This window comes from Arachis stenosperma, chromosome 1 (assembly GCF_014773155.1).
Source record: "Arachis stenosperma cultivar V10309 chromosome 1, arast.V10309.gnm1.PFL2, whole genome shotgun sequence".
Taxonomy (NCBI): domain Eukaryota; kingdom Viridiplantae; phylum Streptophyta; class Magnoliopsida; order Fabales; family Fabaceae; genus Arachis; species Arachis stenosperma.
In genome coordinates, this window is record NC_080377.1 from 124,047,002 (window position 1) to 124,119,090 (window position 72,089).

The 72,089-nt window shown below is 33.0% G+C and overlaps 5 protein-coding genes across 6 annotated transcripts; 1 reads left to right on the plus strand and 4 right to left on the minus strand.

Annotated features, from left to right (window-relative positions):
- The first annotated feature begins 22,341 nt into the window (after window positions 1-22,341).
- On the plus strand, window positions 22,342-33,206 carry LOC130939564 (nucleoside hydrolase 3-like). Of its 2 annotated transcripts, none has more exons than XM_057867660.1 (12): window positions 22,342-22,699; window positions 22,773-23,063; window positions 28,656-28,994; window positions 29,372-29,548; window positions 29,662-29,946; window positions 30,031-30,153; window positions 30,224-30,421; window positions 30,524-30,777; window positions 30,892-31,090; window positions 31,171-31,482; window positions 31,563-31,848; window positions 32,932-33,206. In XM_057867660.1, the coding sequence occupies exons 1-12, from the start codon at window positions 22,556-22,558 to the stop codon at window positions 33,000-33,002; spliced, it is 2,679 nt and encodes an 892-aa protein (XP_057723643.1). In that variant the 5' UTR covers window positions 22,342-22,555; the 3' UTR covers window positions 33,003-33,206. The 2 variants fall into 2 exon arrangements, with proteins under 2 accessions (XP_057723643.1, XP_057723649.1); XM_057867666.1 differs by having other exon boundaries at window positions 22,479-22,699; window positions 22,787-23,063; window positions 32,932-33,204.
- Window positions 33,207-34,116: 910 nt separating this feature from the next.
- LOC130971806 (histidine-containing phosphotransfer protein 1-like) lies at window positions 34,117-35,607 on the minus strand. Its single transcript, XM_057897134.1, has 6 exons — window positions 35,430-35,607; window positions 35,207-35,337; window positions 35,053-35,121; window positions 34,786-34,857; window positions 34,627-34,699; window positions 34,117-34,532 (listed from the first exon to the last, which is right to left on the minus strand). The coding sequence occupies exons 1-6, from the start codon at window positions 35,487-35,489 to the stop codon at window positions 34,473-34,475; spliced, it is 465 nt and encodes a 154-aa protein (XP_057753117.1). The 5' UTR covers window positions 35,490-35,607; the 3' UTR covers window positions 34,117-34,472.
- A 552-nt stretch (window positions 35,608-36,159) lies between these two features.
- On the minus strand, window positions 36,160-39,129 carry LOC130970442 (probable prolyl 4-hydroxylase 4). The gene is made up of 7 exons (XM_057896528.1): window positions 38,809-39,129; window positions 38,658-38,715; window positions 38,442-38,546; window positions 38,221-38,278; window positions 37,398-37,573; window positions 36,851-36,920; window positions 36,160-36,756 (listed from the first exon to the last, which is right to left on the minus strand). The coding sequence occupies exons 1-7, from the start codon at window positions 38,943-38,945 to the stop codon at window positions 36,461-36,463; spliced, it is 900 nt and encodes a 299-aa protein (XP_057752511.1). The 5' UTR covers window positions 38,946-39,129; the 3' UTR covers window positions 36,160-36,460.
- Window positions 39,130-39,446: 317 nt separating this feature from the next.
- LOC130933716 (receptor-like cytosolic serine/threonine-protein kinase RBK2) lies at window positions 39,447-41,862 on the minus strand. The gene is made up of 9 exons (XM_057863338.1): window positions 41,783-41,862; window positions 41,535-41,641; window positions 41,046-41,432; window positions 40,677-40,928; window positions 40,420-40,574; window positions 40,262-40,341; window positions 40,026-40,161; window positions 39,781-39,927; window positions 39,447-39,706 (listed from the first exon to the last, which is right to left on the minus strand). Exons 1-9 carry the CDS (start codon window positions 41,860-41,862, stop codon window positions 39,551-39,553), a joined length of 1,500 nt encoding a protein of 499 aa, XP_057719321.1. The 3' UTR covers window positions 39,447-39,550.
- A 795-nt stretch (window positions 41,863-42,657) lies between these two features.
- LOC130970430 (uncharacterized protein At4g15545-like) lies at window positions 42,658-45,439 on the minus strand. Its single transcript, XM_057896518.1, has 9 exons — window positions 44,872-45,439; window positions 44,705-44,773; window positions 44,470-44,526; window positions 44,307-44,376; window positions 43,975-44,067; window positions 43,580-43,837; window positions 43,392-43,434; window positions 43,125-43,203; window positions 42,658-43,015 (listed from the first exon to the last, which is right to left on the minus strand). The coding sequence occupies exons 1-9, from the start codon at window positions 45,145-45,147 to the stop codon at window positions 42,923-42,925; spliced, it is 1,038 nt and encodes a 345-aa protein (XP_057752501.1). The 5' UTR covers window positions 45,148-45,439; the 3' UTR covers window positions 42,658-42,922.
- Window positions 45,440-72,089: the final 26,650 nt, after the last annotated feature.

The following is a 72,089-nucleotide window of genomic DNA, read 5'->3' on the forward strand; positions in this document are numbered from 1 at the left end:
CCCTCCTTTCCTTTTGCTTCAACCATCCACTCTTCTCGTCTTCTTCATCATCAATCCACTCAAAGAACTTGCATTTGGCATTCTCCCACAACTAACATACCTTCTTCCATGGCTTGCTACTGCCGAAGAAGACATCACAACAACTTGCTCACCACAAAAATAAAGATGTTTCTTCTTGACGAGAGTTCTGGAACTACAGACTCCTGAAGATAACTGACTCTGATCCATGAGTATTGACATAGTAAGGGTAAGGGACGCAAACGGGGGAGGAGAAGTTTGAGGAAGAGGGGAAGAGAAGAGAGTTAGAACTCAAAACCCTACTGAGTCTCGTTGATTTGTAAGGGGTAGACGAGGATTATAATGGTCAAATTACCCATTCTTAACGTTTTTTGTAACGTTTACCGTCAATAGGACCTAATTAAAAAAAAATAGGTGTAGGGATCCAATTAAAAAGAAAAAAAGTATAGGGATCTAATTGAAAATTTTGCGAAACTATAGGGACTAATAAAGTAATTAAATTTTTAATTAATTAATTAAGTGGGACCATAATAGGAACTAAAATTAATTTCTTCTAATGAAAAAGAAAAAAATATTGAGTTTTTATTTATTATTTATGATGCAAAAATTAATGTGAAGTTATTTTTTATGACAGGTAAGTCATAAATAAAAATTGAGATAAGTTTTCATTAAAGATGGTCTTAATCATTCTCCTACACCCCCGTAATTTCTGACTGTGCGACAAAAATGGTCTACACGTATGGCCACATTTCTCATATGTGTTACTCATCTAACGACATCGGATCAGTTTCTCACATGCTGAAAAAAGTCGCATTCATTATGGTAGCATTATCTTTTTTTTTTATTTATTTAGACATTACTAAACATGCGTGCAGAATGGGTGTTGGATTTCTTTTTTCAGGTCAAATAGTGAAGTGTCATGTCCCATAGCGTAGGACATATGTCAAAATGATCAGTATGCACATGTTCTAACCTTTGCATGCTAATTATTATTGAACTTATATATTTTTTTTTTTTTGAAGTAAAAGGTGGTCTGTTGTACCGCTTTTTATTTTGTGTTATGGTTCGAGTGATATTTTTTCGATAATATGAATATTTGTTTTTTTTAAATATTATAAATCTGATTTCTAAATTTATGGTTTTTAATATTTTTGAAATATAAATGTAAAAGTTAAATTTGTAGTTTATAATTTTTTTTTTATAAAATTGACCCACCAATTTATTTATTATTTAAAAAAATTTCAACCCACAAAAATTTGAGGTTTAAATTTTTTTATTTCATGATTTCAAATCAGATAAATTTTGTTTTTTTTTTTTGATAAAATTAAGTCTCTAATTTATAAATTCTAATTTAAAATAAATATATCTTTATATCCATAAGAAACACATAGCTTTTTTATAATTGGATATAACACATTTTAAGTTTTCATAACTAAAAAAATTAACTTTGTTGTACAAGTATTTTATGATGAAAAAGATAAGTAATTTAATATAATAAATATATCAATAACTATTCTATAATTTGAATTTAACTTTAAGAACATCTTTAATGTTTGGTTTTAATTTTATTTTATTTTAGATCTTACACAATACTACATAAATATTTGTGGCATTTTATATTATAAAAATTAATTTAAAATTTAATGTGAAATTCATCACTCCAATAATTAGTTTTATTTCAATTTTATATATATATATAATACAGTATTTTTTATTGATGTAAGTATCATTTCAAAGATTGTGTCCATCCAATATAAATTCCAATTTCAAATCAGTTTAATTATTGTAAATATCAAAATTAATATCTAAAAGAGGAGTGCTACATATATAAGTCATTTGGTTTACAAGTCATACAAGTTGGAAAAAACTTAATAAAAAGCACGCTGATCCATATACGATTTTCATGGCGTGCTTCGCGTTCCTCCTTCTCCTCCTCCTCTTCCTTCTTCTTCTCCTTCTTCTTCTCCTACTATTCTTCTTCTTCCTCCATGAAAACGAGTTTCTTGTCAAATTTGTTCGATCTCCTTCGTGCGTTCTCTCTTTGCCTTTTCATTCATTGTTTTATCTGTGTTTATCATTGGTATTCTTGCTTCGTTTTTTTTTTCAATTTTCATGGTTTCTGAAATCAAGCTTTGAAATCGTTTTGAAGATAATGGAACTTCAGAAATACACCCAAACGATTACAGAAATACACCCAACCGATTACAGAAATACACCCAAACGGTTACAGAAATACAACCAAAGGATTACAGAAATATACCCAGAGGATTACAAAAATACACCCAAGGATTTAAAAAATACACCCAAAATTCGTTGAAGTACACCTTATGCATAATTCAGAACTTTTTCTCTTTCTCATCCTCATCTTCTCCTGCTTCTTCTTCTTCTTCATTTTCTTATTTCATATTCTCATAATTCTTTTTGGAAAGAAAAAATCAAACAAAGAAGAAAAAGCATACATAATGTTGCAAAATCAAAAGAAGAACGAGGAGAAACACGACGATGAAGATGAAACACTTCAAAAATGAAGGAGAAAAAAAAGAGGAGGCATGGAGAAAGAAAAAGAAAAAGAAATATATGACTTATATGGAAAAACGCTTGTATGTGGAGAATTTCTCTATCTAAAAAATATCTCATTGGAGTTGTTCTAAAATTTAAAGTAATATATAGTGTTAGTTCACCAAAATTCCTTTCATCTAAACTCTTTTAATATCGAAAAAGCCAAATTTTTGGATTTACAGTATCAGTCTCTTTGGATTTATAGAGAGTGAAGGATATGATTTCAAATTATTAATATAATTGCCTAATTTTTTATAACAATAAAATTATGAATTTAATTTTAATATGCTGATAACGTAAAATATTTTACCTAATACATACTCGTGCAATTACATTTATTTTTTTAAATAATTATTATATAATCAATATAAAAATTAATTATTTTTACTGATGTGTTAATACATAATTAAAAACACGTCAGAATTAGATTCTAAAATTAAAAGAAATCTTTAACTTTTTTTTGTGTCATATAATATACTCACACCAACATCCTACACACACTAACCTAGCAACTACACTAGAATTCGAACATGGAGTAGCTCCATTTGAAGCAAATATCTTCAAACCGAGGCATTGGTCTATGCTCTCTATATAGCAAGTAGTAAGCATATGAAAGCCTGCAAAAGTGCGAAATTATTTTAGCGATAGCAATTTGCAAGAGGTCTTTTACTTTTTTTTTTCTTCATTACAAAAAATACGTTGAGTACTGTCGTTATAAAGTTGACGGTATAAATGGCACTGAAAATTGTCTATCGACAAATTATTTCGTCCGATACTAATTATCGACGAATTTTTCGTCAGTTTTTTCAATGAATTTGTCGAAACTGAGTTGCTGATAACCGTCAGATTATTCCGACGATAACTTTGTCGCCATATTACGTATTTTGGCGCCAAGTTACTGTCGGATTTTTCCGCAGTTAAATTTTACGGTAATTTTTTTTACAGTTTAGTCACAATTAGTAGTCAAATTAAAACTCTTGTTAACAAAATTAGGCAAGAAATTCAAAATTATCAGAAATCAACAAATTATTAAAATAAAAGATCTGAATATAATAAAATGTCACAGAAATAAAATACAATGAAGTAGATATAAAAAAAAAACTAAATCCCTAAATCCTACAGTTCCCGGTAATCTTTGTCATCGTTGTCGTCTTCCCTCTACTGAGCCAGTGGAGTAAGTGCTAATGTCGGTGCCCTACCAGCAGCATTGCCACCGGTACCAGTAGCGTTGCCACCGGTACCAACAGCGTCGTTGCCTCCAACACGCATCTATCCGTTGTACACTTTCATCTGCTCTCGCAAATGATCTAGCTGCTCTAGCTTCTCCGTCAGGTCCAAGCTGATGGCAACGACTCCTCCCACGTATGCAAGAAAGTCGTTGTACGGTTGTACCTCTACTCAGACTGCTCTGCTTGTTGGTGAAGCTCTTGTGTAAGCTTCTGCACTTCTTTCCTCAAGTCAACAACTTCTTGGGAATCGACAAGGCTGGTGGCAGAGACAGAGGTAGAGGAAACCGCCAATACGGAGGAGCAGAGGTCACTAGAGAAGAACGATCCCAACTCAAAGTGGCGATTCTTGTAGGGTTCAGAGGCAGTCTCGCGCCAAACCCTATCAGGATCTACTACTGAGGTCTTGAAGCCAGCTTTGTCGTTCCCACTAGGCGGCTAAGATTGCTGGGTTGTGGCCTCCATGCTCTGCGTGTAATCCTCCTGTATTACACACGTTGTGATTAGGATAATAGTTAGTTGATTGTAAACCAAATGAATTTGAAACTTAGAATTAATTGAAAAAACTCACATAATGGGTCGTAGACCGCTCGTCAGCAAATTTCTCCTTGTTGGCCTTCAAGGTATGGGTATACTTGAAGGTCTCTGCTAGTATCGCCTCACGATTCAATGACTTAGACTACACATATTCAAATCAACCAATAAAATAAATCAACAAACAACTAATTTAAGTAACTATTAACAAACATTAGCAAACTACTTACCAATCTGCTCTTCATCTTCATGAAGATCGCCGATCCACCTGTATATTTTGATGACCTAGGCGAAGCCCTGTTAGTGACATTCGTCAGACGACGACGCTTGAACCCTTCATCATTTCTAAAATGGGTCTCTAGTTCTTTTTTTTATAGATGGGCAGATCTAGGTCATTAGGTGGTCATGCCCCTGACGAACGTTGCTCATCATCTGCTTAAGTCATTTAGCTACTTGGTGTTTGTAGATCTTCCTGATCATGAGATTATGTTCCGTATCCCATATAAATTTCAACTGCACAAAGTAATTCAACAGCATTAGTTAGTCAAAATAAAATACAGTTCAAATATAGTTAATTCAACAACATTGGATTCTTACTGCCCATTTCTGAAACCATCGCTCTCTAGTCTCAGTAGGGATCTTCGTGTAGCTCGGCCATGGGTGGTTGTACATAGACTTAATCATCTCAGAGATCTCCTGTGTACATGCATTGTTGTTTGGTACAAACCTATCAATGAAAAAGCTTAAGATTAACAAACACATAGAAACACATAAATCTTAACAAATCCAAAATAGATTGCGGATAAAATACATTAAAATCGTATGTACTTATGCTTGCATGCCATTAAGCCAAATCCTCAACCAGATGACGGGCGGTGGTGGAGGGGGCATCTTGCTAGGATGCATTAGAGGAATCGCCCACCGCAGGCTCTGTCGCTAGATCTATAGGGGTGTAGTAGAAGGAGGCACATAGTTCGGGTTTGGGACCATGATGAAATGCTAGTCTACTGGATCCGCCTATGACATTACAGGGGTCGACGGGGTAGTCAGGGTAGAGGGCGATGATTGAGCAGTCCCTGGGGATTCGGTGGAAATCCTCCCTCTACCACGACCACGAGACTCACTCGATCTACCTCTACTACCTGTCGTCATGTCTACAAAGAGAATATATTATTAACACTAATCAGCATATACTACACAAATCATTCAACATTATTTCAAAAAAATTTGACATAATCTTCCCTAAAATTGGACATATTTCTACCTTTACGGTTCTCACAAATTCAATCAATCTCAATCCACAACATCAGTCAAAACACAATTAAATTTACAATATTTCTAGCAGAATATAATAACTTATTTTCATACTTGAATTCATACTATATATATAATATATATAATATGTTGTACATATAATATTACAATGTAAAACACAATAATTTATTCAATTCAATTAAAAAATTTAAATAATTAACAATTAAAAAATTTTAAGTAATAGAAATCTAATTGAAAAATTAGGTCACAATATAAATATTTTCAAACTAGTTAACCTTTAAGAAATAAGACTATACTTTAAAAGTAAAATAGTAGACATCATTATACTATACACATAAAAACATGTTTATGTAAACCTACCTCAAGAAAAACGAAACTATCCAGTTAGCAAGGTTAATTAGTTCTTGAGACTGAATAAAAAGCAAAAAGAGACTCAACTTACAAATTTTACAAGATTTAGAGTTAACTATTACTACTATTAAATACTATATATATACCTAATTATATTATATCAACTTAAGGCTTGTAACATTTTCTTGGTACATTTCTTATTTTAAAATTCAAACATCTTGCACTTTTTTCTAAATTCTAAATTAACATATAACTACCCTAAATCCTAAATTAGCATATGTTGAGTTTGGAAAACTTAAATTAAAAATGATGAATAAACATTATTAAATATGTTTAAGTGTTTAAATAATTTCCAATAGTTTGTTTGATGTTTTTATTAGTGTGCAGAAAAGAAAAATTAATTTCCTAATGGGCCAGCAAATAGAAGCCCGTTTTTGGTTTCCAAACAAGCATAAGCTCATCACATGGTTGATTCAAGCGGATGAAATAAAAACCAAACTGGCCCAAATCCATCCAGGCCCATCATAAATTAAAGAGAGAAGCAATTGACCCAAGTCTTCAAGCATGCTTTGGTTACCTACTCCCATGGACTAATGGATTTCAAATTTTACCTCAATTAAGTTCATGCCTTGGTAACTGAAAGAGAAAATTCAAATTGATTTAATTGCATTGAATGCTTTACACGTTACTTTATGTCTTGGGAAATGGAAGTGGAAATTCAATTTGTTTTAATTTCATTCATTGCTTCCTTCAAAAGTTTTCTCTCTCTTCTCTCTCATCTCTCTTGCTTTCAATCACATCTATCCATCAGAAAAGAAGATAGAAGAAAAGTGAAGCCTTTGAAGAAAAAGGCTGTGAAGAAGAAAGGAAGATCTTTACTTCAGAAGGAAATATTTTGGAAGATGGCCTCAAAATTTTGATGCCAAGAAAAGAAACAATCTGCCTCGGTGAAGAAGTAAATCTAAGTTGAAAAAAGTTGAGTTCCATTTCTGTTCATCAAAGAAGAAAGATAGCCGCTGTGCTACACGTATGAAGAAGCAAAAATGAAAGGTAAGAAGCTGTCCTGGGTCAGAAGTTCATCAAGGGTCCGAATCCTTTCTTGGAGCCAAGACAAGATCAAGGATTCAGATTGAAGGAGCTTGATGAAAAAGGTTGAGAAAGATGAGGTAAGCTTGCATGCATCAGCCTCGATTCTCTCATCTTTCTCTGTTAAAGCCATTGCTACTCATTGGTAAGAGAAGAAGTTGCTGGGTTAGGGTTTCAACCTTGGAAGCTTCCCTTTCTATATTAAGGGTGAACGGCCAAGGGTTGAGGCCAAGGAGATAAAATGAAAAAGCACAGAGTTCTCATAGCTACCCAAACTTTCTGAGTTCTTCTCCTTCAATGATGTTCATTTAGTTTTCTTTTTCTTAGTTTTGTCTATTTGAGTCTCATGGTGAAAAAGGCAACATGGTGAGGTTTGTAAGAAAAAGCCAATGAGAAGAAAAAGGCAGTGATCAAAATTAGAAAAAAAGCCATAGATGTCTCAGAGTTTCTTTGTTCATCTTTTTGTTGTGTTTCATGATCCTGGAGGGATTCCCTTGCAAGTTAGGTTAGTACTTTGCGGTTGAAAGCTAGGTTTTGAGTCCTAGTCAAGTTCAGATTGGGTGTAGAATCTGGATTTGTCCCAGATAGGAATGGATAGTTCCTAGGGAGAAATTGGTGTTTATAATGTTGTGAAAACATAGTGAAATTCTATCATTGTCGTGATGGAGACTGAATGTAGACTATATTGCACCTAGTAGCTGAACCAGGATATATCTGGTGTTACTTCTTCTTCCCTACTCTTTTCTCTGTTTCTGTTCAATAGGAGACAAAAATAAAAGTGTCTCTCAACTTGGCACGAGACAAAAACAAAAGTGTCCCTCAACTTGGTACGAGACAAAAGGCAAAAATATCTCCTAAAATTCCTCTAGAAACCAGAAAGTAATATTTAGCAAAAAAGGGGGCTAAGATTCAACCCCTTATTCTCTTAGCCATTGATTACCATCAGCATATAATAATCAAACCCTAGATTCTAAATTAACATATAATTAAATCCTAAATTAACATGTAACTAAATCTTAACGTAACTTAAACAAGGAAAAAGAGGAACCATGGAACTTGAGGAACGAACAGAGAAAAAGTTGGAGTCACATTGGTGCTGGACGACAACGACAATAGTGCTAGATGGCAAACAGGAAGAAAGAGAGAGTCGCGGCTGATGGAAGGGAGAAGAAGAATGGGTTGGTTTCGGTGAAGGGGAGAGGAGGCGGCGACAAAAGGGGTAGGCAGCGGCGGGGATGACGGAGCAGTGGGGAAAGGAGGTGGTTAGAGAGAAAAAGGGAGAAAAAAAGTTAGATAGATAGATAGAGAGAGAGAGGGAGAGAGAGAATTTCAAAATAAAAGGGGAGAGGGTTCACACTTTGAATTTTAGGGCTCGTTACCATTGGATTTATCGGCGGATAAATCCGACGGTAACTCATTGGGGGTCACCAAAATGCAGCATTTCACTAAAATGAGTTTACCAGCGAATTGTTCCGACGGTAATCCCACATTAAATTTCGCGCATATTTCCTCCATTTTCCTTCTAAGTATTATCGGTGAATTTATTGTCAAAATCGAAAATCTACCAGTAACGATTTGACCAAACATATTCCTCATCAAAACCGTCCATAAATTCTTAGATAAATCCGACGCTAATGTGCGACACTAAATTTAATGATACTCAATATTTTTATTGTAGTGTTTGATAGTGTAAAATATTTACCGACACCACAATGTATGTCATGATATAGATGCTCCCAAACAATTTCAATAGTACAGTGCAACCAATCATCAGAAGAGGCAATTATTAAGAAAGACTCACGGTCTACGACGTATAGAGAATAAGTAATGGGACAATTATATGGTACAGATTTAGGCATACAGATTGAAGGAGCTGTTGACAAGTGTTGAGGATGGTGGATGTAGGGAACAGGCTTGGCAAAGCTCTGCAAGCTTACCTGCCATGGTTGTTGAAGGGGGAGCCGGCTAATTGAATAAGGCTATGAGGAGCCAATGTCTGGGAGGTGGGCCGGGCTTTTGATTTATGTTTTTGGTTTTGGTCTTCAGTGCTGGACTTGTTTAATATTATAATATAGTTGGGCTAATGCTTGTTGTAGGCTTCTTTATCTGTAATGGGGTCATGTTCTTTCTTTCTGCAGGTCCAAAGCATAGCAAACAAGATGAAGATCTGGAAGAAAACAACCACAAGCATAACATCCTTATGCTATTGAGATAAGAAGATATCCATATCCAACACCACTACCACCAACACTAACAGAGGGTTCTAGATGTGGCCTGATCATCATCAACCCTGCTACTGCTCCTTCAGTTTAGGTCCGTCTATTGAGAGAAACACCACCACAAACCTAAATGACGACGTGTCCTTCTCTTTCCCCGATGTGTTGTCGGAACAGAGCAAGTTCACCGTGTTCTGGTCGTTGCCATCTCGACCGGGTCTTCAAGGCGCCACAACTTGCAGATGCCGCCTCAACATCTCCGAAGGATCTTGGTGGCCAGATGTCGCTGGTGGAGACATCTGTTAGAGTTTAGGGTTAAGGAATCAAATCTTCACGCCAGACCTCATCATTAGTCGGGGGTAAGAGCTGAGATGGTTGAGTGGCGGCAGACATGGAAGGAGGATTCTCTGTGCGGCGGTTTCATGGTAACAGGACGATGAGATGGCGGCTTCATCAGTCGGGTAGGATTCTTTCGGCAGACCCGAACACCAAAAAGCACAACAGAGGTTGAGCCGAGAAGGTTGTGGTCACGGGTTAAGAATGATAAAAACCCCAATTCCACAACTCAACACAATTAGTCCCAGTTTCGTCGATCCCTTGTTTCCTGTCACAGAATCGATTATTTCTTGTTAAATCAAAGATATTAGATTGTGCATACGATGGTAAGTTGTTGTTGGATTATCGAGTAAACTATAAAGTCATTATATTAGGTTAGGCATGTGATATTATATTGTTGCAGCATGGTTGTTAATATACATAATTGTCTTGATGAATGCTGTATCAAGTATTTTATAGCTGCTGTGTCTCTTTGGGATTTCAGAATATGTTGATGAAGCAATGTTGATTCCGAAAAATAAGTTAGTGGTAATTCATCGGGTTCTTGGAAGGCCACGTTTACCAATTGTTACCGAACTAGAGTATTATCTCTAACCTTTAATCTTATTACTGTTGTTGTTGGCTGGAACAACCAATTCCAACTCAATTGCCTCCAAAAGAATACTAGAATGTCAAGCTCTGAGTTCACTTCAAAACAAAGATTTATCTTTTTGGTCTTGATCAAAGACAAAAGTGTGCAGCAATGACCTCATAATGCAAACTAGATTTTGACTGATTCTATTTAAACTTCTACTCCAGATAAAACTATTGCATTATACTTTAATGCAAAAATTATGAGCATTATCACTCTAAAATCTGCTCTATGGATCATTGACTCCAGTGTGATAGATTTTGTGATTTTTGACTTAAAAGATTTTGTAAATTTTCAAAATATTACTTCAATCAATGTGATATTTTCAAATGGGACCAAAATTGTAAGTACCATTATTGGCATAATCACATTCTCTAAAAATTTTTTTCTTAAAAATATTTTGTACATTCCTTCTTTTGATTTCAAACTGTTCTTTGTGTCCAAATTAACCTCAAATTTACATTGTCAACTGTTAATCGATGATAAGTGTTGTGAGATACAAGATCGATCTATATCAACGATGATTGGCATTGTAATGTACAGAGAAGGGTTATATACAATGAGTAGAGAACTATAATTCTCTCACTTTCTCCCTCCTCTAATAAAGCAAGCTTCATTCGCAGCAATTGCGATCACTATTCATTATTGCACAACACCTTCACATACTAAGCACAACAATATTTGGCATCTTAGATTAGGACACATACCCATATATAGACTGATTTTACTGAAAAAAAGATTATCCTTTTATAGATTATATTGATTCAAAACTTTCTTGTGACTTATGTCATTTGGCAAAATAAAAAAATTATCTTTTGATTTTTAGTACAACTGAAATAAAGGATTGTTTTGACTTAGTTCATATGGATATCTGGAGTCCTATTTCTGTCCCTTCTAATGAATGAAATATGTAATTTTGAACTATGGTAAATGACAAGAGCATATTCACTTGAATTTTTTTATGAAAACAAAATCTGAGTCTTGATAGTTGGTTATTAACTTTGTGAATTTTGTCAGTACAATTTGAAAAATAAATTAAGTATATAAGGACTGACAATGGACCAAAATTCACTCTAAAATCTTTTTTTGCATCAACTGGTATTCTATACCAAATTTCTTGTGTAGAAACACTAGAGTATAACGAAATTATAGAGCGAAAATATTAGCACATTTTAGGTGTTATTAGAGCACTGTTATTTCAATAAGGAATTCCACATTATTTTTAACAATACGGAGTTGCTCATCACGCTATTTACCTAATTAATAGGTTGTCCAACACTAAACTGGATAATGTTGGTCCTTATAAGCTTTTGTATGGTAATTTACCTAACCTTTCAAATTTAAGAGCATTTGGTTCTCTTACATATGCCTCTACATTAACAAATTCAAGAACCAAATTAGACACAAAAGCCAGAAAAACAACCTTTCTTGATTTTAAATTTGGAACAAAGGATTTTTGACTTATTGATTTAAAATCAAAAGAAATTTTCATTATAGAAATGTAACCTTCTCATTTTCTATTTTCACATTTTACTAGCACTGACATTCTTACGACACCCACTCGTACTTCACAATGCATTGACCTTTTCCAATATGATGCACCATCCACACATCATTTACAATCACCTACACATACCACACACAGATTCAAATGAACATCTCTCAAGTTAAATGCATTTACCAATTTCCTTCCACACCATTACACCCATTAGCACACCACACACTAACACTGCATCTAAATCACAAAACTACAACATCATACATAATTGTATTACTAGAGAATTTGAAAGAGTCAAGAAACCACCTGCTTATTTGAAGGACTAACATTGTATGATAATCCACACAACACACTCTAGCAACTTTGTCAACTCTAGCACTTTATATCCTATCTCATAACACTTGTCATATGATTAACTAATCCCAGGATATAAGTTCCTTTCTCTAGTCATCACTTCAAATTCGGAACCTAGCACCTATGAGGAAGCAGCTGCATATGGATGCTGGAGAAAGACAATACAAGTTGAATTAGCAACTCTGGATCATAACAAAACTTGGTGTCTCACTAAACTCTCAAAAGGTAAGAAGGATGTGGGTTACAAATAAGTTTTTTTAGGTAAAATTAAATCCCGATGACACTATAGAAAGACACAAAGCCAAACTAGTTGCAACAGAATTTATCAAGTGCAAAGAGTGAATTATGGTGATACTTTTATTCTAATTGTCAAAATAAATACTCTACGAGTAATGTTAGCATTAGTAATGGTAAAGAAATGACATTTGAAACAGCTGGATGTCAATACTGTATTTCTTCACAGAAATTTGGACAAAAAAATTTATATAAGGATATTATCTTATTTGGATGTGTCATAACTAGGTATGGTCTACAAATTATAAAAATTTCTATATGAATTTAAGTAAGCAAGCATACAATGGAACATTAAGTTCATTAAAATTCTTATTGATGCTGGTTATAAGTAATTTTTTTATGATCATTCCCTTTTCATCAAGCAACAGTTTGAAGGTTTCACTACCATCCTAATATATGTGGATGATTTGGTTTTAACTGAGAATAACATTGGTGAAAGTAATTTCATCAAGTAGATTTTGGATGATAAATTCAAAATAGATATCTTGTTGATTTCAAGTACTTCTTGAGAATGGAAGTAGCACGTTTTGACTCTAGAATTCAAAATAATATAATTAGAATTTCACGCTCATTGCACGATGTTAAAAATTCTGCACCATGGTTAAATATGTGAGATTCAATTGCTTAAAATTAAAAGTAATAGAAGAAAGAATTGCAAAGAGATGAAAAAAGAGATTTTGTTATGTGAAAATGAACTTCATGATCCACTCATAACACATTGCTATCACACACACACATATATATATATATGCTAATAGTGCTTAATTATATGTAATAAACTCCTAACATATGTATTCTTCTAACTAACTAATTGCTATGAATTAGAAGGATAACTAACACCATTAACTTTTTTAATGATTTTGGTTATCTAGATTGTAAGTTTCTTTCTACTCCATTTGATTATAGCCAAAAACTTTTAAAGGAGTGAAGTACTATTTTAATGAAGAACACTACTTATACGCAACTCATCGGCTGACTCCTTTATATCACAAACACTATACCCAATATCTCTTATATGTTGTGGGACGTTTGAGCCAATTTTTGGACTGTGCAACTACCTCTCATCTGCAGGCTGATTTTTGCATACTCCGATACTTAAAAGGTAGATGTGCAACTAGTATATTCTTTTCTTCTACTTTTGATTTGCATCTCACCGGATTTGGCCAACGTTGACTGTGCTACCTATGTCGATACTCGTCGATCCGGTTATTGCTTTATGTTTGGGAACTCTTTCGTTAGTTGAAAGAGTAAGAAGCAAATCACTATTGCTAAGTCTTCCACAGAAGCTGAATATCGGTATCTTGCTGGTGCCACTTTGAAGTTGGCTAGTAGTTTTTCTTAATGAATTTCATTGATTTGTCACTTCAAAAATCTAATATTCTATTATGTGACAACTAGTCAGCCATTCACATCACAAATAATCCCATCTTTCATGAGATAACCAATTATATTGGAGTGGATTGTACGTGAAAAAATATTTGTTTGGACTCATTCATCTGGTTCGCTCTAGTTTGCAAGAAGGTGTTATTTATATCATTTGCACGTGAGTATGGAAAAACTATGCTATTTGAACTATAATTCATTGACAATTATAATATAATTGTGAATTATACCTAATTAGCATTTACATTGGCACCAGATATATTGATATGACACATTTTAGTGTCAATATACATATATCACTCTTCTCGAGTTATTTAAAAGATCTTATTTATGATTATATAAAAATCAGCATTTAAGAATAATTATACTAATTATCAATCATTTTAATTATCAATTATTATAATATAATTGTCATTATATATAATTATTATTTATGTGATATTTACGTTGGTGCCAAGCATACTCACATAGTACATTCTAGTATAGTATGTTTGCCTTTCTCTTCTATTTCTTATTTTTGAAAAGTATCAATTTTAAATAATTATATTTGTTAGCATTTAATAATTAATTATGATAAGATTTGTCAATAATCATAATAATTTATATTATATTTTTTTACTAATTGCAATGATTCTTTTATATATCTCTATGAGTAATTGAGTATTGTAAATAGAGTGTTTTATTTACTGTTTATGAGTAAAAATTCTAGAGTCAAAATTTTTTATTTTATTTTTTATTTTGTTTTTTTAATTATTTCAAACAATAATAATAATATATTTTTTATTTTTTTTTATCAAAATTGATCTTTTAAGGTCTAAATTAAAATTTTGTCATCCTTTTATAAAGCCAACTTTATTTTTATTATTTTAATTATATAATAAATTTTCTTACTTAATTTGTTTTCTTTTGTCTTTACGATAGAATTATTTTTACCGCAATCATTTATAATACCTCACATACATCATGTTTTATCTGAGAGTTGTTTCGTTGATTTGGGTGCTAATTATATGGATATAAGAATTCAGCACAGTAAAAGAAGTAAATTTTATTTTGCTAAAGGATTGTTAGATCTTCTTAAATAATATAATTAACCTAATAGAATATGGGTGAAGTTATCTTTTGTAGAAAAGCTGAATTTATAATTGAACTAAATGTGGTTATTTTTGTCTTACTGTATTAAATGGATAACTGGTGATAAAGCTTATTTAACAAGATTGTTTAAATTTGCGTAAATTTTATATATTTAATCTGGTCAAACTATTTTTATTAATTATCATTACGAAAATGACTCTAATGTATATGTATTTATATTCTAGAATTGAATATCATAGATATTATTTAAATAATTTAATACTAATATTAGGATTTGATTAGTTTAGTCTTCAAAGAATTTAAAAGTTGATATTATTTTATTAGTTTATTCTATTTAATTTAGATATGTAATATTTAATTTATTAATTTTTTATTTTTTTACTATTTATGAGTTTATTTTATTAGTAATATATCCAAGTAATTTAGTAAAAAATCATACTAATATGATAGTGTGATAGAATTTTGATATACTTTTAATCTGTTAATAATTAAAAATTAAATTATTTAAAATAATAATAATATTTCTTTGTCAATAATAATAAATGCATATATTCTATTATTTAAATTATTATATCATTAATTAATAATTTATTTTTAATTTAAAAAATATTATAATTAAATGCATATATTCTAATTAAGGGGAAAATATATATTAGTCTATTAAATATATTTTTTAAATTGAATTTTAAGAATAAAATAATATTTTATTTTTTTTCATTGTTAGAAATCCATGATTAATTAGTTTCTTTTAGGTAAGTTATTTTAAGATTTTGTTTTTAAATGTATTGGGGTTTTAAAAGTTTTATACTTACAGAAAGAATGCGGATATTAATATATAATTATAATAAGAAAGATAATATTTATATATTATTAAAATTAAAATTTGTGTATTAATGTTTTAAATCAATTAATAGTAGCAATCTATATGATTATATTATTAAGATAGAGAAAGATAATATTTTAATTTATTATTAATTATACTAAACATAATTATATAAATTATATTATAATTATATAAAATTATTTATTTTTAAATTAAAGAATTAAATTATTATATTATTAATAATAATTTATATTTTAATTTTAAAAGTATTTTAATTAACGAGTAAATATGTTATTTTATTAAACATAATTTTCAAATTAAATTTTGAGAATAAAACAATATTTAAAATGAATAATTATCCAAATTAGTCTCCAAAGATTTTTAAAGTGGTCATTTTAGCAGATAAATCAACCTTCAATATATTTTTCGACAGAGTAATTACCCAAATTAATTCTCAAAGATTTTAATAACATATTTTTTAGACATATTATTCCGTTAATTTTAATATATTTGATACAAAAAAACTTAACTAGAAAAATATTAATAGTAACAACCTACCACAGGTAAATAGAATTCCAAACTAATAATTATGTAGTAGTAATAACCTACCACAATTAAATAGAATTTTAAATTTCTACAAGCAATCCGCTGTTCCTAACTTTACAAACTATACTCTAGTTCTTCGCGACTACCTTAATAATGGCTACATACAAAAATATGTCTACAGAACAAAATTCAACACAACAAAACTAACGTCATAGTCGCTTGTCTCGGCGTAATGTGAAGTCTCGTTCAGTTTATTGATATCTCCATCGTTACCAACTATGCGCGTAATCGTCGTATTTATCGATAATATGGTTAGAAAAGGGTAAAAGAGACGAAAAAGTCGTTGAAAAGTTTAAACTGAGATCCAGTCAAAAACTGCGAACGACATCTATTTAAAGACGTCTTTCATGTAAACGAGATACGTTCAGTAATTATCATATTAATTTTATTTATTAAAATAAAAAATTCTATTAAATAATAATTTTTTTTCTAATCTTAAAAGCGTAAAGAACGTACGTGTATAAATATATGATTATGAGTAACAAAATATTTATATATTATTAGTTAGAATGCATGTAATAATACTTTAAATCAATCAATGATAATAATGGATTTGAATATATTATTAAAAAATATAATACTCTAATTTATTACTATTACACTAAATAAAGTTATGTTACAATGATACATAATTATTTGTTACTATATTAGAAAATTAAATTATTATATTATTAGTTAATAATTTTTAAATTATCTTAAAAATAATTAAATGCATAGGCTCACTTAAAAGAATAAATATCTTAACCTCAAGATTAGTTTATTTTAAAGAATTATTTTAAAATGGTATTGTCTGACATATTAAGTATGATTTTTTTTATGGTCTTTATTTTCTCTCTACTTACGTATGTGTATTTTAGGAGTATATAACTATTAAAAAAATATTTTAAATAGTAATAAATATCTTCAAAACTTATTTTATATAAAATCTCAAATAGAATAACTTCTCATTAGAATTACAAATAATGAAAAAAAATAGGATAAAATAATTATTGAATAAAACATATATTAATTAAATTGTTCTAATCAGGATAATTTTTTGTAATATATATAAAATATTAACGATACAATTAATATATTACTATTATTATTATTATGAATTTTTTATTTTATACTATTATTTGGTATTTATATAAATAATAAAAAATATAAAATTATTTTATATAAGTTAAATATATTCATGAAATTTTATTTAAAAACATATTTTAAACATAAATACAAGAAAATAATTTTTTTTGCATTGCATGAATATCTACATTAGTTAATTATAGTAAAAGTATATAAAAAGTACATCATAAAAAATTTGTGAAAAAATACAAAAGGAGTGAGAATAATCTGAATTCCATTATTAATCGAATACATTACTTTTTCAACAAGATAAAAATTACATCCATTATTTTCTTACTATCAGCAAAATTTAGTTCTAAACACTTCCATAAAATTAAACCACTCTTCTATTTTCACAGGCTATTGAAGGACTTAATTTATTAAACCACTCTTTTATTTATAATTCTTTTAACCATAAATCGTTACTAGAACACTAAAAGTTGCACAAAAAACATGTCCTAAAAATAGTATTTTACCCGTTTTATTATAGGCTAGAAAATCAGTTGAAAAATGCAATGTAAAAGCATGTACCCACCATTGTATTTGTCCTAGGTTTTAGTTTTATAAGATGATGCAATTTTTATTTCATATTAAATGCAGTTAAAAATAGAATACATATTTATTATTTTAAAATAAAAAAATATTTTATAATTATATTTTCATGTACTCTTTATATATTTCTATTATAATTAATTAGAATCACATATTAAACTAATAAAAAATAATCTAAATAACATAATTAAAAAAAACTCTATTAAACTATTTTGAAAAAGAGAACACAGACAAAAAGAAATGATAAATATTAGATATTGTTTTCACTTAGTTTTTAGGATTAAAAAAAAAAGAAATAGAACTACATCAAGTAACACTTATGTATGTCTTGATTTTATAGGATTAAGAGATAGTCTTTTCCATGCAGAATAAAAAAATCATGTATTTTTTTAGGTGAATTCTATCCAATTCCATTTAAAATAACATGTAGGTTACTTTTTATGATGTGTCACACTTTAATTGATTATTATTTTAACCATAGTTGGGTTATTTTGTAATTTATGGTTTGAGATGGGTAATGATATAATTTCTTAAAATATTAAAACTTCACTTCCGTTAATTGAAGTATATCTTCACTCTTCCATTCTTTTTTCATCATGTAATTTCAATCATTCCAAGCATCGTCGTGGCGGTGGTGACAAGAAGCAGCGCCGTCATTGTGATATACTGCCCTTTCACGCAATCTCTCTCTTCAATACATCATTTCTCCTTAACGACGTTGTTTAATTTTCATTGTCCGTTTTTCTCCGTCACCGCTATTTCCTGTGGTCTCATTCTATCCCTTTTTCTGCTGTGTATCACTTCTTACCAACATAATTAATGATTAGTTTAGTTATTAAATTTTTTTCATTAAAAAAATATATTTTTATTTAATTACATGATAAAATATATATTCATAGGTAAAATACGTTGTTTTAATTTTCATTGTCCGTTTTTCTCGTCACCGCTATTTCCTGTGGTCTCATTCTATCCCTTTTTTGCTGTGTATCACTTCTTACCAACATAATTAATGATTAGTTTAGTTATTAAATTTTTTTCATTAACAATATTTTTATTTAATTACATGAAATATATTCATAGGTAAAATATATATAATAAAATAAATCTATTTAAAATACTTAGAAGATAATTAAATTATGAACATATAAATATAATAATAAATTTGTACTCTAAACAAGTAAACATATTTTTTTATCATACATAAATTATTTAAAAATAAATATATTATTAAAATTAATAATACAAATTTAAAATGATAAAATCCAATTTTTTTATCGTATTCTTTTTATAGTATCTTTATTTTTTTAATTTCCAATTTATTAGTACTTTATTATTTAATTAATGATTAAAAAAATTATTTTTATGAGAAATTATTTTTTGTATTATCTTAAAGAAAAGACCAATATAACAGTTTAAAAAAAATTTAAAAATGATATTTTAAATAAAAAGTATTTAATATTAAAACTTTTAAATACAAAAATAATTGTATAAATATTTAAGAGATAGATATAAAATACATGCCTAAAATAAATAAAACAGATAAAATGGGAGTACTCATGAAAAATAACGAATTATTTTTGCATATTTTATTTATTTTAGACATGCTCACGAGAAATAAAGAATTATTTTTATCTGTTTTATTTATTTTAGACATATATTTCATATTTATATCTTAAATATCTATACAATTTACTTTTGTATTTAAATTTTTTAATATTAACTATTTTTTATTTAAAATGTCATTTTTACATTATTTTTTAACTTATATTGGTTTTCTTTTAAGATAATACAAAAAATGATTTCTCATGAAAACAATTTATTTAATCATTAATTAAATAATAAAGTACTAATAAAATAAAAATTAAAAGAATAAAAATACTATAAAAACTATTTGTAAGAAAGTCTTTATCATTTTAAACTTGTGTTATTAATTTTAACAATTTATTTATTTTTTAAATAATTTATGTATGATAAAAGATATGTTAACTTGTTTAGAGTACAAATTTTATTATTATATTTGTATATTCTTAATTTTAATTATATTTTTAAGTATTCTGATTAAATTTATTTTATTTTATTATATTTTACATATAAATATATGTTCCATCATATAATTAAATAAAGATATATTTTTTAATGATAAAATTTAATAACCAAATTTACAATTCTACGACAGAAAGAGGGATTGAGTGAGAGGAGTAAGAGGACTAGGAGATGACGTCAGCCCTGGCTATGTTGGGAATGACGGCAAAATTACGGACGAAGGAAATTCAACAACGTCGTTAAGGATGATGATGATGCACTGAAAAAAGAGAAATTGCGTGATAGAGCAGTAGATCGACGGCATGCATGGAAGGATTCGAAGTTACGTGATGAAGAAAGAATCAAGGAGTTGGAAAGGTGCTTCAACGAGAATGGAGTTTTTGATATTTTAAGAAATTATACTATTACCTATCTCAAATAGCAATTACAAAATAATCCAACTATGGTTAAGATAATGACCAATTAGAGTGTAACACATCATGAAGGATAACTTACATGTTATTTTAGAGAGAGTTAGGTAGAATTTACCATTTTTTTATAGTATATTGTATAATAATTTTACATGATTTTTAGATTTAGACTCACTAACTATAAAAAATTACTATATATAAAAAAGAGACAACTTAAGAGTCAGATCATGAAAGAACAACCAAAACTTTTCAAGAAGTAGCCAAGGAAAAAAATCTAAAAGCATTTCTTGTAGGAATTGGCTTCTATTAGAACAAAAATAATTATATAAAATAATTATTATTAAGTTAATTTTTTATTATTACGTTATATATCATATATTTTTGCTGTGATTGAATAAGCCATTATCATATTATATACATTTTTATCATGATTAGAATTATAGATTTTTGTTTTAATTTTTTAAGGTAGATATCAATATCAATTTACCAAAAATTATGATTAATTTAAAATTATATTACAGTGATTGAAAATTAAAATTATTGACAATTAACGTAATTATGTATTAAATACTAATTTGATGTATAATTATGAAAAATTATTGACAATGAACATAATTATATATTAAATACTAATTTGATGTATAATGATTGACAATTAATATAATTATGTATAAAATAAAACATAGCAACTAAAATTAAATTTGTTAACTAATTGAAGTTAGGTAGGCAATGTTTAACAATTATTTTAGCATTTAATTATTGATATATCATCATCATCATCAATTGATATCAATATAAATTGGTCACGGTTAATGTAACAACTTACCACTAATAAAATTATTGCATAATGAATGAGAATTAGAATTATATTAATATAATTAAAATATTAAAATATTCTCGATTTATAACTAGTTTAATAATGCATTAAATATTAATTTTATATAATTATAATAAAGATATTTTTTTAAATTAGTATAATCATGTATTATTCATTAAATGCTAATTGTAATATAATTATAATAAAGATATTTTTCTAAAATAAATTTAGAAGATAGAATAATGCTTTCATTTTGGAGAAAAATAAATTCATGAGGAATTGATACTTCACTTTCATTAGTTGATAATATATTAAATATTAATTTTATATAATTATAATAAAGATATTTTCTTAAATTAGTATAATCATGCATTATTCATTAAATGTTAATTATAATACAATTATAATAAAGATAATTTTCTAAAATAAATTTAGAAGAGAGAATAATGCTTTCATTTAGGAAAAAAAATTTTTTATGAAAAATTGATACCCTACTTTTATTAGTTAAAAAAAATCTAATTTTAATATATTAAATAGATAAAATAATCTTCTCTATGCAGAATAAAAAAAATCATGTATTTTTTATGGTATATTGTATAGTACTTTTACATGAAATCCACCTTAAAAAACCTCCGGTGTTATACACAAAATTATAAGTTTTGTATTCAACCACTATTTTTATTGTTAATTAATTGTTATTGATTTAATTTTAATTCATTATAGTATAAAAAATTTTATATAATTATTAAATAAAATTTATATAATTTAAATAATGAGTTTAGTTAAATAATATTAACTTAAATCTGAAATAAATATAAAAAATATTGATTATTTAATATTTTTTACAATAATAACTAGTTTTTTCCTTCATTATTTTCTCTTTTATTTTTGTCATCGTCACAATAAATGATGAAAAGTTTGAAATATATATGCATGAGAAATGTGTTTAATATACAACAAAAAGTATAGATAGACAATAAAAATAATAAATAATATAACCAATGAATATATTGAATGTTCATTTTGATAGATATGTGATTATTCATATTGTTCAAAAAAATCATTTGTTACTTAACATAACCCAATATATAATAGCAATAGAAAAAGGATAGCACTATAGCAGAGCGCTTGTGATGCATACTTAATGCTATTTTAATTTCCTAGCTAGGACACCCTCGCGGCCTCACCAACACCAACCAACCAACCAACCAATGCCATCATATATATTATACTGAATTATTGCTACTCTATTGAACATCTTTGACCAGCTAAGGAGAGTAAGCTAGAAAGAGATCAGAGGCTAATGTTGCTCTTGTCGTTGTTGCGGAGGTGGAGGTGGTGTTTGGTATGTGTGATATTGATAATAGGAGGAGGCGGCGGCGGTATGGCAGGAAGCCTCAGCGGATTCTGTTGGACACAGACGTTGACACTGACGATTTATTTGCTCTTCTCTACCTATTAAAGCTCAACACTTCACTCTTTCAATTAGAGGTCTCTGTCGTCATAATTTTATTATTCAAAGAATTAATAAGATAAAAAGAAAATAATGAATTGAATGGTGCAGGGTGTGACAATAAGTGCGAATGCATGGACGGACAGCGGGCACGCGGTGAATCAGATATACGACTTGCTGTATATGATGGGAAGGGATGAGATTGCGGTGGGAGTGGGTGGAGAAGGGGGAATACTTGAAAACGGTACCGTTTTGGGAAACGTGGGTGGATATCTGCCAATCATACAACAGGCGATCACAACAGCAGGAGGCTGCAGATACAGGCAGGCCATTCCTGTTGGTCTTGGTGGCCGCTTAGATGTCAATTCAAATTATGGCATCCGTAAAGCGTTCCTTCCTCAGGTAAATCCTCCATAACTCACAAATTATAAAAGACCACTGTCGGTCGGTCACGTAATTAATTGTGAATTCACTGTTTCCTATTATGCTCTTACCTTGCCTCTATCAGAGGATTTTGCTAATCAAAAACTAAAACGGACCAAATCTATGGAAATTTCTCAAGTACTACGACGAAATAACAGTCTGAACTCTTAGCAGCGCTTTTTCAACCTAATGCTCAGTTTGGTTGGAAAGAAGTGTACAACTCTTCCCTCCTCTCCATTTTTTCCTCCCTTAATTAATTTAGGGTTATTAAAATGGCTAAATTCATAGGATTGACTCGTTAATTAGTCCGCTTTAAATGGACACCTATCATACATTGACACGGGATGCAGACTAACACGAGATATATTCACATATAAATTTTAAATTCTTATAAGACATAATAAAATATAATATTAAACTATAAATTAATTTTAAATTATTTTTAATTTTTTCATATTAAAAATAAAGATATAAAACTAGATATACTAATATATAATAATATTTAAATATAATTAAATGTATTAAAAAAATTTATTTCTTATTAAAATATATTTAAACATAAAAATGTGTATATTAGACGAATATCGTATCTAAAGTGTATTATATATAGGGACACGTTAACTCAGCCAAATATATACATTTTGTATATGGACAAACTTTTAAATTTAAAATTAAATCCGCAAAGATAGTAGATTAAATAACTTTTATTTATGAAATTTATGAAAAGTTGGACCAGTTCATTAAAAAGGTTAGATCTCGTTTAATTTGTATATTTTTTATTTTAAAAATGTATCTCTTACTTTTTTTTTTGGTATTAATGTATCTCCTAAAAAGGAAAAGAAATTACAGATATTTATTGTATAGTCTTATCTTCCTGTTACCTCATCTTATCTAGGAAAATCTACCAAAGCAGAAAAGAATCTATAATCTATCCTAAATCTACTTTATAAAGTTTATATATAGCTTATTTTCGTCATGCAAACATCTTTTGTCGTTATTTTGATGCTTTATTCATAATCTATTCCTAGCAATTATGAAAGATCATAATTAACTCACTTTTAACATCATACTTTTCTTAGTTTATATAAATTAAAATTAATTAATTAATTGTGATAAGTTTAAAAAAAATTTTGGTCCCATAAATTTTTTGAAAAAATATAAATAGATAATGAGAATACTAAATAATGTAAATAATAAATATATCAAGGTTCAATTCAATAGATATCCATATAATTATATTTATTATTTTTAATTGATGGTTATTTTTTTTAATTCGATTTATTCCTGCACAGTTAATAATGACTAGATGTTCAATTCACTAGGTATGTTGATTATTATCCTAATATTAAAATTTAAGAAATAATTTGAGGATGAAGTGCTTTTTTACTTTATTAAATCAATTTTAAAATTTATTATTCACATTATTTACAAAAATCATTATCTATCTAACAAAATCTATTTTTTTATTTATCTATTCTTATTTTCGTCATGCAAATAACATTTGTCGTTATTTTGATACTTTATTCATAATCTATTCCTAGCAATTATGAAAGATCAGTAATCATAATTAACTCACTTTTAACATCATACTTTGCTTAGTTTATATAAATTAAAATTAATTGATTAATTGTGATAAGTTTAAATAAATTTTTGGTCCCATAAACTTTTTTATTTATCTATTTGTATTTTGTTACACTAATTGCTGACATGTCGGATTAAATAATGTTGTTACTATATTAGCATTTTAGTTGAGGAGTACTACACATACAAGTCTTTTAGACTTACAAGTCTTACAAGTTACTAGGCCTTTTAATGCGTTATTCAACGTTTCCTATTTTCAAAGCGCTACACTCAGAACGGTTCTTCCTCTTCGTCTTTCTCTTTCTCTTCTTCTTCTTCTTCTTTGTTTTTTTTTTCGATTTTCATGGTTTCTGAAATCAAGCTTTGAAATCGTTTTGAAGAAGAAGAAGCAGCAAAAGATGAGAAGATGAGGAGAAAGAGAAAGAGTTCTGAATTATGCAACGAATTTTGGGTGTATTTATTAAATATTTTGGGTGTATTTTTCGTAATTCTTTGGGTGTATTTCTGTAATCCTTTTAATTTGAAGATAATGGAATTTCAGAAATACACCAAAACGATTACAGAAGTACACCCAAAATAATTACAGAAATACACCCAAAGGATTACAGAAATACACCAAAACGGTTACAGAAATTCACCCAAACGATTATAGAAAATACACCCAAAGGATTACAGAAAATACACCCAAAGGATTTAAAGAAATACACCCAAAATTCGTTAAAATACATCTTATGCATAATTCAGAACTCTTTCTCTTTCTCCTCCTCATCTTCTACTGCTTCTTCTTCTTCAAAAATGATTTTACCAAATCGAAAAAAAAAAGATAAAACAGAGAGAAAAGAACGTAAATGAAGAAGAAGAGGAAGACGATGAAGAAGAACGTGCAGAAACGAAAGAAAAGGAGAAGAAGAAGAGTAAGAGGAAGAAGAACGTGCAGCAAGAAGAAGAAGAAGGAGAAAGAGAAGACAAGAAACGAAAGAAAAGAAGAAGAGGAAGAAGAATGGTTGGAAGCGTGTTTTGAGCGTTAGTTTTAATTGAACTTGTAAGGCTTACAAGCCTTAATCACTTGTATGCGAAGAATTACTCATTTTAGTTTGCTATATCAGTACTTATCAAACTAGCGACAACTCATTGTCTTATTGGATCAAAATTTTTAAAAAATATATTATAAAAATTAAAATAAGAGTTAATATTCAATTTGATCCTTAAAATTTAAAATTGAATTCAAATTAAACCTTAAAAATTTTAATTAATTGAAATTAGTCCCTCAAAGTTACAATCATAACTCGCGTTAATTCCTCAATTTATCTCATTTAACAACATGCTAATTTGGTACATTAATATGCTACAATTTGAATTTTTTATCGTCCTAATTCCAATGTAATTAATATTTATTAGAGTTTCTAAAAGCTTGACAGGTGCAGTAGTCAGAACTCCAAATTTTACAAATTGAATTTGTTATTATAGTTTTCGTGAGAATATTAGAGAGAAATTTAGTTTTTAGGCTTTCTAGTAGGTCTCAGTCACATAAAACATAGGTGAGAAGTCCAAATCGTGATAAGTTAACGTGTAAAATTAGTACGACATTAATGGAAATAATCTCATGGGCTAACGTGAGTTACTATTATAAATTTTGGAGTTCAAGTTGAATCAATTATAATTTTTTAAGAGTTATTTTGATTTCGATCTCAAATTTTATGGGTCAAATTGAGTATTGAGGGTTATCAGTGGCTAAAAAAATGGGGGGTTGAATCTTGGTCTATTTTTCTTTTTCGTGTAAACTTGCATTCTGTTAAGAAAATATAGGAGATATTTTGGTTTTATCTCTTAACTTGGTAGGAGATACTTTTGTTTTGTCTCCTATTGTGCAGAATCAGAAATAGAGATGAGAGTAGAGATTGACACACAAATGTATTCTAATTCAGCTACCTAGTGCAATGTACCTTACATATAGTCTCAATTACAATAGTGACAGAATTTCACTATCTTTTCAACAGATTACATCATCAATTCTCCCTAGGATCTCCCCAATCCTATCTGGGACAAGTCCAGATTCTAACCCAACCTGAACTTGACTAGAACTCAACCTAACTTTCAACAGCAAAGTGCTAACCCAACTTGTAAAGAAATCCTCTCAGGATTATGACACAAAACAGAAAAACTTACAAAAAATTTCTAAGATAACTATGACTTTTTCTCCAAGTCTATCTCACTGTCTTTTTTCACTCATTGGTTTTTTCTTACAAACTTCATCATTTTTGCCTTTTTTTTAATAAAACTTAGACAGACTAAATTGAGAAAAATTACAATATGAAAACATGAAAGAGAAGAACAAGAACAGCTTAGGGAGCTATGGAAATCTAAACAAGTGCTCTTTCTCTCTTAGTTAATCCTTGGTCGTTCACCCTTATTATAGAAGAGTGAAGCTTCCAAGGTTTGAACCAAGTATGACACTTGGATTGTCTTCTTCTCCAGCAACAGATATAGTAGCGACGTGGTCAGAGGTGAGAGAGAGCAGAAGCAATGACATGCAACTTTACCTTTTTTTCTCAACTTTTTTCTTCAAGGATCTTGAATTTGGGCCGTTGATATTTGTTTTGGTCCCAAGTTGGTTTCTTGACCATGAATTTTAGGTAGAGCATCAATGACTTCTTCTTTTCCATAGTTTCTAGAATGGTGCTTTGTGCAGAGTTGATTTCTTCACAATTTCTTGGAAAAGCACAAATGGAGAAATCAACTTTTGAGATGCTCTGCTCGAATGAGATTTACCCATTTGTTGTAGCCCTTCTTCTTACTTGAAATTGGTAAGAACCGTTTTGTTTTTTACCGTTTCCTAGCTTCGGCTCTTTTCTTTTTCTTCTTTCTTGGTTCTGAACTTTGATGTGAAAAGGAAGAAAAGAAAGAGAGAGAAGAGAGAGTTCGTGTTCGATAGAAGTGAAATGAAATAATAAAATAGATATTATATAAGCAAAAATAATTATTAAGTCATTGTAATATTTTTTGGTTGCCCACGGTATTCTTCGATCTGACGAGTAAGTTAATCACTCGACCAACTCAAGTTGGTTTCCATTATAGTATTTTAATATTGGATAAACTACAAAAAATACATTCGAATTATTTTGACATAGACAAAAATATTCTCAAATAATTTAAAAACATGCAAAAAATACAGTATATAATAATATAATAAATATAAAAATAAAATTAAAAATATTTATTATAAAAGAATATTAGAATTTTATATAATTATTTAATAATAATCGAATTATAATTTGTTGAAACTTGATTATTTTTAAAATATTAATAAAGATATGAATTTTAAATTTTGATTTTAGGTTTTTGACTATTTTATATTTTGTTATTTATCTGGGATCGATTTTGTCGGTTCAACTAGTAATTCATTGGTTGAATCAATAAACCAATAAACTAGTAGCCTGATTGATTCGATCATCTATTCGATTCTGATAACTATGGTTTCACTCACTATATAAGAAGCTCTATTTGCCACATCGTTTTTTTCAATTAACTAAAACATTTTAATTCATGGTTATGTATTTTTGTCATATCTTTAAGTAATTTAAAAATATTTTTATTGATGATAAAATTTAAGAGTACAAAATAATTCGAATATATTTTTTATGGTTTATCTTTCAACATTTAATAAAACGTAAACTCATTCCTAGGCTTCTAGCTTAGAGAAGTTTGTTTGCACCAACCTTAGAAGTCATATAACATAAAAAGAAAAATTATATGAAAATCAAACTGTGAAAATGAAATTATTAACTGCATAAGAGAGGAAAACAAGTACATATACATCTACACTAACCCAACCTTAGGAGCTTGGCTTAGGAGTTACTATCCATAACAAGATAAAAGATACATTGCAAAGTACATAATTATCTGATTTGATGTTCTCATTATTACTCAATTATTCTATATGCTCGAGCCTAAAATTGCTATGAATAATTTTTGAGTTGATCATGAAATTAGGGAAGAAGGAAATATAGTCCTCTGAGACAGGCAAGCTCTCAGGAAGTGCTGATTGACAAAATATCAAAGGGTCCAATAACACTGCTTATGAGTGGAACACACACAAACATGGCCATTTTCCTTATGAGTAATCCACACCTTAAGAAGAACATAGAGCATATTTATATAATGGGTGGAGGTGTAAGGTCAAGCAACCCAACTGGTTGCTGCCCCAAAAATGCAACCTCTTCTTCCTGTGTGCCTAGGCAGTGTGGTGACCATGGCAACATGTTCACTGATTATAACACCAACCCTTTTGCAGAGTTCAATATTTTTGGAGACCCCTTTGCTGCATATCAGGTATGCCTCTTCAAAGTAATTTATGACAAAGTTGTTAGGTGTATATGTGTTGTTTAATTTATTTTCAATATGTATTTTGTATTTCAATATATATTTTATACGGATGGTTAATTTGGTAGCTAATTTTTGTTGTACTAGTATGATTGAATTTATAATTATTGTTTATTGTTAACACACATTGGTTAGTGCATGCATTAGTTCAATTATACCTCCAATATTTCAACATGTTTCAATTATAGATATTGACTTGTTATTGACATGTAAGCCTAGTTCAATCTTTGTTAATGATGTTAACTGATGAAATATATTTGAAATATCAGAGAGAAAATTAAAATAAACTAAAACAATAAAACATAGTTTACAACTCAACTTTGCAGGTGATTCATTCTGGAATTCCTATCACCCTTGTACCACTTGATGCAACAAACACAATTCCCATCAATGAACAATTCTTTGATGCATTTGAAAAGAGTCAAGACACATATGAGGCACAATATTGTTTCAAGTCTTTAAAAATAACTCGTGATACTTGGTTTGATGACCAATTCTATTCGGTAAATATATATGTTTTAGAAGTTATTTTGTTATTAACATCTGTTTTGTTTTACTTGATTATGGATGAGAATTAGAGCTAATATGTTATGCATAATGACTTTGTTGTTAGTAGAGTTATTTTATGTGGGATTCTTTCATGGCTGGTATAGCAATCTCAATCATGAGTAAACCCAATAACCAGAATGGAGAAAATGAATTTGCTGAAATGGAGTATATGAACATAACTGTCATTACTTCGAATAAACCCTACGGTGTATCTGATGGATCCAATCCATTCTTTGATAATCTTAAAGTTCCTAAGTTCAATCTAGAGAAAGGTGGGGTGCATAGTGGTCATGTTCAACAAGGACTAAGAGATCCTCTTTGCTTTGTCAAGAATGGCAAAGGAAAATGTCAGGTAGGCTTCTTTTCTAAGGTTGCAACTTCATTTTGTTACACATAATATCAGTTCTTATGATATGTTCTGCAACATGTTTTATAGGATGGTTACACAGCAGAGGTAAATGGCCCTGACTCAGTGAGAGTACTTGTTGCCACAAAAGCGAAGCCTAACCGGGATTTTGGGAGTTCACTTGACAGAGAATATTACAAAAGCTTCTTGAATGTTAGTTTCACTTTTTATTTGAATATTTATGTGTATCAGAATCTGATTTTGGTTCTTGGGTGGGTTGAAGGTTCTAAAACAACCACAGAATTCTGGGAGGTTCAACTTCACTACACAGTTTCCTTACTACAAAGAAGAAACTTACAAGCCAAGTTTTCATAATAAAAGATTAGGGAAACCTATTGTGTTTGACATGGACATGAGTGCAGGAGATTTTCTTGCTCTATTTTACCTCCTGAAAGTGCCTGTTGAAGTCATCAATCTTAAGGTATCCATTCTAATGTTTCCCTTTTGCTTGTTTCTGTGAATGGAAGAAAAGAAAAAAAAGAACTCTATATTTGCTGAACTTAATCAGTGGCTTGTGGCTTAGGCAATCATTGTGAGCCCAACAGGATGGGCAAATGCAGCAACAATAGATATCATATATGACATCCTACACATGATGGGCCGCGACGACATCCCAGTTGGTCTTGGAGATGTTTTTGCAATGAATCAGACAGATCCAATCTTCCCAGCTGTTGGACAATGCAATTATGTTAAGGCTATTCCCCATGGAAGTGGCGGCTTTCTAGACTCTGACACGCTCTATGGCCTTGCTCGCCATCTACCTCGCAGCCCAAGAAGGTTACTACTTTCATAAATCATAAAAATTTTCAAGTGTTCCTTATCAACAATAATAGACTAACTACCTTAGTCATGATGACCAAACTGTTTTTTTTTTTTTTTTTTTTAATTCAGGTATACAGCAGAAAACTCTGTAAAGTTTGGGGCTCCTCGCGATACTGATCACCCTGAACTTAGACAACCATTAGCCATGGAAGTTTGGGATTCTATATTGCAAACTGAACCAAATTCTAAGATCACAGTATTAACTAATGGACCCTTGACTAATTTGGCAAAGGTGGTATCATTCAAGAATGTTAGCTCTAGAATTGAGGTATGATTGATATAACATTATTTTAATTGGGCATAGGGAAGTATGAAAAATGATATAACTTTTATTGCAACATGTTATAGGAGGTTTATGTAGTTGGGGGACATATCAGCAGCAATGTCAATGAAAAAGGAAATATATTTTCTGTTCCCTCAAACCAATATGCAGAATTCAATATGTTCTTGGACCCTTTAGCTGCCAAGACAGTATTTGAATCACAACTTAGCATCACACTCATTCCACTCACTGTCCAGCGCAATGTAAGTTCTTTCCCCTATATCATAAGCCGGTTGCTTCGGACAAAAGGAACGAAAACCCCGGAGGCTATGTTTTCTAAGCGCTTGCTGTCAAGGCTATACCGTTTGAAGCAAGTTCAAGAAAGATATCAGCATATGGTATAGGTTCCTAAATCCACATCTAATTTCTAGCTTATGTTAAAACTTCATGAGTAATGTATTTTAATATCATGTTGCAGGACACATTCTTGGGGGAAATTCTAGGTGCAGTTGTCATGGCTGATAACCATTTAAGTCTTAATCCGAAATTTGAGGTGAAGCCAATTAAAGTTTTGGCTGATGGTGTGGAATCCAGTGATGGAAAAATTGTAGTGGATGAGGAACATGGGAAATTAGTGAGAATTTTAAGGCAGGTGGATGTGAAAGGTTATCATGATTTGTATGCAGAGAAGCTTAGTGATCATAATCAGTCAGCTAAGGTAGCAAGCTTTGAAGAACAGAGGAGAAAATGGAGTAATCCTCAAGGTCAAAGCTAAGAGCAATTCTTTGTGATCATTTTGCAAATAATAACCCATCTTTTGTCATATAATTTTAAATTTATATGATATGGTATTAGTTGTGTGGTTGATAATTCTTCAATGCTTGATATTTCATATGCTATTTGAATCTACAGTCTACACTAACTATGTCAATAGCCATTAATCTTTAATTTTGGAATGAAAAAAATATAGGAAACCAATTTTTAGTTAACTAACATTAACCAATTTTAGTATTTAGGTTTATAATTTAAGATCTAGAGTTAAATGTTTATGATTTAGAATCTAAAAGTTAAAATAAATAAAATAATTAAAAAATAATTGATATTACTTGAAAAAAAGTTTATAGAAGAAAGTGATTTGCTCTTGTAATTACATGAATCCGTCTGAGATGCTGAGTGTTCAGCCTATACTTACGAGAGGGGGTCTATGGAATGATATATGCCTTTTGCAAATCAGGGAGCCACATGTAAGAGAGAAAATGATCGGCGGCTTGGCTATGGATTTGGGGAATGGCAGAACAATCCGGTTCTGGGAGGATAGATGGTTACCTAGTGGGGCGTTGAAGGATGAGTTCCCACGACTTTTCTCGGTCTCAAACCTTAAAGGATCTGTTATAAGAGATTGTGGGTTTTGGAATGGGATAGAGTGAATATGGACTTTTCAATGGCAGAGAGAGTTATTCCAATGGGAGTTGGAGATAGTAAGCCAACTTCATGAGAGGTTACATTCAGTTAGGCCAACATATGAGCATATGAGAGAGAGGATAGAGTGGTTTTGAAATTTGATAGGTCAGGTATTTTTTTTTACTAACTCTTTTGTGCATGTGTTGCAAGCGGAAATTCTCCTGGAGGCAATCCTTAGGTATAGCTTCACTAGTTCTATTTGGAGAGGATTCGTCTCACCAAGGATTGAGTTGTTTGCTTGGTTTGTGTTGGTTGGCAGGGCGACTACTAAGGATCGACTGTGTAGATTAGGGGTCCTTGATCAGAATAATAATTTGTGTGTTTTATTTTATAAGTCTACAGAGTCTGCCTTTCATTTATTTATTAGTTGTGAGATTACTTGGCAGGTGTGATGTGCTTGATTGTTTGCTCTTGGAAGGATTTGGACAGTGCCAGGTTCACTAAAGCAACACTTTGAAAGTTGGACAAATGCCTCTGTGCGAAAGGTGGAGAGAAAGCGGTGGTTCATTGGCTTCTTTACAGTTATTTGGGCAATTTGGCAAGAAAGGAATGCCAAAATCTTCAAAAATCAAGTCTCAGATGTGGTGGACATTATAAGTAGGTCTTTTAGTTTTTCTGATGAATGGATTGGGAATGTACCCTGTGATTGTTGATAGCAATGCCGAAGATGACTCGGGATTACTAGGTTTTTAAGGTCTTTGACGTGTTTGTTGTTATCTGGTTTATTTGCTTTTCAATGTTCCACCTTACAGTATTGAGCTCTATGCACTTCTAAAAAAAAATTAGTTACCTAATATTACTCTTTTGAAATATCAAAAAGTTAAAAAAGTAAAGAACTAAAGGTTGAAATCCTATAAAAAAAGTAACGGGCTTTAGTCTTTCAAGTTTCAACTAATTCTTATTTTTTTACTAAAAAATATTACTCTTTTAAAACATTAATGAATATTCTTGACAATTAATTAGCAAAATCCGTTTTTTATATAGATCAAAATCCTTATTATAACTACAATTTTAAATTTCAACCATAAAGTAAACAAAAATAATATGTTTATATTAAAAATTATTTATCAAATCAATCATTATAGATTTGTGTATAAACATATGTTATTTCGCGTATAATCAATATATATTTTATATTTAAATTACGAGTGATTTGGTGGCTTATTTATATTGCTATTAGGATTGAGAAGCGATAAAATTAAAGATAAACAAAACAACAAAAGATAGGGCTTAATTTGCGCAGCATCTAATAGAGAGGGAGAAGGCTACCACATATAGATTTGACTTTGTGAAGAAGAGAATCATATCATATCTTGTGATGATTCACCTTATCTTGGGCCACCAACTTCATAGAATTATTGGCTGTCCCCATTTTCTTATTCCAATATATAAAGTGACTTTATATCTCCACAATCTTTTACCATTATCCTATGATTCCATTGCCAACTAATGCCATGTGATAATGACAACAATTTCACTATTCACTTTTCTTCAAGTTTATACCAGCAGAAACAATTCAATTCCAAATAGTCACCTGTCTCTATCAGTTTCAGAAGAAAACAACAATAATATTCACTAGGCTATCCCCACAGCATAATTGGTCTATGTACATAAATCTAAGCAAATTTTGTAAAAGGGCCATTTTTTCTTCACATATGGTGAAACTTGTTTCTGATTCAAATTCTAATAAACCATCTGATCCTGTTGCTATCTAATTAGACTTTGTTAAACCATGCAAAAAAATGACAAATTACACTAGTTGTTCTGTTTCTTAAATAAGGTACAGAAGATGGAAACTTCAAACTTCCTTGTTCTCAATACATGAGAATCCACACATTCATCACAGCATAAAAGAGAAAAACTTCAACCAAGGAGAAGACGACTCCAAAACACTCTTACAAGCTTCTATTTTTACAAATTGGATCAGTCAGAAACTAAGTTCCATCAAAGGGATCGATCCTCCGGCTGCCATAATCTGTTGCTCAAGCTGCACAAATTAAAGTACACATGAATAAACATAAATGTAAAACAAATTCACAATGAAAGAATATGTTCTTCAGGCAATTTTTTATTATGCTTACCCTGAAGAGTGTTTCAAGCTTATTTTTGACAAGGCAACATTCTTGCTTAACTTGGTGCAGACATTTCAAGCACCTACAGAAACAAAAATTTTGTGTGACTAGAGAATGAAATTTCAACACTCAAGTTCAATGAGGAGAAAAACTGAAAAAGTGACTTACCCATCTATATTCTGTTCCTCACAGAAGTTGCGAAAAGCAATGCAACAATTTTTAACCCTTTGAGCGCCAATGCTGTAAAAACAGACAACCATAATTAACTAAGGTTAATATTTAACTTTGACTGGTTCAGTAATAGTAGGAACGAACACGTAAGACAAGAATTGCCAAAAAAACAATAGCTACTTAACAAAACAAACATGTTTTTTTTTTTCTTTTTATCTGGGATTGTGCTGAATTAAAGGCAAATGATATATTGTTATATCATACCTTGAGCTACTCCCTTTTAACTGATGAACATGAGCATCAACCATTTTGAAGTCAACACTTTTCTGATCTCTGCAAATGAGAAGAGAAGATAAGAGAATATATATGCTAATTAGTGATAGTAATCTCTGTGAGAAGAACAATATGATAGACTGACAGAGCAACGGTGAGATCATTGAGAAGCTTGTGAGAATCTTGAAAGAAGAGAGAAACAACTTCAACAACAAAGTCAGGATTGTTGTCATCTTGTAGCTGCTCAAGTTGAAGGAATTGCGCATCCAAGAACCCCTTCTCTCATCATACCAAACATCACAAAAATAAACAAATGGAGAAAAAATAAATAGATAAAAAGAAAGAAATGTTGTGTTTAGATTGAAAACCTCAATGAATAATGATCTGGTGTAGTCTATCCACTGTCTCTGCATCTGACCCACCTCCATGATTTTCCTGCCTTAGTCCTTCTTTTGTCACACAACACAGACACTAGCACCCACTTACTATCAGTTATTAATGCAGCAATTTTATTCCTATATGGATTCGCACTCTACTTTGGTGCTTCTTTGACCCCACTTATCATATTTGTCTGAAAATATTTTCTTTAAAAAATAATCATTTAAAAACAAACATTTTTTTTTTAAATTAGAAAATACTTCCATAAAAATATCTTCGTATAAAGATAGCATTATGAACCGTTAAATAATTCAATCAAACATATTTTAATCAAATATATCAAACTATCTAATAATTCACAATGCAGTCTTTATGTAAAGATGTCACCAAGAATATCCACCTTTAAATTATGGTATAACTTTTATTCTAAGAAGTTATATTACTTATCAATCGCTATCCCTATGTAATTATGTATAAGCATCATATTGGTTTCTTCCTCGTTTTAATATTTTCTACGTCATTCAATTATCCTTTAGTCAAAATGATAATTACTTCATCGTAACATTGCAATGCAACAAAAATACGTCGTACATACTATATTAGTCTAATTTAAACTGAAATCTCACCAGCTATTGTCTACAGTGATTTGTCTTTAACAATACTGCATAGCAAGCATTAAATAGTTATTGTAAATAATATTTAAACTATTGAGATTTACCCTAGTGACAAATTATGCATGTGTTATTATTTCCCGCTTGTCTATCCATATAAAATAGCCAACAAAATGACAAGCAAGATGCCGCATTACAACTCAATTCTATCACTTGGAAGTGTGGCAGAGGCCATTTTGAGTTCTTGACCCCAAAAAGGAAACAGTATCATCTTTATAATTAGTAACTACTCGCCATAATGATACAGAATTAATTTACAATCCAGGATAGAAGAGGAATAAAATTAAGAACCAACCGAAATCTGAAATCCAGTGGCAGAAACTTGTATGTGGGAATCTGTAGTGAAGTTTCTAACATGCCTTACAACTCTTCCTACAGTACCCTGGAAGGTCTGAAGACCCAATCATATACTCAGGATTGTTTGTGCACTCTCCAAGGGAAGCCCATGTCACGCAGCTCTGATGATTATCAGTGCAGTCTCCCCCAGGTCCTACTGTTTTATCAAATGAATCAACATGAATCCATTTTGTTGCTGACCATTTCTCACCTTCAATTACAGGGCATCCCGCATGAAGGCTATTAGTGTCGGGGATAGCATTTGGGAGAAGACTGAAGAAGAGAAGTGCATCCCCTCTACGCGGTTTGACTGTGTAATGCCAGGTGAGGAAAGAATATAAAGCTCAATGAGTATAATGCAAACATAGGTGAGAAATCCGTAAAAAGATTATACAGTTGCCCACCTGCAATTCCTTTTTTGGCACACTCAGAGAGATCAGTTCCTTTTTCAGAACCTCTTCTATGTGGAGTTTCCTGTAAACAGAGTGAAAATTCAGAAGCTATCAAATTAGCTATTGGTTGTTAAGGCTAGAAACAATTTCCTCCTTAAAACCAAAACGCTTTTCTATCTGCTGCTTGAAGTGGAAGAAACCAAAGAGGAGATCTTGAGAATATCATATGAAGAATGAATAGTGTATGGTGTGAACTACATGTACTATCTTCTAAATGCAGAGTCAAACTATATGCTGCCTGGGTATCCACCCAAGAGGGCCCAGTCAAGCGTACGCAAACTTTAAACTCCTAAAAGGTTTCTACTTTCTAATATTGGTTGCCGAGATGGCAACGGAATAAAATACAAGCATCTCGTAAAAACACGAGAAATTCAGATCACAGGCTAGAAAGTTTGGTATAATTAGAGATATAGTTATTCAGATTGAAATGAACTGCAACTGTTTTCCAATAATATATTTATAACTAGGAGGAACGAACTACATCAATTACTATACAAACCTCTGCATTAGGGAACACTGTTTCACCACCACTGGTCACATCGGTGAGATACATGAGAACAGTTGCAACACGGTGTCCACCTCGAGCTATATTAACTTTGTCAGAGAAGTAGTCATAATGCGGATCATATTTCTGCCCATGCTCATACCTCAATACTTGAATGTCTTCTCCATTTTCTGAAATTTAATAACAATATTACAAGACTAATTAATGCTAACGTCTTCGGTACAACAACGCGCCCTTATGAAATCATTTAAATGATCATAGAGATACAGGTTCATTCCCCTATGAAATCCCTAGCTTGCAAGTGAACAATGATGTTGTTGCATGAAGATGATTGGCAGTCAAAGGTTAATTATGTTTTCTAACAAACTCCTGTCTAATTTTTTTTCTAGTATCTCTGCCCAATTGCTCTAAATTGTCTGGAAAATACAATTCGGACTCAATTAACCAATCTGTTAAAATGTTGCAGACTTTCTCATTCCACAAGTGAAAATATTAGCATAGAGCAATCTAGATTTTAGCAACTTCCTTCTGCTAAAGCCGGGGCAGATGCAAAAACAGCAAGCTATGACAGATGACAAAATAAAAGCTACATTGAATCTTGTCTTCTCATGTTTTGTAATTAACAAATCTTACATCTCATTTCTTCATGAACTGGAAAAGCAAACAAACTGGTGACAAGTACAACATAGAGAAGTAATGATACCAAGACCAACCAAACATTGAGCACAGATACAAACATATATAGGATAGGAAGAAGATGAAGAAATTAATATAAGTTAGCATATTCCAAGAAAATTGTTTATATGCCATGACATACCTTTCGGAAGAAAGGTCCACGACGAAATCTTATCCTCAATGCCAGAAATAATAGGATCCTATAAAATTAGAAGGGAATTAAAGCCTCCATACGCAGCATTAGTTACAAAACTCAGGAGCATAATTTCAGGGCAGGGAGGGGAGTAGATCACACTAATTCCAACGTGAATTTCAAAAATGAAATGGATTACAGTAGATAGATTATGAAGAAGAGGAAGAAACCTTGTCCTTGGGAATGAACATTCCAGAGCTTGTTCGAACTTCACTCAACTGACTCTCTCCAGAAAGATTATCCGCTACAGCAGATCTCTTAAGCTCTGATTTCGCCTGAATTAAACAACGCGTAACTCGGATTAGCAAAGAAAACTAACAGTTAGCAAGTAACGAATTCTACGTAAGAGAAAGGGAGCATATTATATTATATTATATATTACTCACCAAAGAGATCAGATGATCGCATTCCAGGTCGGTGAGGAAACCTTCGTAAACGAAAGCTCTGCAAATATCGGATTGAGATTCGCGAACTTAGTTGATTATTGCTAGATTTAGAAGGAAAGAGCGAAATGAGTAACAATAATATGAAAGAGACCTTGGATTCCATGAAATCTGTTTGACCTTGGAAGGGTTGATGATGGAGCTCGCCGAACCAGCGTACGAGCTCAACACTTCTTCGCAGTGGGAGATCCACGTCACCAAGAACAAGAGCAGAACCCTATGATTACTCATCTTCTCCGATTCGATCTCGAAGTTGAATTTTCCAGTAAAATTATTTCTCTCTCGTCTTTCGTTTTCCTTCTGATTCCTTCCAAATCCAACTCATCGAGCGGGAGGATTAGATTTTGTTTTTTTTCTTTCCTTTATTAATTATTATTGACCTCAACTTCTATCAGTTTAATTAATAATTAATTAATGATTATTTAATTATTAATCTTCCTGTTGACATTTTGGTTTCTGTTTTCTCTTCAACAATTATAACTTGTAAGAAAATGTTCACACTTTCTAACTTCGTAATTTGTCATCTTCTGTATGAAAATTTCCTAATTTATTTATAAAAAAGCAGTATAATTGTGCTTAATTTTGCTACATAAGGAAAAAGTAAATTAGATAAAATATCTTTCACAGTGAATTTCACTGCGTAATATTATAATTATCAGCATACATTTGAAATCTTGGATTGCCATTGAATACACACAAGAAATAACGAAATATACACACAAATACCTATTCTGCAAATAAAATCACTACACCTAAACTTTTGCACAGTTGCAATATCTGAAATGAAATGAGGGGCCATAATCTAGTTTTTAATGCTTGCTGTTATCAGCAGAGTCTTAATCTTGTCCAATAGTCTGCAAATGTTTAGATATGTCATTGGAACTCTCAGGTGATGGAAACTCTTCTTCAAGGAACTCATCATCACATAAAGGTTCCAGGAGTTCCCTAACTAACTCCATGCTGCCTTCTTCACCTTTTGCTATCTGCAATACCTGCATGAATCCATTCCATAACATTAATTAAGCGCGTTTGAGCTAACTTGACAAGTATCAATTAAGGGACATACCTGATGCATTCGCGGTCGAACGGTCGACTCCGCTATACACAAAGAAGCTGTTAAGATTATATATTTCATCTGCTCTTCATCATAGGCACCAGCAAGACATGGATCAATAAGCTCGTCCATTTTGCTTTTGGATATCAGTGGTTTTGCCTGCAACCAATTATTTACTTAGCCAGAGGCATAATAAATATAAATATTGACATTTTGAATATCAAGTTAAGGCCATGAAATAGCTGACATTAACATACCCACATCACAAGACTTTTCTGAGCTTTGTCCAAAGCCGGACGGCCGGTAATGAGCTCCAATAATAGCACTCCATAAGCAAATACATCAGTTTTTTCATCAACAATACCATGCATGAAGTATTCAGGAGGAAGGTAACTGTTCTCACATCAAGAAAGAAAACAAACATTAGAAGTGTCAAATAATGAAAATACTGGATTAGAAAGAAAACTTTGGCAAGTTTCTAAGATATACAAACCCGAATGTGCCTTCTACTTTGGAGACAGTATGGTGAGTCCATTTGTCAGGTAACCATTTAGATAGTCCAAAATCAGCTATCTGGTGCAACATTCAAGTTAACATTGTTTCAAGCATATAAATTTGTTTACTGGTGTTTATAATCAAAGAAAAATGCACCTGTGGCTCAAAATCCTCTGAAAGCAATATATTAGCAGCCTTGATATCTCTGTGAATAATCCTTCTTTGACATTGTGCATGCAGATAGTGAAGGCCTTCAGCAGTCCCCAATGCAATCTTATACCTCATGTTCCAATTCAGTTTCTCTCTAGGTCCTTAAGAATTCATGCAAGCAAAGGAAGAAACCAGTTAATTAACTTTGTTTTATAAAAAACTTGTGCTTGATCATATTGGAAGCTTGTTAGAGGTTAACAGACCATATAGTATGGAAGCTAGGCTGCCATGTGGAGACAACTGAAGAACAAGATGCATTCCACCTTCAACTCCATATCCAATCAATTTAGCAATATTGGGGTGGTCCACATGCACTATAATCCCAAGCTCAGACAAAAAATCTGCAGTCATTTCTTCTTGGTCCCCTCTTGTTAGCCTTTTAATTGCTACAAAGGTTCCATCTGCCAATTGGCCTTTGTAAACCTCACCATAACCTCCCTGCCCGATCAAATTCTCTTCAAGAAAGAAAAGTACGGAAGTTGGTTATCAGCTTGGAAAGAAAAATAAATAAATAAACAAAAATGTTAATACGAGAGTTTCTTGTCAGGCAAGAAATTAAAAGGATTGCACACCCTGGCTGAAATTATTGGTCGCGGCCTGGAGATCTGCGAGAGTGAATAATTTCCAGGACGCTTTAAAGCGATAAGCCTCAGGATTAAGAGATGATCCTTGTTTAAGAATTGCAGAAAATTCCTCTGGGATTCGTTCGGCGGAGGTTCTCTTTTTGAAATAGGGAGCCTCCTTGATTGAGGTTAAGGTATAGAGGGGCATCTGGGATCCTTTCTTCAGAATACTAACAATGCCATTCCAATTATTATTGTTATTGTTGCCTTTTAAATCCGACTGCTCCCCGGAATTAGAAGGGCTACCGGTGTTGGAAGAGGAGCTTTCGGATCCTGGACTCGGACAACTCTTCATACTAGATACAGAGACATCCTCACTTCTTGGAGGTTCCACATCTAATGAGGTATTCATTCATTTTAATTCATCATTGTATGATACGCAATGACCTTAAAAACATATATAGATACAGTTAATTAAATTCCAACATGTTTTGATACCTGGAAGTGAACCTGTTGATAGCGCAGTTAGCCTCCTTAGAGACCTTATTATTGATCTCTGCTTTGCTTCATTCTGCTCTCTTTGTTTGCTTTGCAATCCATCATTGCTGCAAATATTATACCATATATAGAAATAGCATATCTAAGATTAGAAGAACCCGTGAATAATATGTGAATGCAAAATGGTTGGAAGAAAGAAAGGATGAGAAGAAATGGAAGATTAGAGGTTGCATTGAATAATGTGTTACCTGGTGGCAGAGGAAGGTTGGGGAGAGGGCGGTGGCTCAAGGGCCATGGCGGATAAAGCAGAACGAGGAGCAGACCACATCATAGGGGAGATGATGAAACAAAAGAAGCAAGACAGAGATGGCGTTTGTTATATCAGCTGCAACAGAATTTGTAATGTAAATGACTCCATTAGAGAAGTAAGTAGTCCTAAAATGGTCAATTATATTAGCTGTTCTAACTTCCATATACTAACTCGTCCTCGTTGTTTTTCGTTTCCATGGAGATAACCAGGTTGCCTTTGCCAATGTAAATTGCACATAACAAGATTGTGTGAAATTTGACCAATCTAAATAAAGTGCATCAAAATTTGCTTATGTTATTCCTCTTTTTTCTTCTTTTTCCTTTAAAAAAACGACCTCCTAGATAATAGCCCCATATATAGAGTGGCTTTTTTCATAAAATTAGAAAAAAGAGAAATATATTCTATGCGTGTTAGATTCATATTAATTTGCTTAGTTATTAATTTAGTCTTCACTATATTTCATTATTTCTCTTTCTAGCTCTTACCATTACCAATCCCTATTTTGAAATGCCTCTTTTTCCCCCATAACTCAATCGTTGAAAAGAAAAATTATTATTTTATCCAAACAAACTTATGAATGCTTCTAAAAACTAGAAGTATTTCCAAGTTAATCTATCTAAATATAAAACTGCTAGAAACCACTATGACTGTACTAAAAAAAAGGTTTGGTTAAAAATAAGAAACTTACGTATGGTTTTCGGCCATTACAATACAAGCAAACCATGCGATTAGCTCGAGTTAATTGTTTTATTTAGGAATCGTATCACATAGTACAAGGAAGTATAATTCACGAATTCCTCGTGGAGTTCATGGTGAATTGACTAAATTCGACCAAACCATTATATAAGTAAGATAAATTAAGGTATTACATTGGATGAACCAACCCAGAAAATGTCCCGTGAAGAAATGTCTTGGTCAATATAAATTTACAGGCTTTCATGTCCAAAGAATTATTTTATCATACAAAAATTAACAGGATGTAACACACAATGGGGACAAAGAAGTATGTAAAACCGTAAACGAACACAAATTCATCAGTTGTAACAAACTCCGATTGAAAATTCAGCTAGCCATAACGTCAATGGACATTGCGAGTAATCAATCCCTCGAATATAGCATAAAGGTCCTTATTTTCAGGCCCGAAAATTTCATCAGCTTTTTGTAGCGTCTCCTGCAATTTCACCCAGATAAAGGTTTCAGTTAACTAAAAAAGAAAAAGGATTAAGAGGATCAAGGAAAGCACAAGAGATGGGGCAAAGAAAGCAGCAGGCAGGGATTACCTCTCTTGTTTGTTTATGGGAATTCAGCTCCTTAACGTTCGCCAGAAATGCTCCAAACTGCTCATAGGACAAACGGTTCCTATTGATAACAAAAAATAGATTAAATTTGGGACTCGTACATGACCAGTAGAAGTTTAACATAGTGTTATCAGATTGAAGTGTTGTTAATACTTCAATCTGATAACATCAAATTATCTAATAGGTAAGCCATTAAGAGTGATCAAGTAACGAAGAGTTTAAGTAGCATGCATGATACAGGGGTCTCACCTTGCTTGGCGGAAAAAGTCCTTTCCATCCACCCGGGTTCGTCCTATGACACCCAATTATAAAAATGATACAGAAACTCATGAGTACACTAGCCCGGCCAAGATCCAAGAGAGCAATCCATGCTAGTCTTACATCATAAAAATATTCCTAGATACGAAAGCAATAACAGAAAAGTTGGAAAGACTCACCAAATTGTGATCCAGCTCCTGCATCAGAGCTAGATACTGAATTATGAACCGAGGACGTTGAGGAATACACTGAAGACCTATCATCATACATGCCTCTTGAGTTCAAGACTGAAATTGAATGTCTCCTTGGAGACACAGGTTGGGATGTTCTTGGGGACACTGATGCCGAAAGAATTGGAGGGGAACCGGGTGGAGTAATTCTAGGGGTGCTAGTTTGGGATGCTAAGAGGAGACTTTGTGATACTCGAGGTCTTGTGGCTGCAATGACAGAAATAGAAAATAAATGCAAGAATGCACAATCATAGTTCATTTTTGTATTATCTTTGGCAATGCAAACTTGAAATGTATGTCTATAGTCTACCCATCCCCTCATAGATGATAGTAATAGTGCATACCATCAGATTCACGATCCCGGACAAAAGAATTTCCAACATCAGAAGTATGTGTTTGCGATGAAGATGTCGACGGTGGCCGTGAAGCATCATCGTCTGCAATACAATTAGAACTAATCAAGGCCAGACACGATAAAACTAGATCTCAACCATAAGGGATCAGGTTTGAATTGCAGTATGAGCAACAAATAGTAACTTTTCCCTCCATTTAACTATCTTTTCCTCTTGTTTTCCCCCAAAGAGAACCTAAATCGTTTCCTACCAGTTCTCAAGAGAAATCCATTCTTATAAAGTTGGATAATATACAATAGAACAGAGTAGAAACTAGAAAGTACCTCCAAACTGGGAAGTGGAAGTCAAGCTCGATTGACTCTCTATTCTAGCAACCATTTCTGGAGCTCCACCCTATGAGAAATAAATCCATAACTGGTAAAAAAAAATTCTCCTTGAAAATAATAATAAATAATGATAATGACGATGACAATAACAGTCACTTACAGAATTATCATCATCTTCTTGAAGTGATTGCATAAGCGTCCTTCTGAAACCCTCCAACTGCAAACGTAGAGCACATTAGTCCTATTCCATTAACCATTCACAGTCACATCACATTCATCAATTATTCAATCACGCTCTACTCGAAGTTACCCTAACAATACAATTCCCAATTTCTCTTTCGCTTCCATCTCTAGGTTAAAACTCAGAATTTAATATGAATAGTAGAAATTGAGACCTTGGAGACCTCCCGAGTGAGCTTTCTGACGGTACTGGAAAGGGAAGCATTCTCCTTCAGCAAGCTCTCCTATTATCTCAAAGAAAAAAAGAAAAGAAAAACGGTCAAACGTGGTTCAAAGGAGCGAATTGAACCGGGTTCGACGGGTGGTGGGTGGTGGTTGGGACCTTATCTTGGTCGGCTTGGACGAGCTTATCGGCGATTTGGGAGAGGGAGGCGTCGAGGGAGGCGAGCTGAGAGCGCAGGTGGGCGATGAGATTGTCCTTGTCGGCGATCTTGGCGCGTAGATCAGACGTCTCAGATTCGAGTGCGTTGACACGCGTCGCGAGCGCAATGGATGTGATCTTGCGTGCCACATCAAGCTGCTCGAAGGGATCTGACGGTAGCACTTGCACCACCTCCTCGGGAAGATCGAACTTCGAGCTTCCCGATTCTGCCGCCATACTCCTAACTTAACTCTTCCTGTTTTGTTTATTCTCTTCCGCTTTTTCCTCTCCTTCTATTTTTAAATAAAAATTACTACTAATTATGGGTTTAGCTAACTGGTACTGGCATACTAGAATCACATGCTTCTTTCCTTTTTGTTTTCTTTATTATCCGGTTTATTTGGCATTTTATGTTATTAGAATGTTAGGTTTTACGATCTGTGCTTGTTAAATGCAAAGGAGACGGAACCTTAGGAGTTTGGACCATCAAATGGATGGAGAAATGCCCCAGAGAGCCTGTATTCGTGAAAATAAATAAATAATGATGTAAAAAATATGTGGCATTTGAGGAAGGAGGTGAAGTGGGACTTGAACAAGATCAAACATTTACAATTTACTATTTACCTCTCGGTAATTTTTTTTACCTCTCTTCTCTTTTGGGTATGATGAATTGGATTAGGCCGCATGGCTTGCAGAAATTAGGTCCGTTTCTGGGTAGGTGAGACAAAGTTTGGGTTGGCAATGGTAGGATATGCAGGGTTCTAGTTTAGGGTTTGTGGGGATAAATATTTTGTAAAATTCAATCTTATTCTATTTACAGATTTAAAACTATCCTACTTGAATTTTATCAGCAGAAATAATTCTACATCCGACTCAACTTCATGTGAAAAAATTAATAGTGAATTTATCTTAAAACAAACAATGTTCAGCCATTTAACATTTTATAAATATAATAATAATTAAATATTATTTTTGTATATTTGACAATATATATATATATATATATCTATAATATATATATATATATATATATATATATATATATATATATATATATATATATATATATACTAGAAGTTCAAAACCTAAAGGGGAAAAGCAACCAATTTCGAACCTAGAATCACACGCATAGATATTGTTCATATCCTGACCTAAAATGAAGCCAAGTCCAAAAGGAATAAAACCACCTAAAGACAATGATCTCATTATTCTTACTCGATCTCATAGAGGTTGGACGCGACGACGGAAATTCAGTCTCGCTTATTTAAATAAGTAATTACTTCCTAAGATATCTCCTATCTCTCTAGGGAAGATCTCAACAAACTTCCCTAAAAAAAGAGAACAATTATCCACCATCAAAGGTAAAACTACACTAAAAGGTGGTAATCTATTCTACTATAAATACACTGACACCCTCAGGTATATTCAAGTCCAATCTACTAAAAACCTACTTAAATCCCTTGCTAACTTAAGTATCGACGTCTCTTGCAAGTACTACCCCCACCTCCTCATAAGGAACTCGGACCTCGACACCAGCACAAGTCGGATGCTGCCTCAGAAGGAGTTTGGACCACGTTCAAGCCCAAATCACCATTTCAGATAAACCTCGAAACATTGGTGCCGTTGCTGGAGACCTGGAAGTCTACACCCCACTACGGCGGACGAGCAACTTGAAGATGGACGCACTGCATCTGAGTCCGAACCAGAAACTCATAACCACGATCGAGCCCTTGTAATATCCCCACGACAAGGAGGAACAAGTAATCCTAATGGGGAAGGAACATCACAAAATCCTCACACCCGACCACAACAATCAGAGGTACATCCACCTGAGAACGAAGAGTCCCCACACCTAACTGAGATTATGGGACTCGTAGACGGACATCAAAGCTGGTTGGAGAAATTCGAGCAAGAGATCGAGCGACAAAGAGAAGCAAAAAGAAATCTGCAAAGGGAGGTACAACGCAGAAAAAAACTCGAGGAAAAACTTTTAAAAATAGAAGCTGATCTACGGACTCGGACCAATAATGCTTAACGAGAAAAAATCCCTTTTGGAGGAGAAGATCCATTCACAGAAGATATCATGCAGGCTAGGGTTCTAAGAAATTTTAAAAGCCCCGACATGGATCTCTATGATGGCATGACCGACCCAAGGCTTCATCTCAGCAACTTCAAAAGTTGGATGTACCTAGCTGATGCGTCTGATGCAATTCGTTTCAGGGCTTTCCCGAGCACATTAACCAAAGTAGCAATGAAGTAGTTCGATAGCTTACCACTCAGGTTGGTGACTTGCTTTGACGACCTGGAAAAGAAGTTTCTTACCCAATTTTTAATTCAGAAGGATAAAGTCAAACATGCTCCAAGTCTTTTAGGGGTAAAGCAAGAAGTTGGAGAGACCCTCCGAGCTTACATGAAAAGATTTAACAAAGCCTGTTTAGAAATACAAAATTTACCTCCTGAAGCGGTAATAATGGGGTTAGTTATTGGTCTTAGAGAAAGATCATTCTCTCAATCCATATCAAAGTAGCACCCGACCTCTTTATATAAAGTACAAGAACGGACAGAGAAGTATATCAATTTGGAGGAGAACTCCCGACTTAGAGATCCAGTCCCGAAGCAAAACCTTTCTTACCAAGTTCGAGATAAGGAGAAGGAGACAAAGAAAAAAGAGGAGTACAGCTCCGAGAAGTCTCAAAGATACCATAACTACACCCCCGCTCTATGTTTCTCTTGTTGATATTTACAGAGAGATTTGTCACACTGAGACTTCTGCCTCCTTGCCCCATTAAGCACAAAAGGCCAAAAGTCGGACGTAATATTACTAGTATCACAAAATATATGGACATTCTACCAATGATTGTTATAATCTTAAAAATGATATAGAAAAGTTGGCCAGATAAGGTCGACTTGAAAGGTACCTTGCTGAAAGGTCGGATGATCCAGGAAAAAGGAAGCGAGGAGATGAATAGGGAAGTCGGCAAGATCAGCCACCACAAACCCCCTGATAGGCACATACACATGATAAATGGAGGATTTGCAGGAGGAGGAGTTACTAAGTCCTCACACAAAAGTCACCTTAAGGAGGTATATCAAGAAAGTCATCAGGAGAACCTTCACCACAAACGACCTCGTACTAATCTGAAATGACATCGGAGTTTTGAAGTCGGGCAAGGAAAAACTGGCTGCAAACTAGAAAGGACCTTACAAGGTTGTCGAAATCTTAGGAAAATGTTACTATAAAGTGTCCGACTTAAAAGGGAACGAGCTCCCAATGTCATGGCACACATTTAACTTAAAGAGGTACTACAGCTAGAAAGCGCACATTGCTCCCTGGTGTACTCTTTCTTCTGACTCATGGTTTCTCCCAAGAAGAGTTTTCCTTGAGGGAATTTTAACGAGACATCATAGCAAAGGCTAAGGGTAAAAAGAAAAACCCTTAGTAGCAAGCCGACTTATTTAACTCTTTTCCTTTTATTACTGATAATTCATTTTCTACCAATTTTTCTATCAAAACGCATTAATTTAAGTTCGAAAAATTGCAAAAATTATTGCCAATCTTAAAAGAGTCGGGCCTAAAACAAAATGTAAGAGTAACTTGATAAAGTCTGACCACTAAAATTCAGATTTCAAACAACCAAGGGAAAATAATACTTATATGAAAAAGGTCTAGAAATAACCAATTTACTTCGCTGACATCTTTTCTAACTTAGCAAAAAACAACATTAAAAGTTATTAAAACAACTTAATGGAAATTTCTATTGAGCTAACAGCTGTACCAACTAAAAGATGATTAAAAATACAATCATTCGTGCAAAAACCACTATCAGATTAGTGCACAAAGGATTTTTAAACAGCAAAATAAAGTTGTTTCAAGCTACAACTATTAAAAAGAATTTAATTGTTCATAAAAAATGCACAACCCGGGCCATTCAAAGTTATGAATTACAAAGGAATGAGATGTTCACCAATAATGGTATCTTCAGGTTGAGCAGAGAAAGTCGAGATCAATTCTGACACTGGCACAGTAGAAGCAGGGAGAGTTTCAGGCTGAGAAGGGATGGGTTCACCTTCCATCCGAGTTGTAAAGCTTTGAGAAGCTCCCTTAACTCGGATTTCTGAGGTCTTCATGTCGGGTATGGGAGTGTCCTCATCGTCTTTGGGTGCAGGGACAATCTTTCTATCAACCACAATGTTGTCAGGGCTAATAAGGAAGAGGTCGCCTCAGAGGTAACAACCCAGAACTAAGCCTTTAGATTCTCCACCATTTTTTCCATATCTTTAGCTATGATCGCCTCAAGCTTTGCATATTTATCTCTAGACTTAGAAACTTCATCTACCAAGTCGAGCTTCTCCTCAAAGACCCCAGTGTAACTCTCTTCGGCCTTCTTCTTTAAACCCTTCGCCATGGCTAAAGCGGTCTCATCTTATTTTGCTCTCGCCCGAGCTTTGCCAAGGTCGAAAATGACAGACTCCCTTTCACCATCTCACTCCTTTTTTGATTCCTTCAAAGATGCCATTTCAGCCTGTAGATCAGTCAAAGTACGTTGAGTGGCACCAAGAGAAGTCTTTTCGACTTCTCTCAACGAAGTCGTACAAACATCAACTGCCCGAATTCCACCTCAAGCAAGCACTTAGAGATGGCTCTTTATTGAAACATCATCTATGCTGATAGAGCTATGGGGAAGGATGTATTTCTCACTCTAAGCAATAGCATCAAAGCCCTACTCATAAATACTCCCGAGTCTGAAGTATTAGGTTTTTTAGGGTTTGACTCAGAATTGGAAGGTGGAGGAAGAGATGTTTGTTTGGCCGAACTAAATGGAGGAAGGATTGGCTGGGGAGTCGGATAAGGAGTAATCTTTAAAGAAGGCAAGGCATCCGAGTCCAACTTAGAGGGCAAAGAGAGATCGGCAGGTTCACCGGCCTCTTTTAGTTGTATGTTTCGAGCGGCCACATTTTTTCTGGCAGTTCAGAGAGTTTTATGGTAGCAAACTTGGGAGCCATCCTTTCTGCATGACATCAAAGTCGAACATGTTAACTAGGGGTGGCAAAGCGGGTCGGCCCGCCCCAACCCACCTTGCATAGGCCCACGCCAACAAGGTGGGTTCAAAATGCTAGTTCGTCCCGTTTTATAACGGATTGGCGGGTCGGCGGGTTAGCCCGTTTGACTATTTTAAAAAAAAATTTTATTAAAAATAATAATTAAAAATTAAATACAAATTAAAAATAGTCAAATTATAACATAATTTTTTTCACTATCTTTTTTTTAATTTTTAACTTCAATAAAATTGTTCAAAATAATATTTGTCAACAAAATCATCTTTATTTTAAAAAATAAGTCACATGATTTGAGCATATATATAAAATTGTAAAATAAAATAAATAAAGTTAAAAACTAAAAGAAGAATAAAAATAAAAAATAAAAAAATGTTTGAAAATTATATAATTATTAATTTTGTAGTAGTAATCACTCTTTTATTTAATAAAAAAAGGAGAAATAAAAAGCTTTGGCTCGGCAGGCAGCCCCGCCCCGCCAAACCCGTAAATTTGGCAGTGTAGATTTGGCGAATTTTTTTTAAAAATTTGACGGGTTCCAAATTCTAGCCCGACCCGCATTTTTAGCGAGTTCGGCGGGTCCGCCCAATGGGTTAGACCCGTTTTGCCACCCTAATGTTAACCACCAAAACAAATCAACAAAAGAGCATCTATAAAAATGAAAAAGAAGGCTATGTAGTTTGGACTGAAGTTGGTTTGGATTCTTTAAAAATTTTTTGGTATCCAAATAAGGAGCTCAGCTCCAACATTTCTGGAATAAACTGATTACGCTCTCCTCAACCTCATCTAAGTCGTCCAAATTATACTTAACTATTACGGGAAGTACTTCCCAAATATAAAGGAAAAAGGGCTTCGTCCCTCGTCCAGAAAAAAAGGTCGGACATTCTCAATAGTCTAGATTTTAAAGAAGTAATTTTTGAAGTCGTAGAAAAAATCATCAAAAATGGCAAAGACCTTACTCCGTTGAACAGCTCAGAAAGAGATCCAGCCTTGTTTTTTTGAACTAAAAGGCTTGGTAAAAACAAAAAGATAAAAAAAATCTTTAAGAGAAGGAAGGACACCAAGTTCACGGCAAAGAAGTTGATAGATTTTAAGAAAATCCTAAGAGTTGGGATGAAGTTGGGAAGGAGCAACATTACAGACCTTGAGAACCTTGGATTCAAAATCAGAGAACGGAAGGCTAACTCCTAATTTTTTGAAAAAGCAATCATACATATAAAAGAAATGACGCTCTGACTTATCAAGTCGTGGAAAACAAACCCTCTCTTCAAGATTCGCAACTACAATTTCGTATTTTCTCTCATTCTTTCAATTTAAACATAATCTATGATGCCTACGAAAGGTCTCGACATACTCATTATCTATAATAGGGACAGGAGTAAGAACAGATACATCTACCTAAATCAGGTCAAACGGAACTTTAGAGGACATGTTGTGAACTACTAAACGAGACATATAAGCTATACCTACAACATAACAAACAAAATCGTCACAACAAGTCGAAAAGTCGGGTATAGCAAAGTATCCACAAAAATGATAAGAAATCGGGTCATCATCAACAACACCAACTAACATCATAGTTCTTACGATTTCTCATACATACAACAACCACCACCACATTAACAGATACATAAATAGTACTATCTTCAATAGATAAAGTGGCACCATTTGGAGACAACACAACACAAAAATCCATTTAGAATCACAATAGCAACAACAAAGTTTAAGACCAAGAAAGAAGTAAAATTTCAGATAGCAACATTTCAAAGCAACCATTCTTTCGAAACAAACACAAAAAGAACACTACCCAGAATGCTAAAATAAAGAAAAGCAGGGATAAAAAACCAATCTCAAAAAAATACGAAACAAAAAAGAGTACTTTGACAGCAAGACACCAATGATCCAAGAACTTCCAACGAGCGAAGGAAAATTCCCAAGTAAGAAATTCAAAATGATAAAATGAAGAAAGACAATGAAAAAATATTTTAAGAGGAAATGAAGAGTGCAAACGTTTCAGGAAGAAATGAAAAAAGAAAAAAAATGAAGAGAATTGGATATTTATAAGGTATTAGGGGTAAGGGAATAATTTTCCACCCTTCATTTATGACGCACGGTTACCAAAGTAACCATAGAAGTAACGTGCACAAAGAAGCATAGCGTTTCAAAATTTTTTTAAACACGTGGAGTATCCAATCTATTCATAGAAGGCAGTATTTTCCGACGTGACGTGTCAACACTCCAAAGAATATGCAAAATTTACAAATGCTCGAACCTGATCTTATAAAAGCTCGGATTCAAGTAGGACTACTGTTCATACCCTGACTCAAAATGAAGTCAGCCCAAAAGAAATAAAGCCCACCCAAAGACGGTGGTCTCATCTACTCCTACCTGACCTTATAGAGGTCGGACACGACGACCAAAATTCAGCCTCACTTATCTAAATAAGTAACTACTTCATAAGATATCTCTCATACCTCTAGAAAGGAGATCTCAACAAACTTCTTTAGAAAAAGGGAACAATTATCCACCATCAAAGGTAGAACTACACTAAAAGGTAGTTATCTATTATACTATAAATACACTGACACCCATATTCAAGTATAATCTACTAAAAACCTGCTTAAAACCCTTGCTAACTTAAGTATCGGAGTCTCTTGTACGTACCACCCCCAACTTCCTCACGAAGAATTCGGACTGCGACACCTCGGCATTAGCATAAGTCGGATACTGCCTCAGAAGAAGTCTAAACCTCACGTTCAATCCTATATCACCGTTTCAAGTAACTCTCAGACCAGATATATATTCAGCATGTATATATCAGGAATATCGAATTATGGTTTAGTCAGTAGAATAGGCCTTTAAACTGAACTTTATTGTACCAGCAATTTCACCCACTCTTCTGTGTTAATCCAATTCAAAAAAATTTTAAGTGTACCAATATACTAGTGTTAGTAATTTTTAATCGTTGATCTTAATTATATACTAATGTTAAAAATTATTAAAACATTAGTATACCAGTATACTTAAAAACTTTTCAATCCTATATATTCACTTTAATCAGGTTGGATATTCCGTAGGTGAAGATAGTGCTTCGAGGTTCGACCGTTCGAGCCTTACATAACATAAAGTCTATTCGGTATTCACTGCCTAGTTCCTATTATGTACATCTGAAAAGTAATTAAGACTTTATAGTAAAACTGAACGTGGGATTTACGTCCATATATAGTGATTGAAATTTCCCAAAACACATAAAGAGCATCACATGTATTAGTTAAACGCGTCACCTGAAAATACTAGCACTTATTAAACATAATAAACGTCAAAAAGGGTTGCTCGCAATTCACAAGTCATGCACGACCTTAATTAAAATGGATCTATGCATGCAACACTTTATTGTTAAGTTGATTTACGTGCAGAATAAGAGAGGATGTTTTCGCTGCATCCCACGTATGCATATTTAGTTATATTATATTACATAATACGTATATTATGTTCCTGCGTTTATTTCATTTGATATATGAAAAGGAAGCAGGACCTAAGCTACAATTGAATAAAAGAAAAAGATACTAAAGGAGAAAGAAAAAAGGGGAGATAAAAAAAAGAAAAATAAAAAGTAAAACCACAATCATTATAGTGAATCCTTTTTCTTTCTTCCCTTTTTATTTTTTTATTAGGAGTACTTAAATATATTAAGAGAAAGTATGGGAATGAGTTTAGTATACAATGTGTACAATAGAAATAAAATTAAAATTATAATCAGTTAATAATTAATTTAATTAATTCCTAATAATTTCGAATTTTAAATTTTAAAAGCATAAGAATTTAGTTATGACGAAGTTACGTATTCCTCCATTTTATGTGTGCGAAGAACGTACTGCAGTTTCTTTCTCTTCAACGGTCTCTTCCATTCTCTCCGAACTAACGCCGCGAATATCACCACCGCCCGTCGTCCAGAACGCAACCCGACGTGGCCCAGCTGTCCGAGAACATTCAACGAAGACACCCCTCGCGCACATTGCGTCCGTCGCGCAGCCCAAGACCGCCATGGCCGCCGCCGCCTTCAACAACGTCGCGGCCTGGATCCTCCTCGCCCTCACCATATGTCTCATCATAGAATCTCAGGGCTAAAACTTCTCTTTCGGCCGAGGTGATTAATTTACAAAAATTATCGTCTAGATGCAAATTCTATGCCTAACAACACGTAATCACACTGGTGGTTGCCTTTGCAGTAGTTCAATGTTCCTCAGGTCATAGGCATGATAGCAAGTTGGTCAGAATGTGTTTTTTTCTCCTTTGTTTATTTCGTGTTCGAGTTGTTGCTGCTGTTGTACTTCGCTTCGAGTGGGTTGAAGACGGACGAATTTAGATGCTGGATGTTTAATTTACCATGTATATAGATGGTTATTTTAATTCTTAATTGGATGGTTATTTTGTTTGATTTAGTTTAAGTATATACAATTAACAAATGTTAGATGGTCATTTCACTAGGTAGTCGAATGATTATTTTAATAACTACCTGGATGGTTGTTTGATGGTCGATGAAAGAGCTTCTAACGCCAAAGAGGTGGGATGATTGATGAGGATGGGGTAGCAGACGGTTGGGGGGAGGAGAGAGGGTGTTTGGGTAAATTTCATTGGTAAATTAGGGTTGAGATGGTTAATTTTTTGAAATAACTATTTGGGTTTTTTTCTTTGTATTGGGCCAAATTTAAATCCCATTGTACACATTGTCAAGATTCTTCATTATCTTCCTAGTAGAGTTCATATATTAATTTGCTATAAAAAGTTTCATTTAAAGTCTCTGACCCCTATTCGCTCTCACCGATAGCAGCTTCTTTCTCGAGATTTTTATTTTGCAGTATGAGAGTACGTACTCCATAATCCATCTGTGTCTAATGTAAGGCGGGGTAAAGCTAGGCAACCCCATGTTGGGAAATACCCACGGGTTTAGAACTGGGAAGCTTATCTCCGATTGAAGAGTGAATCATTCACAATTTTTGTGGATAATTTACCAAGAAATGGCCAGATCCATCTGTTTGCTTTCATCAGGTATACTACAAAAAGAAGGACATCAAAGGCCATCAAGAATATGAATAGAATGCGAATAAGGAGTAAAGAGATCTTTGTGGGTGTGAGGGGTAAGTATAGGTGGAGGATTGATGTCCGAAAAAAAATTACTATGCACAATGAAGATGCCAGGGAGTCTCCCGATGAAAAATAGGAAAGAATTAAAGAAAAGGATATTGAGGTGAATGAGAAAAGAGAGTCATCTTAAAACACCATGGAAGTGAAGAACTAGAAGCTTAGAGGGAACCGTTGGAGTTGGGATGGGATGTGGTGGTAATGATGCCACAGGGGCTACGGGAGGCAGAGCATGACAAGGATAGAAAGGTAATTATCGTTGAGGATTTAGATGAGTGACATGAGGGTTTTTTGAAAAGGCGAACTTATATTTCTTTGGTGTTTCCGACAATTATAGTGAGTGCGGAATCTATAGGATCTCAAACAATCAGTAACAAAACAATCCCTAAAAGAACGAAGACTTGGGAATATGGGGATAAACGTAAAAAAGGGGCTGATTTGGTGTTGAATAAAAGTTCAGTTGGGGATGGGTTGAAGCATATAAGGCCCAATATGTTAGTGGAGTGTGGCAGCGAAGTGGTTGTGTGGTGCAACGGAGAGTACGTCGTTGTACATTTTAAAAGGGCCTCCTTGCTGGCTGCTGCGAGTGACGGTGAAGATAGCAGCGTGGCTAGTCATGGAGTTCATGAAGGGGTTGATGTCACGGTGAACAGAATTGACGAGGCAGATCTGGGAGCAGCGCGAAAGTCAGCTGCTGGTGGCGGAGGTGATAATGTTCGTGCTGAGCTTGATGGCATGGAGGGCAGGGAGGAGCTTGAAGCCACTAGTGCACCCGACGAGCAGAATCAAGCCGGAAAGAGTTTGGCAGAGGTGTGGAGAATCGTCAGAACAGCACAGCGGAAAAAATATTCCACCAAGTGCAGTTAGTGAGATCCACGTTAGTTTGGGCGGGAGTGGTAAGCAGCATGTTGGCATATGTTTGATGAGAGGTGATGCACTGCAGGATTTAGATTTAGAGGATGAGAATACAGTGGTGGCAGAAACTGGGTTGGAGGATGAAGGGGCGGTAAGAAACTTGGAAGATTTGAGGGACTCAGAGCAGGATGCAGACGGTGAAACTAATCAAGATGAGCACGGAGGAATGTGTGTAATAAAATTTTTAAATGGTTTTATTTCGTGGAATGTGAGGGGTTTAGGGGTGTTGGAAAGTGGAAAATGGTAAAAAAATTTTCGGTAAAAGTAATGTGAATATGTTAGAATTGATAGAGATAAAGAAGGAAGTGATTAATAAGTTTGATGTAGTACAATTTTAGGGTAATGATGCAGTGGGTTGGAAATTTGTGGGATCGGAAGGTGCTTCCAAAGGTTTATTAATAATGTGATGATATGATGTTTAGGTTGAGTAATTGTTATAAAGGGGGGAGATGGTTGTGTATAGAAGGGGAATTGACAAACAATAATTTCATTGTGCGGTTTGCTTGGTGTATGGTGTGCATACAAAGGAGGAGAATCTTGCTATGTAGGAAGAGCTGAGTTTTTTTATCGAGAATATGTCAAGTTCCTCTTTGCTACATAGGTGTCTTCAAGAAGGTTGTGCAGTTGGAAGAAAAGAAAGACGCTAGTGTGTTAACAGTAACAACGGACGACTTTAAAACATGGATACAAGATATGGAACTAGTGGATATAGAACTGGATGACCGTAAATTTACGTGATTCAGGGGTCTATCGTGCAGTCGAATTGATAGAATATTGATGAGTTTGGTTTTATTGTTATCATTTGGAGCACTTGGTTGGAAAGGAATGACAGGATCTTCAGGAATCAAGAAATAGGTGTTGCGAGAATAGTCAACAGGTCGATTAAGAGTTACAAAGAGTGAAGTGATATTTAATCTTTTGGGTTGTTGATAGCATTAGTCAAAGATGATTAGAAATTAGTTTATTTTATCTATTTAGTACTTTTTCATTGATGCTCCACCTTATTACATTAAGGTTTTTGTTTCAATATATATATATATATATATATATATATATATATATATATATATATATATATATATATATTGTTCCATCCAGGTTATACAGGCTGATCTATAAGTGATCCGAGCTATGAGCAATTTCAAATACGTGGTGCTGCTATTCATCGGGGTGAGGTATAGGTCGGCTGGTCTCCAGATACTGCGGGTGGAACACCTACAAAAGAATCTCCGACGCTCAAGTCAAAAGAAGTATTTCAAATAAATCGCGGATAAAATAAAAGAAAGAAGAAGAATTGATTCTATATAGTGCTTGTGTGTTCCTTTTGTCAATTCGATGTTGTTTAAATAGATAGGGAAGCCGTTGTGCCAAATACCCAATATCTCGCACTTTCCTATAATTCTCGTTGTGGTTGGTGTTTGGAATCTTTCTTCCGTTGTTGAGTGATTTTTTCTTGATTCCTAGCTCTTTTGGTAGCCGTTGTGTTTGTTTGGGCCAAGGTTTATGGTTCACATCACAGCCCTTAAGCTTGACCTATTTTTTTGAAAAAAAAAGGAAAAAAGGATATGGGAAACAGGTCGAGCTTCGGAACTACCTCGGCCCATAATTTGTTGGTCTGTATAGGGTGGTTCCCTAGCCCCTAAGCTGGACCGGTTTTCTTTTAGTGTTTTGTTTTATATGTTGTTATTATTATTATTATTATTATTATTATTATTATTATTATTATTATTATTATTATTATTATTATTATTATTTGAATCATGTCTCCTAGTTTTTCACACCTGTAGCACTTAATGGACATGATCGTGGTGCTTTCCTCTAGGTATTCCTGATCATTTGATCAAATTCTTTTGATTTGATGTTAAATATTGAATGGTTGTTATTTGAAGAGTATTTCTGGGCAATGAACCGTTTTTGTTGTCTTAAATTGGGTGGTGATTTAGTGGACTCTTTACCAAAAACTGGAATTCTTTCGTTTTAAGAAGAAAATGGGCAGAAAAAGTTAGTTTATTTGGCTATTGTTGAGTTTTTTTTTCTTTCTTTTTGTCCTTTGCGTGCGTTGTTGTTAATGGAGAAACCTCAAATCATTGTTAGCGAGAGTGACCCCTGTAGTTGGGTGCATAAGAATGTCAAATGTCATGCTTCTTACTTTAACGATGCGAAGTCAGTAGAAATTCTTGGTTTGGATGTGTGGGTTAGGGAGGGAAGTGAAGTTAAAATAGAGGTGCTTCCGTACGAGGATGATGATCGTTGCAAAAAAATTGTGACTAGTCCTATTTTTATTTTTATAATTGTGTTCTTGCAAAGCTCGAGGTTAGGTTTCCTTTCATCGATTTCTAATGTGGTGTGTTGTTTTGGTTGAACTGTGCTCCATCACAGTTGCACCCCAATTCCTGGAGTTTTTTTAGAGCATCGAGGTTTTAATGGACATTCTAGGGCAGGCTCCATCTTTGAGGGTGTTCACATGGGTTTGTGGGTTAACCTAAGCAGTCATCCTGGTAGGTCCCTCTTCGCATTGTACAAATCCTTTTTTAAAGATTTTAAGAAAATGTTCGTTAAAGTTAGGAGTGTTCCTGAGTAATTTCCATTTTATGTTATTGAGACACTGGAGGAGAGGTTTCCTCTTTCGTGGTGTTCGGAACCGACACAAGTTTTAGATGTGGAAGATAGGTTCCCTAGTGACAATGATGTCTTAGAGTTCTTAGTTAGTGAAATGAAATCTAAAGAATTATTATCTGTTGCTAAACTATTGAAATGGAATTCTGATGAACAAGCAGTGTTGGACTATCTAGGTAAATTTTTCTTAAAAAGGGAAGACAGTTGCCTGTTCTATTTGTTATGTTTTTTATTATGTTTTGTTTTTGTATTTTGTTAGGTGAAAAAGCCCCTAATATTACTACAAATAGTTTGAAGACGTTCTTTAGTCAAAGAAAAAAGGCTGAAAAAGAGAGTTCGACCACTAGTGCTGATAAAGAGGTTGGAGGCGGTGCTATTCAATCAGAACTTAAGCCTAGAGTGAAAAGGAAAAGAGAAGGGCCGACTAAAGCGACTAACCTGGGTACTTTAAAGAGTGATGATGATTTGAATTTTGAGTTGATAGAATCTTCGTATGAGTCGCAGAAAGAACTTCATGGATACTGTGTTGACGATCACGCCAAGTCTTTGTGGAGCAAACTGTTTCTGTTCGTTACTCTTTCCGATTAGTTTGGTCAATTCCCTACTGATGTTGAGATGATCAACAGGGTCGGTCCAACTGGTATTAGCCGCTTTCTACAGGTAAATTGAATTGCTTTTCCTGCTTGTTGATTTTCTTTCCATCAGGTTTTCACATGTTTTTGTGCATGCTTTGCTTGTAGGTAATTGGGGCTCGGCTTGTGTCTATTGGGTGGACACAAGAGGTTGCGTTAGAAACAGAAAAGAAGACTGCCGCCATTGTCACTGAACTAACAAGAACCATAGAGGAAAATGAGAAGTTGGTGAAGGAACCTTCCTCTTCTTTGAAGTCCAAAGAGTCTGAGGTTGAGAACCTCCAAAATCAGCAAGAATCCTTTGAGAAGGAAGTAAAAGATATGAAGACTCGAAATGACCAATTGGAGGCTCGTGTGGGGGAGTTCGAGACGGAGGTGTACGAGTCATTTGCTCAAGGTTTTGAAAGATCAGTGGCCCGGGTTAAAGTATTGTTTCCTGAAGTTGATGTAGAGAAGCTGGATGCTACTAAGATTGTCATTGGTGGGAAGTTAGTTGATGATGAGACTCCGGTTGAAGAAACAGGAGAAGACTCCAGTATCGGAAAGAGAGATGATTGAATTTGTTATTCTTGGTTTTGCTTGTATTTTGTTTTTGACTGGTCATTTTCGATTTATCATCATCGGTTATGAAGCTCGGGTTTATTTGACTGGATTTTGTAAGCTTGTAGGATTTAAATTATACATGCTTTATGGCTTTTTGCATTTCTTTATTGTAAAAGACATACAAAGTTTGATGTGGGCGTCCGACCTCATTAAAACTTTCTCTGAGCAAAAACCCAATTTAGGAAAAAAGCTCATGAGTAGGAAAAAGAGTACCATCATGCGCCTTTATGCCTAAAGAGGAAACATTCCAGGTTCCAGGGACTATGCTTCCCATCAGTGTTTGCAGCGGATAAGCCCCATGCCGAGTACTTTGTCAACTCGATAGGATCAGCTGCTAGCTTGCCGTGTCCTTGAGTTCATCGTGCTTCCTCTGTCTTTCGTAAGACTAGATCTCCTGTTTGAAAAGCTCGGGGAATCACCTTTCTGTTACATTGTCTCTGCATCAATTGTTGTAAAGCCTTTTGCTTCAGAGAAGCATCGTTTCTTATTTCTTCTGTCGTATCAAGTTCGGTTGTTCGAGCTTGATCATTTGTGGCTTGTGTATGGTGTTCGGCTCTGATTGTGGGAGTGGCGATCTCTACGGGAATAATTGCTTCTGCCCCGTATACTAGTCTGAAAGGGGTTTCTCTCGTGGCCGAATGGATGGTGGTGTTGTAACTCCATAGCACCTCAGGCACTAGATTCACTAGCCTTTTGCCTCACTGAGCTTTTTCTTTAAAGCCATCAAAACAACTCGGTTAGCTGCTTCTGCTTGCCCATTTGTTTGAGGGTGTTCTACGGAACTAAAATGATGTTTAACAAGGAAGTTTTGTAAAAAAGAAGCAAGTTTTGAATCAGTGACTTGTCTTCCATTATCAGTAATGATCTCACCTGGAATTCCGTATCTATAAATGATGTTTTTCCAAAGGAAAGATTGTACCTTGTTTGCAGTGATTCGTGCTAGTCGCTGTGCCTCAATCCATTTAGAAAAATAATCTATACATACCAAGAAAAATTTTACCTGACTTGGTGCTGTTGGGAATGGTCCTAAGATGTCCATTCTCCACCTGAAAAATGGCCAACTTACCTCCGTACTGTGCAACATCTCGGCAGGGTTGTACATTATTGTAGCATATTTTGACAATGGTCACACATTTTTACCTTGTTTATGCAATCTTTTCGTATAGTCGGCCAGTAATAGCCTACTCTAAGTAGCTTTGCTGTGAGGCTTCTTCCCCCTATGTGATTTTCGCAAACTCCTTCATAGACTTCGTCCATGGTTGCTGCCAATTCCTCTTTGCTTAGGCATTTGAGGAGCGGTTGTGAAAATCCTCTCCTGTATAGTTCGGCACCGACCAATGCATAGAAGCTTGCTTGTCTTCAGAATAATTTTGGATTTGTCTCATTGGTAGGTATTGTTCCGTGGTCGATGTAGTCTATGATGGGTGTTCTCCAATCTGGGTCCTGTGACATGCTTAAAACACATGTTAGGTTCACGCTAGGTTTTTCTAGCGTTAGTTGTGATAGTTTGGGCGAAGTGCCTCTCCTGCTTGTTGCCAACTTGGATAGTATGTCAGCTCGTTAATTATTTTTCCTTGGGACATGAATAATTTCAGAACAATTTCAGATACGTGGTACTGCTATTCGTCGGGGTGAAGTATAGGTCGGCTGGTCTCCAAATACCGTAGGTGGAACACTTGCAAAAAAATTTCCGACGTTCAATTCAAAAGAAGTATTTCAAATGAATCGCAGATAACATAAAAGAAAGAAGAAGAAGTGATTCTGTGTAGTGCTTGTGTGTTCCTTTTGTCAATCCGATGTTGTTTAAATAGATAGGAAAGCTGTTGTGCCAAATATCCAATATCTAGGACTTTCCCGTAATTCTCGTCGTGGTTGGTATTTGGAATCTTTCTTCCATTGTTGAGTGATTTTTTTTCTGATTCCTAGCTCTCTTGGTAGCCGTTGTGTTTGTTTGGACCGAGGTTTATGGTCCACACCGTCCACATATATATAATGAGTCAAAAAATATTTTCTTTCATGATTGGGCCCGTATATTTTGTAATTTATAATTATCGATTAATTATCATTAATATTTTTATTAGTGTGAGATTATATTTAATAGTGTAAAATTATACACTCTTTTTTTATTAATTAAATATTAACTAAATTTTAATAAAAGTGTTGACTTCTAAAACTTTCTCGTTGCCAACTACCTTATTTTTAATTGGAAACTTATAAACACGAGTTACTGAAATAATTTGTGAGTATTATTAGAAATTTATATTTTAAATCAATAATCAGTTAATAAAGTAGTGAAGGAATAAAAATTAAAAAAAAAAGTTTAAACAAAAAAAACATTAGTTAATTGTTGAGTTTTTTAAAATCTTTCTGTATAATAATCTATATGCTTAAATGGTTGGTTTTATATTATATGAAATAATATTATTTTCAAATTGAGAATTACTATATATTGGCGTGATAATACAGGGCTCACTGCTCATATTAAGATTTGTTATGTATGTTAAGTATTAAAGATTATATATATAGCAATGCTACATGCATGGCTAGTAATTTTTTTTTCAGTATTTAAATTAGTAATAATTTATATTTATATTTATATTTATAAATATTTTATATGTAAAAAATATATAATTTATATTTATATTTATTAAAATTTTGTACACATTAATAAATATAATTTATATTCATATTTTTTAAAGTTTGTACATAAAAATTAATAAATTTATTTATTAGAGACAATTTAGTATTCATATGCCTAGTCCAGTTAGATAGGAGTCCGGATCCAGACAAATCGTTGACCCGACAACACACCATACTCGAATCAAGGGATAATCCGCGTGCTGTCTCTTTATCTGCGTGAAACCAACCAGCTGGAGGAGGAAAATTTTTTGGAAAGGGGGTCTGCTCATATGGGACCCGCCTTAGTACAGAGTATATATAGGGAGGGTTCTACCCCTCTTCAGAAGTACGTCACCTACCCCTCATGTTGTCTGCCGTTTTCGTACGGACACTGATTTGGGCGTTAGAGTCCTTTTTGCAGGTGGCCTCCCTTCTCCCCAAACCGTCAGTTCGGTGGGACCACATTCTCTGGAGGCCACCTCTCCCTTTCGGTTAAGGAGATCCAAACGCACGAAGGTGACCCGTATCTTAGAACCAAGGAACCCCACCCGTTTAGGAAACGAGCAACCGAAGTGTGTGTGTATATATATATATATATATATATATATATATATATATATATATATATATATATATATATATATATAGTGAGATGTTATACAATTTTTATTTTTGTGGGAATATATATCATAGCAATTTTTTTGTTTACCCAAATGGTATCCCCAACCCGACAGGTTAAGGACTAATCCGTCGCGGATTTGAGCTCCATTTAAAGGTACGTTCTGCCGCTGACCAATGAGTTGTTGTATGTACAAAACGAAATTCGAACTCCTGACATTTTTTAAGCGGACGAGTGAGCTATGCTCTATTAAATACGCAATAAAACTTTTATAATAATAATAACAATAATAATTAAAAATATAGGTAAAAATTCACATATAATTATCTTTTATATAAAATTAATAATTAAAAATTATTAAATAATCATTTAAATCAAACATATTAAATTATTTAACAATTTTTTATTACAAATTTTACATAAAAATAACTAATCATTCATTTTCACCTTATTTGATACGTACATAATTATTATCCATAATAATTTTCATTACGGAACGGTATGATCAACCCTAAAATTAATTGGACAACAAAGTTTAACTCTAATTGATCAATGAGATATAGAAATTGAATCACATCATTAATTTTTTTAGTGAAAAATGAGATTCGAATTTGAGATCTATAAAATAAAAAAAAATTATATATCATTTGAGTTATAAATTGTTAGTAAATCACATCATTGATTATCAATTACCACGTTAAATATAAAATGCATGTCAGTACTAATTATTGCTGTTGTTCCATAGAGTATATATTAATTTCTATGATTAGCTCGTATAGATGACGAGTAATGAAACACAGAAGAACATATATCATATATATTTTATCTATCAATTTAACCAACGTGTATTTTATTCTGATCATATTTGACCATATTTTGAAGTTTGCTAAAAGATGAAGACAACTCCAATATAATACGTACAATATTAATTTATTAATTGCTATATTTGTCTCCCATTCAAAAGGCTAATGTCTAAAGAATATGATATATTTTTCCCAAGATTGAAGCTATCTAAGATGTTTCTGTCCAAATTGCAACCAGGTGCTATAAAAAAATCATAGCGCAAATATGCTTCATTCACTCGCAGAGAGACACGATGCCCACAGAAATAAGGAGAAATGTCCATTTCAACCTTCCTTTATTTGTTTTACACGGCTATATATCTCATGGTTTGCTTAGCTTATCATATCTCTCAAATTTGTAAGTAAGATTGCTTATGATTTTATGGGTTATTATAAAGAAATTATCGAATAAAAGATCTTGTTAGTGGATTGCATGATCATTATATTAGTTAGGGGAGAAATGGGTGGCCAGGAAACAGCTAGGCAACTTGATGGTAGATATTATGCTATTGAAAAATAATATACAAAATATCAAAGCGTCATAATTTGCAAGAACAATGCCATGTGAAGTACAAAATGATTGCGTATGTTATCAAACCTATAGGGTTACGTTATTTTATACGTATTATTAATTTATTATATTTATTTGGGTGGGCATACAATTTATACGGCTTTATTGCTTAGTTTCGTGCTTATCTTACAGTCTTAACCAACCAATAACCACGTAGCGTCTGGCACTAGATCATAAGCCAACTTGCAACTTGCATCTTTCCACAGTATATTTGGGTTTTATAGTCAAAACACCATTGGAAACGAAGACATTAAACTAAATTTTAACAAACATATTAGGATTAAAGTATATTTTTGTTTCTGTAATTTAATAAAAATTTTAAAAATATTTTTAACTTTTATTTTGTTTCTGAAAATTTTTAATTTGTATTAAATATATTCTCAACGGCTAAATTCTCAAAAAATTTAACATCAATCTCATAATAATACATGAAAATTATGTTTGATTTGATTGTGTTAAAGATTGTTCTTATAAAATTGTTGTTGAATTAGTCTTAAATCTTTTAAAAAATTAGCCGTCAAGAATATATTTGATGCAAATCGAAAACTTTTGAGACAAAATTGAAACAAAATAAAACTTAAGGGTATTTTTAAAATTTTTGTCAAATTTCAGGATAAAAAATATACTTTACCCTACATATTAATATTAGAGTTAAGTACTTTTTTCGTCCGTAAGGTTTGGAGTGAAAATCAAATTTGTCCCCACCTTTTTTTGTTATTAAAATTATTTTTAACATTACAAAACGTTATAAAATCGTCTTTTTGTTCATAAATAATATTTTTTTAACTATTTTGCCCTTAAAAAAAACTTCCCCTCACCACTAACTTCCAATCCCCTTCTTCGTCATCACTGAGCCTCTTTCTCTTTCTTTCTCCTGGACTCATGCTCTCCCTCATCATTAACCCCCTAACCACATCAACAATCTAGCAACAGCAACAATTACAAAATAAATTAACAATCCAACAATAGCAACAATCACGAGTCTAACCATCACATCTCCGCTGCCATGGCCTTTTCTTCTCTTACTGCAACAAAATTATCACAAGTCTAACTTTAACTCTGTTCAAAATCATCAATAACAACAGAGACAAATAAAAAATAAATCAAAGAAAAATGATATAGAAAAAAGAAAACTAGAAAAAATAAAAGAATAAAAAACAAATTAAAATCCAGAAAATCAAGTAAAAAGAAGAAATAATGGAACAGAAATTTGGCTGAAATATAAGAAATAACAAAACACATAGCTACTGAAACAATAATAAACCACAAAATACATTATTTTTTTCTATATTTTGTACCAAGACAAACAAAAATACAATATTTTTCTCTGCAACAATAAAACACAGAAGCCACTAGAAGCCGATGAAACACTTCCCCTCAAAACAAACCCCAAAATACCTAACACCCACTTTTCCTCACGCATGGAGCACTAAAGCAGATGACTTTACTCTTGCCGAAGACCTCCTAAAAGCAACCGGATCTGATGTCTAATGCGTGTGCTTTCGAAGAAGCAGAACAAAGAGAATCAAAACACAGAGAGAGAGAGAGAGAGAGAGAGAGAGAGAGAGAGAGAGAGAGAGAGAGAGAGAGAGAGAGAGAGAAGGAGAAGAGGTTGAGCAAGACGATGTTGGCAACGAGCAAGACCATCGTTGTCAGTGTCAAACTGAAGAGAAGGGAACGACCAAAGACAGAGGCCGAGTTTGAAGGGGAAGGTTGGATCTGAGTTTCGGCTTTTTTTGAGACGTTATTAAAACCATACTATCAGAGGCCGCAGTCTTCAGTGACGACAACAAACGCGACGGAGTTGACGGACCTTGGCGGCTGCGAGAGAAAGAGAGAGAGGGGTGAGATTGGAGATCTTGATGCTGAGCTCCTCAATGTTCTCCGGTATGACGACGGCGGCTTGGGGGCATAGGTGAATGGCGTGGTGGGAGAGCAAGCTGTGGTTGTTGTGGAAAGGGAATTGGAGGGAGGTTTTGGTGAAATTGAAGGGTTTCTAAAGATGAAGAAGAATTTGAGGTGTCAAAAAATAAAATTGAAGTAGAAAAGGACGATTTTATAACATTTTATAATGTTGGGATTAATTTTAATAACAGAAAAAGGTCGGGGACGAATTTGATTTTCATCCTAAATTTTAGAGATGAAAAAAATATTTAACCCTTAATATTATTATTATTAGAAAAGTGTTAGGAGGCCACTAACTTTTGTGATTTGTAACTATTAATTAGCCATTATTAATATTTTTAATAGTATAAAATTACATCTAATAATATAAGATTATTCACTTTTCTTTTATTGGTTAAGTGTTGGTCAGATTTTAATGACAATACTGGCTCTAGACTTTTTTTTATTATTAAAGTTAAATTATGTTTAACTACCAATGAGCTAGAAATTAAACTAAACAAAGTCAAATTAATTGGGATTTTGCATATTCACTACATAAATCAAGTTATCAGTACTTTCAAATCCATATAATCATGAGAAAGTAGCGGACCAGAAAGCGCCCAAGGGGCATCCTAACTTTGCTTTTACTAAAGCTAGCTTATCCTGATGTTAAAGATAAAATGAAAAGGAAAAACTGATTCATGCTAAAGATTAACTTTAATATAATGACACTGAAAATGACTAATATATCTTTAAGCAATATGAAAGTAACTCTTCTCCTGCTTGTTGACTGATCAACAGTCTGTGATCGCTTATTTGCCTTTTCCTTTTTAATAAGCCAAAGAAGCTTCCTTTTCTCGTACAAGGAACTACCATTTTTATGTTCTTAACCTCTTACAGTATTTTAAGAATAAAAAAAGAAAAAACTAACCCGTACTTAAACTTTAAATACATATCATGATTACAAATATTTTTTTATAAAAATATATAAAATTTAAATTTTAATATATTATTAAAATAAAAATTAAAATATATATAATAAATTTAATATTTATTTTTAGAATACATATCAGTTAAATAGACACCCAAAAAAATAAAAAATTTAGATATGAAAAAATTTTAGATGACTAATTTGATGTACAGTGATGCTACACATGCAAGTCTTTTTACCTTACAAGTCTTACAAGTTGGGTCAAACTCAACAGAAACTACGCTCACCCATAGAAACGTGTTAACACGCTCAACGCGTTTCCAAAACGCCCATTCACCATTATAAACGACTCTTCTTCCACTTCCTCAATGAAAACCATAACTACCATTTTTTCTTTCCGTTTTTCCTCCTTCTCTTCTTCCTTCTTCTTCTCCTTCAATTATTCTTTGGGTTTTTCCTCATTTTTCTTCATGTGTTTCATCTTCATCGTGTGTTTCTCCTCCTTCTTCTTTTGATTTTGCAACATTATATATATTTTTTTCTTTGTTTGATTTTTTTGCTCTCAAAAAGAATTATGAGAATACGAAATAAGAAGATGAAGAAGAAGAAGCAATAGAAGATTAGGAGGAGGAAGAGGAAGAGTTCTGAATTATGCAGAACTTATCAGAACAAAAATACACCCAAATATCTTCGTTTTACACCCAAATTTACTGCAAATACAGAAATGAGTTATGCTATGTGTACACTAAAATCAATCACCAAAGTCAGCCACCAGTATAAAATACATACTGGAATACAAATATACATGAAAATAAATTAAACCACACATGTATTTATACACAAATACATTAGTGATTGATTTTAGTGTACAAATAGCATTTTTGTACAGAAAAATATTTTCTCTAATGCTGTATTTTTTTCATCTTTTTCTTTTCCTTATTTCTTTCTTTCTTTTTGTTAAATGAATGTAAATTCATCCTCTTCAAAGTAATTTTACAGCATTATGTGTTTCTTCTTTCTTTTTGTTTGATTTTTTTTATTCTTATTAAGAGAGTAAAACAAGAAGAAATTTGAGAAGGTAAAACAAAAAGGAAAAGATGAATAAGAAAAAAAAAGAACAAGATGGTGATGATGATGGAAAAAAAAGAAGCAGCAGAAGATGATGAGTAGAAAGAGGAAGAGTTCTGAATTATACAAACCTTATAAGAATAAAAATACACCCAAAATTTAAAAATACACCCAAATATCTTCGTGTTACACCCAAATATCTTCGTTTTACACCCAAATTTGCTGCAAATATAGAAATGAGTTATGCTACGTGTACACTAAAATCAGCCACCAAAGTCAGCTATCAATATAAAATACATGTTGAAATACAAATATATATTGAAAATAAATTAAACCACACATGTATTTATACACAAATACATTGGTGGCTGATTTTAGTGGCTGATTTTAGTATACAAATAGCATTTTTATACAGAAAAATATTTTCTCTAATGTTATATTTTTTTTCTTCTTCTTCTTTTCCTTATTTCTTTCTTTCTTTTAGTTAAATGAATGTAAGTTCATTCTCTTTCAAGTAATTTTATAGCATTATGTGTTTCTTCTTCTTCTTTATTTGATTTTTTTATTTTTATTCTTGTTAAGAGAGTAAAACAAGAAGAAACTTGAGAAGGTAAAACAAAAAGAAAAAGATGAATAAAAAAGAAGAAGATGGTGATGACGATGAAAAAAAAGAAGCATCAGCAGAAGATGAGAATGAAGAAGAGGAAGAGTTTTGAATTATACAGAACTTATCAAAATAAAAATACACCTAAATATCTTCGTTTTACACTCAAATTGTTAGAATTTGGTTGAATTAGTCCCACATTGCTTAGGATAGCAAATGGAGTGGGTGGCCTAGGCCATAAATATGAGGCTAAGTTCTCCATTTGTTTTTGCACCAGTCAGAAACACTTTAAGCTTGTATCTGATTTTTCTTTTCCTCTGTACTCTTTGATTAGAGAGTGTTGTGAGGTGTAGTTAGATATTTGCTTTGAGAGAGTGTGGGTGTACTGGGGTGCCGGTGTTAGAGAGTAAGAAGTCTATGTGTTGTAACAATTTTCACATAGTGATATTCTCTGGTTGTCATTTGACAACGGCCGTGGTTTTTTCTCCGGTAATTGGAGTTTTCACGTTAAATTCTTGTGTTGTGATTGTGTCTATTTTATTTCTCTGTCAAAGGTGTTTTCTCAAGGGAAAATATTGTCTTATTCCCAACAAGTGGTATCAGAACTTCGGTTCGGTGGGATTTATTCTTAGTATGCTCTGTGGTTGCAGCCTAGTCTGACCTTCCACATCAGAAAAGAATTTTGTTCTGTGGCTTGAGGTTGATCTTTGGTTGCTGTTGTTGTTGCTGGAAGGCAGTGTGACACTGTGAGAGTGCAATTTGGAAAGGTTCTGGCTAAGGAAAGACTTGGTATTTAAGTGTGTCCACTGTGACCCACCTCTCTTTCTTGGGGACCCTTCCTAGTGCACGGTCTACAGTTGAGTTATACTATTCCAGTATACGGTTGCAACAATGTCAGGATATTCAAGTGCTGTGAAGCTTGAAATAGAGAAATTTGATGGAAGAATCAATTTTGGCTTGTGGCAAATACAAGTCAAGGATGTGTTGATACAATCAGATTTGCACAAGGTGTAGAAGACAAGAAGTATCCTCATGGTATTACCGCACTGCCATGGATAAGGATAAGTTGTGGCAATCGGGTCCACAATTGCACACGTGCATTGGTTGGCGTTGAGATGCAAGGTGTGTGGCGGAGTTAGGTCGATGGCTGAAGAACTTCCAGGAAAAGCCAATTTGGAAGTTGCACCATGAATTTTCAGCAAGGTTTCGATCTGTACCAAGGCGAAATGCTTAGAGTGGTCTAATTCCAAGTGAGTATACTTTTATGGTGGAGTATGATAGTTCTATGAACTATGATTGTCGGTATAGACAATGGCAGCAAAGAATTGTCGGTATTGACAATGGAAACTAAAGATGTGTGACTATTTCAATCAAGGTGGAGATTGTTAGGATTTGGTTGAATTAGTCCCACATTGCTTAGGATAGCAAATGGAGTGGGTGGCCTAGGCTATAAATATGAGGCTAAGTTCTCCATTTGTTTTTGCACCAGTCAAAAACACTTTAAGCTTGTATCTAATTTTTCTTTTTCTCTGTACTCTTTGATTAGAGAGTGTTGTGAGGTGTAGTTAGATATTTGCTTTGAGAGAGTGTGGGTGTACTGGGGTGCTGGTGTTAGAGAGTAAAAAGTCTATGTGTTGTAACAATTTTCACATAGTGATATTCTCTGGTTGTCATTTGACAACGGCCGTGGTTTTTTCTCCGGTAATTGGAGTTTCCACGTTAAATTCTTGTGTTGTGATTGTGTCTATTTTATTTCCCTGTCAAAGGTGTTTTCTCAAGGGGGAATGGTGTCTTATTCCCAACACAAATATCTTCGTATTACACCCAAATTTGCTCTAAATATAGAAAAATGTTTCCTTTAATGCTGCATTTTTTTCTGAATTAAACCACATCTCAGCCACTTGATTGGATTAAAAAATAATAATCAATTTCATTCTGGTTCAATTAACAATCTGAACTTGAATTATTCATTATATTCAACAATGAGATAACTGATGATGGAGGAGAACGAGAAAAGGAAAAGAGGAGAAGAAAATCCAATGAAAAAATGAGGAGGAGGAGGAGGAGGAGGAGGAGGTAGTGGTATTGATGATGACAAAAAAATAATGAAGGAGGAGGAGGAGGAGGAGGATGAGGACATGCAGTAACACGACGAAGAAGAAGAAAGTGCGCGCGTTGATTGAAAAATCTGTTAAATTAGGAGGCACGTGAAATTGATGTGGTAAAAGAGGGACGTCGTGTGAAATAAAATATATGGACTTGTATGACTTGTATGGGTAAAAGGCTTGTATGTGAAGAATAATTTTTTGATGTAATTACAGATAGATAGATATTGCAGTGATGCAGACAACATATGGAATACATGTCTGACACGTCTTTTTCTCGTTCAACTCGCATGGACATGTTGACACGTGTTATTTTCTCATTTAACTAGCAAAAAAGGGATCAGATACATGTTATTTTTCCATTCAACACGTACGGGATGTTGCACAATTTTTTACACATTGTTTAAATTGGCAGAATTTGAAGGAAAAGAAAATGAAAAAAAATATATGAAAAAGTGAATTTTTTGTTGTTTGAATGATAAGAGAAAATGAAGTGAAAAAAAAATAGTATGGAACCCACTAAAATATTTTTATCCAAAGATGAAATCTATGTGAAAAAATATAACAAATATTAATAAAATTATACATTTATCTCTTATCATTAATGAATTATAATTTACATATAAAATAAATAAAGGTATTAATATAATTTTATACCGTTATGATTTTTTTTCCCATTTTTCTTTTTATTCAAACTGTTATATCGAAAATAATATTTTCGATTATATTGAATTCTTTGATAAGCCAATGTTCGATAATTTTAGACTTCGGTCATAGTCAAGTGCTAAAATAATATTTCGATCAACCTCTAAATACATGTTACAATTAACTTTGGATTGGGGCCAATTAGGTACTCCGTATGTACTCTCTATTAGTCGATTGACTATGTCGAAGAAGAAGTCAGCAATGCAATTTGTTAGTCGAAAAAATAATAAAGTTGTGAACTTCGAGGTGGGGTCATCAAGGATGGTTG

Excerpts from the sequence above, each read along its gene's own strand:
- LOC130939564 (XM_057867660.1), top strand. The coding sequence starts at position 22,556 with ATGTGTGATATTGATAATAGGAGGAGGCGGCGGCGGTATGGCAGGAAG. Across the intron at positions 23,064-28,655 it reads GTAAAGCGTTCCTTCCTCAG|GGAAGAAGGAAATATAGTCC; the intron begins GTAAATCCTCCA and ends TCATGAAATTAG. Across the intron at positions 28,995-29,371 it reads ACCCCTTTGCTGCATATCAG|GTGATTCATTCTGGAATTCC; the intron begins GTATGCCTCTTC and ends TCAACTTTGCAG.
- LOC130971806 (XM_057897134.1), bottom strand. The coding sequence starts at position 35,489 with ATGGAGGTGGGTCAGATGCAGAGACAGTGGATAGACTACACCAGATCA. Across the intron at positions 35,122-35,206 it reads AATGATCTCACCGTTGCTCT|AGATCAGAAAAGTGTTGACT; the intron begins GTCAGTCTATCA and ends TCTCATTTGCAG. Across the intron at positions 34,858-35,052 it reads TTAAAAGGGAGTAGCTCAAG|CATTGGCGCTCAAAGGGTTA; the intron begins GTATGATATAAC and ends CTGTTTTTACAG.
- LOC130970442 (XM_057896528.1), bottom strand. The coding sequence starts at position 38,945 with ATGAGTAATCATAGGGTTCTGCTCTTGTTCTTGGTGACGTGGATCTCC. Across the intron at positions 38,716-38,808 it reads CAGATTTCATGGAATCCAAG|AGCTTTCGTTTACGAAGGTT; the intron begins GTCTCTTTCATA and ends CGATATTTGCAG. Across the intron at positions 37,574-38,220 it reads GTGGACCTTTCTTCCGAAAG|AAAATGGAGAAGACATTCAA; the intron begins GTATGTCATGGC and ends ATTAAATTTCAG.
- LOC130933716 (XM_057863338.1), bottom strand. The coding sequence starts at position 41,862 with ATGTGGTCTGCTCCTCGTTCTGCTTTATCCGCCATGGCCCTTGAGCCA. Across the intron at positions 40,162-40,261 it reads AAAGTAGAAGGCACATTCGG|TTACCTTCCTCCTGAATACT; the intron begins GTTTGTATATCT and ends ATGTGAGAACAG. Across the intron at positions 39,928-40,025 it reads AGAAAAGTCTTGTGATGTGG|GCAAAACCACTGATATCCAA; the intron begins GTATGTTAATGT and ends AATTGGTTGCAG.
- LOC130970430 (XM_057896518.1), bottom strand. The coding sequence starts at position 45,147 with ATGGCGGCAGAATCGGGAAGCTCGAAGTTCGATCTTCCCGAGGAGGTG. Across the intron at positions 44,527-44,704 it reads TCACTCGGGAGGTCTCCAAG|TTGGAGGGTTTCAGAAGGAC; the intron begins GTCTCAATTTCT and ends CTACGTTTGCAG. Across the intron at positions 43,204-43,391 it reads GACTTTTTCCGCCAAGCAAG|GAACCGTTTGTCCTATGAGC; the intron begins GTGAGACCCCTG and ends TGTTATCAATAG.